Source organism: Chenopodium album, chromosome 2, assembly GCF_948465745.1.
Source record: "Chenopodium album chromosome 2, dcCheAlbu1.1, whole genome shotgun sequence".
Lineage (NCBI taxonomy): Eukaryota > Viridiplantae > Streptophyta > Magnoliopsida > Caryophyllales > Amaranthaceae > Chenopodium > Chenopodium album.
The window spans coordinates 5040844-5112932 of NC_137835.1; the positions used below are offsets into that span (position 1 = coordinate 5040844).

General features: G+C 33.8%; 5 protein-coding genes, 1 long non-coding RNA gene and 1 pseudogene across 6 annotated transcripts in view; 5 read left to right on the forward strand and 2 right to left on the reverse strand.

Moving 5' to 3' along the window:
• Positions 1 to 985: 985 nt before the first annotated feature.
• Positions 986 to 6722, forward strand: LOC145580668 (uncharacterized). The gene is made up of 3 exons (XM_081637797.1): positions 986 to 1136; positions 5221 to 6135; positions 6241 to 6722. The coding sequence occupies exon 2, from the start codon at positions 5640 to 5642 to the stop codon at positions 6129 to 6131; it is 492 nt and encodes a 163-aa protein (XP_081493923.1). The 5' UTR covers positions 986 to 1136; positions 5221 to 5639; the 3' UTR covers positions 6132 to 6135; positions 6241 to 6722.
• A 1941-nt stretch (positions 6723 to 8663) lies between these two features.
• LOC145567178 (uncharacterized) lies at positions 8664 to 9089 on the reverse strand. Its single transcript, XM_081626416.1, has one exon. The coding sequence runs from the start codon at positions 9087 to 9089 to the stop codon at positions 8664 to 8666; it is 426 nt and encodes a 141-aa protein (XP_081482542.1).
• A 12091-nt stretch (positions 9090 to 21180) lies between these two features.
• LOC145593916 (transcription factor MYC2 pseudogene) lies at positions 21181 to 23612 on the reverse strand (annotated as a pseudogene).
• A 4442-nt stretch (positions 23613 to 28054) lies between these two features.
• LOC145567185 (uncharacterized) lies at positions 28055 to 28574 on the forward strand. Its single transcript, XM_081626427.1, has 2 exons — positions 28055 to 28189; positions 28290 to 28574. Exons 1-2 carry the CDS (start codon positions 28055 to 28057, stop codon positions 28572 to 28574), a joined length of 420 nt encoding a protein of 139 aa, XP_081482553.1.
• A 13045-nt stretch (positions 28575 to 41619) lies between these two features.
• Positions 41620 to 48493, forward strand: LOC145580675 (uncharacterized). The gene is made up of 2 exons (XR_014099591.1): positions 41620 to 41845; positions 47961 to 48493. It is a non-coding gene; the product is annotated as an uncharacterized LOC145580675 (long non-coding RNA).
• A 12692-nt stretch (positions 48494 to 61185) lies between these two features.
• On the forward strand, positions 61186 to 62685 carry LOC145567193 (uncharacterized). Its single transcript, XM_081626435.1, has one exon. The coding sequence runs from the start codon at positions 61186 to 61188 to the stop codon at positions 62683 to 62685; it is 1500 nt and encodes a 499-aa protein (XP_081482561.1).
• A 6097-nt stretch (positions 62686 to 68782) lies between these two features.
• The window catches only part of LOC145580678 (putative ADP-ribosylation factor GTPase-activating protein AGD8), a 7302-nt gene continuing 3995 nt past the window's right edge, over positions 68783 to 72089 (forward strand). Inside the window, exons 1-4 of the mRNA XM_081637805.1 lie at positions 68783 to 68990; positions 69145 to 69263; positions 71081 to 71522; positions 71730 to 71996. Of these exons, the coding sequence (XP_081493931.1) occupies positions 68922 to 68990; positions 69145 to 69263; positions 71081 to 71522; positions 71730 to 71996 (897 nt within the window). The 5' untranslated portion in view covers positions 68783 to 68921. The remainder of the gene's footprint in view (positions 68991 to 69144; positions 69264 to 71080; positions 71523 to 71729; positions 71997 to 72089) is intronic.

The following is a 72089-nucleotide window of genomic DNA, read 5'->3' on the forward strand; positions in this document are numbered from 1 at the left end:
AGATGTGGAGGTTGGTTCAACGATGTCGTTTTCACATAATTGTACTCTCCTATATGCTTGGAATGAGGTACAAATTTGGGAAATTTTACAACTTTTTTGACCATGAATTAGGGGGGAGAGAGAGAGAGAGGGGAGAAGTGACACAGCAGAGTTAATTTTCTGAAAAAATTAGGTGGGTGAGGTTGGATTAATTGCCATTTATGGCAAAGGAGAGAGAAGGGAGACATGGGAGTGAAATACGAGTGAGAAAGAAGGAATGGGAAGGAAAAAGGGAGGGAAGATTTTTTGTGGGGCACACAGACGTCATAAGGTGGTTGAGAGCCAATTAGGTGGGAACTTTGGGTGTTTTAAAAAATAGTTGGTGGTAATTAAAAAAAAAAAAAAAACCTGTAGGTGGTAATTGCTAAAATGGAAACAATAGTATGGGGTAATTGTTAAAATTTTCATAATCAAACATATGTAAATATATACTACCTCCGTTTTTATTTAGTTGACACGTTTTGACTTTAGCACTATCCACACACCTCTTTTTGACCGTGTTTTGTGCTTTATACGTAATGAAAATATAGTCATGTGATATCTTGTTGGATTCGTCACGTTATATACTTTCAAAATATCAAATTTTCATAATTTTTGTTTATCGATAATTAAATATATTAATGATTAAATAAGTGCATTGACAAACATAACTAAATAAACGTGTCAATTAAAAAGAAACGGAGGAAGTAATTGATTAAAGTCATGCAATAACAACTATAAAGACAACAAAAGTTAAATTAATACGTACATCCTCAATCACATTCTTATTGCACCATGGATTCACTTTTTGTAAGAATTTTTTGGGTCAATGGAGTAAATAACACAGTATGGGACGGAAGGAATAATACAAAGTATTTAATGGATAGTAAAATACGTACTGCATTAAATATTGTTTTTTTTTTTTTAAAAAAAGGAAAAAGATATGGATTAAATGTCTAAACTCAAAGTTGGTCATACAAAAAACACTTTATGAGTTTCTCGTTTCTGTAAGAAGGCTGCAACACCAATCTAGGAAGCAGTCGCTAGAACCCTTAAAACTACTCCAAAAGTCCAAATCTTTCCTGTCAATCAGTCTATATTCCTGTGACCTGCAAATGGTAAGTATCTTAGTATCCCAATCTTTACTTAATTTTTTTTTTATTGACTTATCTTTTGATTTGTAATTTTTCATTAATGGGTTCGAATTAATTATTGATCATTTCCTTAATTACTTCTTGTAATTTATCATGTTTTCCTTATTGTTCATATGAAACCCAGTGATTCTAGATTTTCCAGAGTTAAATTTTGATTTACCCATTATTTAATTCATGTCTTAGTTTGAGAAAGCTGGCTTTTTTATTTCATTTATTTTTTGTTTGATTGTTTTTGGTAGATCATATAGTTCTTTTTGGATTTTGTGATGCCTTGCCCAGAAACCCTTTTACAAAGGAAAGCTGGTTGGCTAGTTTGCATTTGGAAAATGGATTTGGAAGGTGGGTTGAAAAGAAAAATTGATGGTTTGTGTTTATTATGAAGTGTTTATGAAGAGTAATAGCTAATTCAGCAACTTTTTAGTATTGTGCAGTGTGGTTATTGTTGATTAAGTTATCTGTAATTGGTATTTTTACTAGGTACTCCGTATTATTTTGTTGATCTCGGAGGCGTTGTAGCTTTGTGTCAATGTGATGGTTGGTTTGGATTAATTCATGTGGGAGAGTCTCAGGAAGTCAGGATGATATTGATAAATTCTATCAAATTTGACAAGTTTCGGGTAGTTATATGTGTTATGGGAACTATAATAGGAAAGGAAAACAATGATTCACTTGTAAATTGAGCTATTTGAAAATTCTAGATTAATGGAGGACAATTTTTTGGTGGATATTGAATTCAAATCACCTAATAAATCAGTTTCTATATATCGTATTGGGCTATTGATTTTGTGCTTTGAAAAGGTTCATTAGTGCGATTGTGAGATACTTAGATTCTACACAGTGGTTTGTAGTAGATTCTTTTATCCAATTTTGAGAGTCATAAGAAAAAAAATGCAGAAGAATTTAGACATATAGTGCTGTCCCTTAGAGCAAAATTTTGACCCTAATTGGCATTTGTTTCAAATTTCCACTCTACTAAAAGGGTATTGCCAATTATACCCCATCATTTATGTAATTGAAGAATTTGTTTTTTGTGTTGGAAGTTGTAAGTCTTCTAACCATAAACTGAACTAGAGGCTGCAAAATTGCAAAAGGATATAATTGTCGATTATAGACATGTATCAACCGTATCTGAAGTCTGAACTGCTGCAAAGTGTTTGTTCCGTCACCATACTGACCAAAGTTGCTATTTTGCCATTTTCTCCCACATAAGATGCAGCCCCCCCCCCCCCCCCCCCCCTCCTTTCTCTAATTCTTGTGCCTTTTGAAATTCAATAGGTTTAGTTTGACTAAAATCAATATCTTGGCTTATGACCCTCTTTTGCTTGAAGCCTTGAATATAAAGTCTTTTGTTTTACATACAAACTGCTTTTTTGCACAAAGTACTTTTATCTTCCAAATCCGGTTTTATATTGGGCTCCCATCTCTAAATTCATTATTTGATCTTGAAGAAAGAACATCAAAGAGGTTTAAGGGACAGAACAAAATCATGAACTTGTGTAGCACTGAAAAATTTAGGTTTAAAGGACCTATCAGCCATCATCCTCTCTCTCTTGGGGCTTGGGGAGGCTTGGAAGGGTTAGGCTGTTGTGGAGGCAAAGGTCATTTCAGTGAACACGGGTATGAATTGAGTACTCAGTATCCACAGAATCATGAAGAGCTCCCTACACCAAAGATAGGTGACTCATATAAGATCACTAGATGTTGCCTATATGATACCTCACCTTTTTCTTGGGCCCTTCTTTGTATCGCTCTAATGAGTCTAATCCATGTTGATGGAGGCAAATTAGAGGTGAGAATGATCCTAGTTCCCCCTCCCCCCCTCCAAATTGAAATAGGACCCTTTCATGTACCAAGGAGTCTGTATATGAGAGGGGTGATGGGCAATAGGGGGCAAATTAGAGGTGAGGATGATCCTGATCCCTCTTTTTTAGTCAAAAACCTAAAATCTCTGGATTTAGAGTTTCCAAGTGGTGTCCAAATGCTTACCAAGCAACAGCAGTGCATTAAGGAGGGATGTCGTTGAGAAGCTGGGATGAGTGGTTTTAGTAGAGGGCTAAGGTCTATTTGAGGTGGAATGAAACCTTTTTTTTTTTTTTTTTTTTTTTTGACAGAGAGGTGGAATGAAACTTCCATAGTCTTGTGTCAACAAATTGAACTGGTCCATCTGTCAAAGGGGACTGTACGTATAACCTTGAAAGATCTGGTCATAACCTTCCATTTTCTGAGGAATTAATGCTCCGGAGGTGAGGCAAGTTATTGTAGATGGCTTTAGTGGATAGATTATTCATTACCCAGAGCTAAAGGAAACAGATATAAAAAGGTCTCAGAAGTAGGATGTTTCTATCAATCATCTTTATCTCATAGTCCCTAAGCTCTGGGACATAGGAAGAAAAGCAGAGGAGCCCTACGGGAGACTTTCCCTAGCAAGAGTAAATTTATTTACTGTTCATTTTCTAGGAAGCTAACCAGAATACATATTGGCTTTTGGGGACCTAGTTGGGACCTTTCAAACGTAAGATAAACTGTTTCCAGTTCACACATCCTTGAGACCTTGACCAATTCCTTTCTCATGATTTTTCTGAATTTGTATCTTTTTAGTGTATAAAAGAACGTCTGAAACCTTGAATTTATGAATGGGGCTAGTCAAGACGGAACTTAGAATTCAAAGATGAGGGAAGTAAGTGGAATTTGAGTTCCATCTTAAGTCATTGAGGCAGTGTGTAAACTCCATTGGCCAGTATCATCCATCAATTATTGTACTAGTACATGATTATGGATAATTTATTATGGCGTTCTTTTACTTGTCTATTCGACTGAAACTGAGGTTATTCCCAGAAAGTTCTCTGAAGGCACTTATTTCATTCATTCCTCATCCTTTTCCAAGCTTGGAATCTCTTAACTCTTAATGTTTGAGGTATCGGCAAGACTGGGTAACATTTTGTTGACAGATAACTGGGACTCAGAAGCTATTTAATTTCATTTTCAGATCTCTAAATTTAGAGGGGCAGAACCTATGATCACAATTGCTATATAATTTACAAGACCTGCCTTGTGATAATGTACTAATGTAGGTATCCTTGATGATTCTGGCATCCTGGATATTGTTACATGTTTTTTTTTTTTTTTTTTTTTTTTTTTTTTTTTGTGGGGGGGGGGGGGGGGGGGGTAATTAATAAAAGTAAAGAAAGGACTACTCACCTCCTCTTAGAATCTTGTTCACATCTTTCACCCCTAATTTGTGAAAAACAAAATTGTAGATGATTGCTTAGGAAACTGCACAATTTGTAGAATCTTGTTCACATCTTCGATCAATCAATCAAAGCCTTAATCTTGTTCACATCTTCCATTTAGAAATATTTCATTTTGGAGTCTCCACTTTGTTTTCTTTGGATAGATTGTTTAGGAAACTGCACAACTCTGTTTCTGAGTTGCTTCTGTCTTCGTTATGTCTTTATTTACTCTGATGCAAGCAAAGCAGATAGGGCATTTCTTAGGGAATTTATGATTAGTTGCAAGATTCCAAACCTAACCTTTGTGAGTTTTGTGTTTCTGTATTATTTATTAGCATTGTTGCCTCAACCATAAAATTTGATTGATTGATCATGCAAAGAAAGATAAATATTAGTATCAGTAAGTATTAAAATATAAGTGTTTGCTATCTGATGTTAAAGCCTGCTGGACTAAGTACTAATATGCAAAGCCTGTTGGACCTGCTAACCTGAAAAGAACTTTCTGTTTACTGTTAGCATGAGACTCTTTACCATTCTATTTTCATAGTGCTTCCTTTACTTTGAAGTTGACTTTTTTTATGTGTTTTTGTCTGTCTAGTCACAATCTCATGTGGCTGTGAATGTATTGACCAGGAATGTGAAATGAATTAATGGCTATTTTTGGTGCTTAAGAGTTTTGCTTTAACAATGTATACTGGATTTTCCCTTTGTCAAGTTTGAGCAACTTTAAGAGTTTTCCTTGCAAACATCTCCAAGCTGGAAACTTAAACTTCTCTTTGTTTGACATATAGTATTCTTGATTGTTTTCCACTTTTCAGGCTAGTATGTAGAGATCGCCTTTATTTGACGTGAAACTGTATATTCTAAGGGTAGGGACCTGTAGCAAGATATTGCCGCATTTTGCGTAGTTGATGGTTGAGAAAGATAGGATGCCTTGATAACATTGATGTCTAACAAAACCGTAGAAGAGTGAAATAGTTCGCTACTTCACTGATATCTGATTTCACGTCAGAGTGGTAGCCCCGTAATCAGTCTCAACAAATTTTACATACAGAGAAACTGAGTTTAGAAGCAGACAAAGGGTGCTCCATTTAAATACAACACAATCATTAGACAATGGAGCCGTTGATAAGTAGTAACCTTGTTATCAGTCTCTGCAAGTTTCACATATAGAAATTCTGAGCTGTGGGAGGCAGACGCAAGGGAACCCTACTAAATACGGGATAGTAGTGATACAATGGACATTTCTGATGTTAATAATAGTAGCAAAATCCTCAATGATGTCATGAATCGTCGGCTGAAGAACAGAGAACGACAGCGTAGATACAGGGAACGGAAACGTCTCCAAGGAAATGCCAGGAATGGGCATGTCACTGACCAGTCATCCCAGATGCAAATTGTATCGCTGCCAGATGCAAATGGGCCTGACAGGAATGGGAATGTGGAACAAGTTGTAACCCGTGTTCATTGCAGACGAGATTGGAAAAAGGACGCGAGGAGAGTCCATGTTGCCATACCAGAAGCCATGTTCAATGGATTTCTTCCCAATGGTCAGTCTTTAGCCACTGAAAATAACACGCCACATGCTCCTTTGGGAATGCGGGAATCAGAACAAGCTCTGAAAAGTGAAGATTCTTCAGAAAGCTATCCTCGCTTGTATGATAGTGATAAAAGTAGAAGTAGACCCGGAAGAAGAGATTGGAAAGCAGAGGCAAGAAATAAGAAATAAATAGGTAGTTCCTCGCATAATATTGTTTTTGATTTTTTGTATTTTTTTTCCGCATTTGTTTTTGTTGTTTCATTACTTTCATATGTACTTAATCAGTATTTTAATGCAGATTCATTGCAGTAATTATCCAATTTGTTCAGCTGCTTGGTAATTTCTGAAAGGAATAGTCTCTCTACAAATCAGGTCAGTCAATGGGTGATCAGAGAAACTTGATTATTTGAACTGGAAAGCCTTTAAATTGCCAAAATGACAAGTCTTATGATTTATAGATATGATGTATGCCAATCTTGCATAATCAACTTAGTAACAAGCTGTTTGTATGCTGCTCGTCTTTCTTGTACCTGAGCATTAGTGCTCCTAGCATCTTTTTATAGTTATTTGCTAAAACTCATTGTAAACAAAGATTCTTTTAACATTCTTAAACATGATGAAAATCTTTATTTTAGGGTTAGCCTGAAAATTTGTGATGAATATATCATACACATCTTTTTATTGAAGGCAATTGACATGAAATTGATGCTTTAGTATGTAATGTGGAATATGTACATTTTTTCAAGGAATGAATCCTGGAAATTATATACATTTTCGTAAGTTCAAGTCTATGAAACCAGCCAATTTTGGCTATTCAATGGTTAAAAATACATATTATGCTCATGCATCATCTTACAATTTGGATAATGTTGGTTTTCCTTGGAAATGTGAATATATATTAGCCCTTACTTTCCTTTTTTTTTATTTTTTTATTTTTAATATAGTTTAAAGATAACTCTACCAAATGAATTTACATAAAGTCAATACTGGAAACCCATATTGTATCTCTTCACCTCCACAGCCATTGCAAAACAGCATATATCATAACTTAGCTCTCATATTGGCATTCAGGACCTTCATTGGTTCTCAAACTTGCAACATCACACCTCATTCACCATTCCTAGCTTTAGTGATAGCGCATTTCTGTGTATACAGATCCAAACTTCATGTTTCCAAAAAACATAAAAGATGTCAGGGCTGGTTTGGTTTGAGTGATCCTCGTGAGCCATAATTAACATTTGTCAAACTGGAAATATAACCTCTCCCGTGCAGCTAACTTTGTACTGTTGTTGCAAAATAAGGCATGTACGGTTTCTGCCCTTCAGTGTAGTTGTCCTTCAGTAGGATGCAATTCAGTGAGACAGTAGAATATATGTACTCGTATTTTTTTCCCATCTTGAACAGCCACCAACCCGAACAAACTTTTGTTAGTATACAGTATTAAACTGCAGGCCTATAAATTTTGCATGGTCCACAATTTAGGTGTATGCAGCTTAGTCCTGACCAATTGGGCGCCTCATTGCAACTATAGTTTCTGGCATCAACTTCTGTTATATATGTACACCAGGTCTAGAGCTTTGATGAATTGCTCACTTCTCTGACTACCAGTTGGGATATATTGTGAGCGTCCAGCGCCTAGAGTGTAGTAGTTTGTTGGGTTGTGAAGAAGACTATCAAAACAACTAGGCTTAAAGCTTTCAAAGAACTGATCTTTAGTAAGTGATTAAAGCCACTCCCTTAGTGAGGGTGTCAGCAATCTTATCAGTTTATGGGGGTTTTTTATGGTTACTTTCTATCATGCAACACTGCATAATTAGAAAGTGCTTTAACTCATTTTGAACAGCTTGACTTATTAGCTGCTCTAATAGGCAGAATAACCTTGGTTTTCCTGGTTCTGTCTTGATCTATTAATATAGCAAGCCTTCCTTAATCCGGCAGCATCTGGTGTCCCAAGATGAAAATATAGCAAGCCTTCCTTAATCCGGCAGACATCTGGTTCTGTCTTGACTGGGTTTTATGTGTTGCTGATGTCCTACTGTCCTGCAACTGCCGCGTCTTGACTGGGTTTTATGTGTTGCTGATGTCCTACTGTCCTGCAACTGCCGCTTGATATTGGTCAGGGTCGAACGTGATGCGTGCTGCTTTCCTCTAATAGTCTTAAAGCCGAAAGTTTCCTTGTTCTGTTTATGTTTACAACAGTATGTAGCTATTGTATTTGATATGGACTTCCTATCCTAGCATCCATTGATAAATTCGTCACCTTTTTCAATCTCTCGGCATCTTTGAGAAATTTAGATGCGTTATTATTGCAGCATAAGCATGGTTTCTTTTATTTTATATAACTCATGCAAAAGATACATGATAAAGCTCAGAAATGAGTATCAATTCAATGCAATAAACTAAAATTTACAAGTTAATAATATCTTTATCTTTATACCAAAAAATTCCAATATATAAGATGGAGGATATAATAATGGAACAAAACTAGTACGTAATAGTTTTACTTTGTACATGAAATTATGTCTAGTCGAGAGACATCTAATAAAATTAGAACGACACACAAAACAATACCTCCCTTTCCTAGTTTCCTCATCCATCGATTTTACCTCCACCCCACCCATTCACCCTTGAGATAACTTCAACCAAATAACACAAAATTGCATAAATACATTATTATTAGCTTCTTAGTTATCATCATGCAAAATAGGGTTAATTAATTAATTAATATTTGTTGTTTAAGGAGAATCCATTCATCCTTCTTTGCTTTGATCTATTGCCATCTCTCAGCTCAGCTTCCATATCCTCAAGGCTCCAATCCCTTCTTAATCCACCACTCCTCACTAACTTCGGCTCGTGTGTAAGATCATCACCCTCACCTCCGTATGACAAAGCTCCGGTGCTTCCATACCTACGGTAATGAGCCTTGAACTTCTTAAGAGTTGCACCACCTACCATTGATTTAACCTTTTTGTCGCGAGGGGATGCCATAAGTTTTCCTGACCAATTCCTTTCCGCCAAAATTTTGTGACTAAATAGGCTTGATATGTTCTTAGGAGTGCTAGGTTTATCATCATGGCTTATTAGTCTCTTGCTAAGGTCTTGATCTGAGTCCGTTCTATGAAGAACATGGCAACAATTGAGACTCATTTTCTTCCCCTTTTTATTCTATCTTAAGGTATTATTCTAAAAATATTTACATGTACTAGTTGAAGATCAAGGTATAATGGGTGGGAGAAATTTGAAAAAAAAGAATAGGAAAAGAGAAGAAAAAAAAATTAATAGATGAAGGAAAATCATTTTTTGGAGTAAAAGAAGGTAAATATTTTAAGGTTTTGAGATGAAATTTAGGAAAACCAGCCAAAAAAATCTATGTTTGGATAACATTTGGTTTTAACTAATGTTATTTATGTAGTTAAATTGCCGGCAAGTAAGCTAAACCAGTGGTAATGTGTGTTTATTAACTGCCTTTGTTAGCAAAGCTAAAATCAATGTTAGAGGACAAGCATGCTAATAGCAATTACATATATACTTGCAAAGTTATGTTATATATTGATTATATTCGACTTATTTTGTTTGAAATTATCGTATAAGAAGATATACTAGTTGAAATTAATTTGCCTATAGTAAAGTTACTTGTGTATGAAATAGTTTGAAAACCCAAAAAGTGTTTAATACACAGTACTTCGTAGTTAAGAAAAACTCCAAAACATCAAAAGCGTGTCTTTATCAGTAACACACTAACACATAAAAATTCCTAAAATTTAACAAAATCTGTCATTATTACTCCTCTTTATTTACCCAAATGTAACAACCAAAATTTCTTGAACTTAATGATCAGGGGCCCAGAAATACGAAACTCCACATGGGTGGGTATGATGATGATGAATCATGATCCATCGATCTCAACTAGTAAGTAGTAAAGAAATTCTTCAACAACGGTCCTAAAAACTTTACCTAATTTAGCCTAGACAAATTTTGTTGATTAGCTTAGAGTTAGTGCTTATGAAAACAAACCTTTAAGGACAAAGGTCATTTTACTTGTGACGTGCCTATAAATTTGAGACACAAATTGCTAAGAGATTACAAAATCATAAGAAAGTTAAGAAACCTCATTGTCTCAATTGTAAAGAAATGCCCTAATTTGATACCATCACTTCTCCAACATGAAAAGTGGTGTGAGGTTAGATATACACTTAACTACTTATCCCTTTGTCTCGAGGTAATAGGCAATTTTTAACCTTTTTCTTTGATGATGTTTATATACTCACACCTTTATGTTTATTCGATTTTGAGGTATTTCATATGAATAAAGATTAATTTGACTGTATCAATCATTAAGTTATAGAGTATGTGAAAAAGGTATAATTATGCATAATCTTGAAAGATTCGTCTCAATATGTAGTATTAATTACATCTAAAAAATATTCAATGGTGGAAACTGGAAAGCTATGTGATGTCAAATGAGACAAACAAATTAATTATACTAAATTGACAATTTGAAAAACAAGTTACAAACAAAAAAAGAAGAGAGAGAGAGATTCTTATACTAATAATTGGTTCATATATATGTATTTTAGACGATGCAAATCTTATACGATAATAAAATTTTAGGGATAAAACTATCATCACACTATTCATAAATGTGATTCTTCCAAAATTTAGTAACACTTGGGTGGCAAATGTGCGCATCAATTAGTCATGTCTAGAGAGTTTTTTTTTTTTTTTTCCCCTTGTTAATCAAGGTATAACTTAAGAATTAAAAAACGATAAATAACATTAACGAGGACAAATAAGTAAATCAATATTTTAAAGGGTATGTACGTATAATTGCCCAACTACTATTCATCATCAGTGTTAAATCATTATATCACACAAAGAAAAATTTAGCGGCAATTAATAACATCATATAATAATAGGGGCATATAAATAAACAAAAACTTTAGGGATAAAGTTATCCTCACACTATTCATAAGTGTTTTCTTATACTCTCTAAAAGGTAGGGATATGAAATAAATATAGAGATGCTGGGATTGTTCGGTAAACAACCACCTCTCCAATGACTTTTGGATGTAGTCAAACAACCAAAATTGTGTTTGGTTATCTGGCTTTTTTATCGGCTAAAAAGCCAACCTCTGTGCGAGCAAACCTTTTCGCCAAAAGCCACTTTTTTGTATTGGTTGTTTCCTTTTAACACTTTCAATCCCTATAACCGACAACCAATAACCAGTGTTCTTAGACATAAATATTCACTACCTCCGATTATTATTATTTGCAACTTTAAAGTATTATTTGTGAATAATAAAAATCAGAGGTAGTATTAGACATTAAGTAAACTTTAATTATAAAAAGTCAATACAAACAATTGATCAAATCAGCCAAGAGATATAAAAAATAACTAATAACAGTAACAACCAATTGTCAAATAAGATCTTTATAAAGCACCATGTCTTAAATTATCAAACAAAGTTGAGTAGAAGAAGTGAGGAACGTACTATATATCTAATGTAGGAGTAATGGAGCTGTCGGTAAACTTAAGAGAAAAAATCCAACGTGTTGGTCCTTAACTCCAATTTCTGGTGTTAGCTTTATTTGATCAGCTAGCTAGGCCCCTTACACCAATTATTTCAATATTTTATTACGAGTACTAAACTATTGAATACTGCCATGCATGCTACATTCTTTTATAGCACGTGCGTATTATTTATATATCACCCCATTTTTCGTCTCATCTTCTTTTCCTTCCATGGCTACCATGCACACACGTAACATAATTCATCAACGTAAATTCTTCATCAACCTTATACTACCTCCGTTTCATATTATACTACCTTATATATCTTTTAAACACATTGATAAGATATTCAAGTCAATAATTATACAATCAAACGATATGATATGATCCTGTCGAGAAGACATGATATGAGAACAAAGACTTTGGATGTATAATACGACGATTACTCTTATTAATCAAATCGATGAAGAATTGAATTTAATGAGATCCAGTTTTATAAACAACTTAACGGGTTTATAAGTAAGGGACATATCTATGTGACAGCCATGGAATCATTAGTGTTGGCCGCTCGTTAATATATATTGTTAATTACTCATTATTATTCCATTGTGTGATATTAGGAAGGACAAACAAAGGTCCCAATTATTGGACAATCATTGTTGATAGATGGAAATTAAATGGACGATTTTTTTTTTATACACCCGATTTACACTAATATTTGTGTACATCGAACACTAGCAGTATAAAGGTAACTTTTAGCTAATTTTACGGTAATTTTTTGCCTTTTTTGGGATAACTTTAAACATAATACAATTTTAATATAAATACATAACAAGAACAGTTTTATAAAGGTAATTTAATTACATTCACTCACTAATAATTGATTTTTAGTCATTTAAAATGTGATTCTTTACTAAGCGTAGATAATTTTTATTTGTATTGGGTTAATTGGGGTAACTTTTATTCATTTCAAGAGTAACTTTTGATCACTTTATGCTATCATTATAATGGATGTACAATAATTATTGTACATTTGATTTTTTTACAAGTTTGTGGTAAATCAAATAACATAATGCATATCCTTTGGGTAAATACAAGTTCATCTCCGAGATACACAGTACATTTATTGTTTATTACATGACATTTTCGTAAATAAATCAATAACTTTTTCAATAAAAGTTGGTCTCACAGTATGATGAATGGATAGTTATTGATTTATTTACCAAATGTCACGTGATAAACAATATTTGTTTATCACAATGATTAACTAGGGCTTCCTCCATATCCTTTGTTCAACCAAAGGAGAACTAATAATAAAAAAATCATCTAAAAAAAATAATAAAGATGTTATTGATAAAGGTATTAATTTAATATAAGTTAAAATTTAATACAAGTTAAAGTTTTCTGTCAAAAAAAAAAGGTTACAAGTTTAATTACAACAATGGCTTAACTCTATATGAAAGGGCAATGTAGGTTGGGGCCGGGAAGGGTGAGGGTTTTAACCCTGAGACGTGGCCTTATTAGAAGCTCATAATCCTACTAGTATATCCCGTCAATATAATCAATGACATACAACCACTCAATATGATTTCGTTAAGATATGATATAATATATAGCCGTAAAATGTATAGATGTATGCAGTGTTATCCTTAAATAATTAAAAAAAAAAAGATAAATAAATAAATAAAAACTAGTGAATATAATGACATCTCATCCTAAAAACAACGTGGGATATACATTGTACCTATGTTTGAAGCCTTGGGAAAAGGATTCTTACAAAATTGTTGGTCATTCATATTTTTATTGATTATTTCTGAAATAATGGTCCTAGAGTGACCAGTTATTTAATGTACCATAATCAGGAAATATGGTATAAACAAAGGTCCCCATAATTGGACAATTGTTGATGGAAATGGACATGGGTTTTTGTAATTTTGTTGGTGGAAATTTTGGATCTACAGATGATTGGAGTCTGTTTTGAGGTTACACTATAATATATTTCTTATTACATTGTTTCCTTAACATTGGAGTAAAAGTAATGGCCTGTATACTAAAAAAAAAATATCAATTACAAAGTATGAAATAAGGTAATACTATTACGCATTAAGCTAAGTTTACATCGAGGGCTTAACTAGGGAAAAGGCAATGTAGATTGGAGGGGTCTGTAAGCGGCCTAGCTAGTACATGACTACATGGACTGCATGCGAGAGTCAGGGCCGTTTCTGAGTTTTTAGGGGCCTAAGGGCAAATTGATAATTGGGGGCCCCTATAAATTTGGGTGTTTGCGTGATATACAAAATATACATTCATTTTCCTAAAAACTATACTTAAAAATAGTATTAACTTAAAGTGTAAATTCTCTCCAAAAAAAAAAAAAAAAAAAAAAAAACTTAAAGTGCAAATAAGATAAGTCCAAATTAAAATGTTAATCTATAAAATTCAATAACCAAAAAAAAAAAAAAAAAAAAAGTCAAAAAGTCCCACTTGATTGTTCTGAAAAAAAAAAAAAAAAAAAAAAAGTAAATACGTAAATTGGAAGCGTACTATAAAAATAAACTTAAAAAAATGCTAATGGTTATAAACTTATAATAGAAAGAAAGTACTCCTTAATAGATTAAAAATAAAGAAATAGAAAAGAAAGTTGAATTAAAAAACATATGACAGGTCTCGAACCTAAAACACAAGGCTTATTAAAGACCACTACAACAACTTGTAGTAACCACTGAGCTATTTGCTTATTTCTCAAATATTTAAGGAAATTAATTATTATATCTTAGATTTTGATTTGGGGGCCCTGGGCGGGTGCCCCGGCTGCCCCGCCCCAGCGACGGCACTGGCGAGAGTGACCAACATTGGTAGAAATTGTTTTAAATGCATACGTTCAACATAAAAATATGTTCAACACATTTATTATAGCAAAAAAAAAAATGCATATATGTTAATTGAAACGAATCAAACAATGCTAGATCCCACATATGAGTAGGCTTTGCTTTAAAAAAAAAAAAAAAAAAAAAAAAAAAAAAAAAAAAAAAAACAAAAAACTTGTTGATTAAGAAGTGAGTAATAATTATTATTGGTACAGTTAAGTGTTTTTTTTTTTTTTTTTTTTTTTTTTTTTTTTTTTGACAAAGTGTACAGTTAAAGTGTTGATTGTGACAAATTCCCAAAGCCGTCTCAATAATTCATGAAAAAACACGGTAAAAGTGACCAAAATTTCAATCATGATTTAACTCTTTGCTTGATTCTGGGGCAAAAGTAGTAAGAACCATTGAATCTTGACAAAGGTCTTGTGCTGTAAAGTTTAAGCTAATATTGTTTCCGTTTTATAATAATTAACATGGTTAATTTGGAACACTTTTCAATGTACTTAAAACCGATTTCCACAGGTATCTACTCGTATATAACTATCTAGAAGTACTACTTTTTTTTTTCTTCTTCTTATAAATAAATTACTATTCCGTAACATTGGTCATGGTATATGCAAAAATCAAACTAAGGGTCTGTTCTCATTGACTGAACTTAACTGAACTGAATTGAACTGAGCTGAATTGAACTGAACTTATTAATTAGTGATTTTTAACTACGGATTAGTGATCTTTGATTATTTATTGATTATTTATTATTACACATATGTGTATATACAAATATACATATTAAAATATTTAAGAAAAATATACTATTATTATTATTTTTATTTTTTTTTGAAAGAATTATTATTATTATTATTTATTGATTATTATTATTATTGTTGTTGTTGTTATTATTATTATTATTATTATTATTATTATTATTATTATTATTTATTATTATTATTATTATTATTATTATTATTTATTGATTATTTATTGATTATTATTATTATTTATTGATTATTTATTGATTATTATTATTATTTATTGATTATTATTATTATTATTTAATTATCATCATCATCATCATCATCATCATCATCATCATTATTATTATTATTATTATTATCCTCGTTGTAATAAGAGCTTAAAAGAATGAAATTTGGCTTTATATCATTAGCAATATCATTACACATGAGCTGAGCTAAACTGAACTGAACTGAACTGAGTTGAGCTGAGCTGAATTGAACTGAACTGAATTTCAACGTATGAGAACAGGCCCAAAGGCACTTTTAAAAATGAGGGGAGGGGGGCAAGGGAGTACTTCAAAATGGTAAAAAAAACAATAATCAAACTTGATGTGTGAATAGTAAATACTACTAGTACATCAATTTGTATCAATTATCATATATTGGAAAATTTAACATAAAATAAGTAGTGAAGTGAACTTAATTAAAAAAAGGTAGCTTTCATATCACATCCTCTCTAACACAGTAACACATGCATACTTGCTAATAAGTTGCTAGCGTTGCTATTTCTTGAAAATACCACTTCCCCCTTTTTTTCCAAAGATAATTGCGTTTGCTGTTTTTTGCGGCTGAAATAAGAACGTGCTTAAAATAACCTTATAAAAAATGGGAGGTTTTAAAGCTCCCTTTTCACTGATTTTTCATTGGATTTTTCTATATAATATCTTCGTCTCATATTATTTGCAATGATTAAACATTTTCCTCTCTACTTTATGTCAAATCGTTGTAAATAATATGTTACGGAGGTAGTAGTAACCTGTTAATTTTACTTTTCTATGTTGTGTCCCAATATATCTCACTTTCCACACTGTAACCCCTATTATAATTTTGTTTTCATACGGTAACCTTGTCGTTATCCCACCATTAAAAAATTTCGTTAGTGGGGGTCCATTCTCCATTTATTAATATTTTTTATCGATTTGCGCATTGAAAAATATTTCATTTAAGATTTTAGGGCTATTTTAGATCTTACAAATTAAGTTCAGATTTGGCAAAAAAAAAAATAACTCAAATGTCTTGTTTTGCTTATTAAAAAATGTCTTGATTTAAGTGTTTAGGTTTTAATACGCAAAACGAGACATTTACGTTATTTTTTTTTTGTGAAATTTGAGTTCAACTTGGTTCCTTTAATGGAACATTTTCCAACGCACAAATCGATAAAAAAATATTAATAAATTGAGAGTAGGCCTCACTAACGGAATTTTTAACGGCGGGATAACGACAAAGTTACCGTATGAAAAAAAAAATGTATCTTGGGGTTACAGTGTAGAAAGTGATATATGTTGGGGCACAACGTAGAAAAGCGAAATTAACATGGTTATTACTATATAGAAAACCCCCTTTTTCATTTTAGCTGGAGGGAGTAATATATATAGCTTGTCACTTAGCTAGATTACTTTCAATTTAGAAGTTTACTTGTTTTAGTGAAATAACTCATAGATAATTTATCCCTTAAGAGAACCTTATTCTTAATTAAGCTATGCAGAATTGGAGAGGACATTGTTACTCGATTGTATGTGCTTTAAATCGACAAAGGGAAGCTAGGGATTGGGATACATGAGGAAGTTGTAATTTCATACGAGTAGTAGATATATTTTTGTTTTATTAAAAGATTTTAGATGTAATTGATTAAATGAAATATGTGAAACTATAAGGGTAAATTGCGATGTTGTGTTAAAAATTGAGAATGACTCATAAGCCTCTATTCTTCAGTTCTTCTACGCCAGAGTGAATTGAACTAAAATAAAGTAGAATAATGACCAAAATTAAATTGAAAATAAGTTAAAAAGAACGAGACAAAAACCTGCATAAGAAAAAAACAAAGCGTACGGAGCTCATCCATAAACCTTTTGGTGCGTTGCATTGGAGGGACCATAAAATGAATCATAATTATACATGCTTCACAAAATTTTGGGAGGTGGGGATCAATGTAACATAATAAATCACGTTGCTTCATTGACGATCACAAATTTCTTATCAAAGTTAAGCTAATATCTAATCTCTATTTCAAGGTGGGTGGGAGTTTGTTTGCACCTATTCATGGACAATGACAAAACAACCATAATAATAATCTGAGAAAATTAACATGCACTTATAATTTTCGTTGTCTTCTGGGAAACCATTTACTGCTTCTGCTTGATTTGATGGGATCAACCTTTATACAGTTTACGTTGTTTTTGGACTTACCTTGAAAATGCATATGTGTTTTGCTACACGTACATGCAGACTAGCTAAGGATATGCATGCAAATTCTGATAATTATATTGTATCAATCACCAAGGTGTCTTGAAATCGGTAAATGAGCTTTAACCACTTGAGTTATCTTTCACTTATTTTTAAACTTACGTATGTATATTATATGGAATACGGAGTATCAATTTTCTATTATCCACTTATCAATACATGTTTTTAACGATTAATATCACTAATTATTAACATTATAAAATTATACTCCGTAAAAAGTGGATATTAATAAAATATACAATGAAACAATTCAAACAAGACCCCACATGAATATGTTTTGTCGTATCTATAAACCACAAAAGCGAGTCAAAGCGTGTTGTGTGAATAGTGTAAAAATCAAATGGTATCAACTAAAAAAACGGTAAAAGTATTTTTTAAAGATATATTAATTACAAAATGCTACTAAGCTATTTTTTAAATGTATTTTAAATTATGAAAAAAAAAATTGGTTTTAATTCTAGACTAATTCGATTTTCCGTCCACCATAGCGTATGTCTAATCTAGTCCATGTTAGATCTGTGGCACAATTCTTAGATGATCCTTTTTCATATTTGATATACAGCCAATTTTTATAGGAGTAAAGATTAAATGATTAACATGTTAGTCATTTTACACTAAATCAAAAGAATTGAAAATTAGGTTATAAGAAAAAAATACAAAAATAAATATGTGTTTTTCAATTAAATGATTAACATGTTAGTCATTTTACACTAAATCAAAAGAATTGAAAATTAGGTTATAAGAAAAAAAAAATACAAAAATAAATCTGTGTTTTTCAATTTTCATACTCCACTCACGAATGTAGTAATGTTCACTTTGCTTATTTTTTGTAATGTATGGTACTTCACTACTTCGTATTATTTTATTCCTTCCCTTTTCCCTTAAATTGAAAAAGTTTTTTTTTTTTTTTTTTCAATTTTTTTTTTCAATTTTTTTTGGATAAGAATATGATGTGTGGTTAGGTGCTTAACAATAATATAATTTAAATTGTTAGGTAAATATAATTTTCTTTTTAATATACTCATTCATGCTTCTAAGTAGGGGCACGTACACGTATACAAGGGGTATGTGAGATTGTGAAAGGATGATTCTAAAATACAAATTCACTAGATAATTTAACACCTAATGATATCAATAGAAGCAAATATTTCAACAAAAGAAAAAAAAAAAGCAAATATATGATTTGGTAGTTTGGTACCCCTACCAACTACCGCTTTAGCTTACTAAGCCCTATTAGAGATTTAGAGGTTTGAGTATTTTAATAAGCTAATTTAGAGGTTAGTAAATAGCTTATTAAAGAGCTTTTGAAATTAGCTTGTTTTGGATATTGAATACACTAAAACAACTAATTACCAAACACTTTTACATAATCAGCTATTTACAACTAACTAGTCAAATCAGCTGACATAACCAGCTAGCCAGACTAATTAATACAATCAATAATATTAATCGGACAATAGCAAATTACCAAACAGAGCCAAAGTCAAATGTAAATATTTGTTAGGAGAAGTATTTAACATAATTACTTGAGCATTATATTCTTTGTCTGGCAGCTGCATGACTTTTTTATGGAATAAGCAACGAACATGATTAGCTATATAAAACTACATTATTGTTACACATATTAAATGAGTTCAAATAGTTAGTTAGCTGCCAGATTAAATATTAAATCATTGGTGGTATGTCAGCTAAAACATATAGGCCAGGAGTAGTAGATATGGATAAATAATCGCAACTTATAATGCATGTTTGGCATCATTTTTGGTTTTCAGTTTCCTTTTTTTTTTTGAAAACTAAAAACCAAAAACAGAAAACAATAAAATGGTGTTTCCACTTTTTTGTTGTCAGTTTTTAAAATTATTATAATTTTAATAAGTTTAAATAATTTTTGATTAATTATGTGACATAAATCATATACTTTTATACAACAAAAAACCAAAAAATAGAAAACCACAACAGTGTCAAACGAACCCTAAAGTAACATATACAATTGACACAGATTAGGATGGTATATGATTTTATGTTGATCAAGAAAAGGAGAATTGTAGATCGAAATCTTTCAAAAGTTCAACCAACTCGAGCCTTTAGAAATAGGGGGGGAAGAAAAGGTAAGGGAATAATCCCAACCTCCAAATTAAAGTGCTTTCAATGGAGTTTGTTCTCGCAACCTTACGTTAGTAGTAGTGAGATGAAAACTTTTCTACTAAACTAAATTTTGCTTAATATTTTGTACTTTTAATTAATAGTATTATAAAACATGTCATTTCCTTTTAATTATATGGTAGATTATTCTTATTCAAGTTTCGATTTGGATAAAAAAAAAAAATTTAAGTACTACATATTATAATCCATTTTGAATAAAATTAGATTGTTTAGACATTTTAGATAAAAAATTCAATATTTTTTTTCAAACAAAACTAAATTCAATTAAATTTGTTCAAGTTGTGCCTAGTTAATTCCCCAGATAAATAAAATTTGTTTATCTGGGGGGTATAATTGTCTTTTCAAGTACCAGTGGAGGGGTACATGCGTCTTTTTATGTACTAGTTGAAGGGTACATGTGTAATTTCCTCAGCAAACAGTAAATGCAAATTGCAAACAGTAATTAGACAGCTCACCAAAAGTACTGAATAAATGAGCACTCTTTTTCAATATATTTACATAAATACCACCAGGATTAACAAAAATTCGTTTATTTGGCAGATAAAGTTGTATTTGCCAATTTAATTCAAAATGAATTAATTAGACCCAAGTCCAAAACAAACACCCTAATAATGATGCAAGTTAAGGGAAGGGGAAGAAAACAAGAAAAGAGGAGTTTGGCAAGTAAGCTTTTGAAGCTTATAAAGATAAGCCCAAACATGCTGCTACATTCTAAGTAAAAGCAGAAATAAGTAAAACGTGGTTGTTACTTGTTAGTGATCCAAAAACAGTGACGCGATAAACAGAGTGAGGGAGTGAGATAACCTGAATCTTCCAACTCATGCACTTTGCTATTAATGAACCAATCAACATAACATGCATATTCAATTACAGATAATTTTTTGTTCAAAAATATCCACCTACAGACCTATTACTACTATACAGTTTGCTATTGCATTTTTATTATTTGCATAAACAAACAAAAAACTGTTACTCAGCTACAACAACTCCCATGTGAATGTCACTTTACAAACATAACACACTTTTTAATTTCCTTTAACCTGCACATGCCAATTTATTTATAAAGCAATCCGCGTTACACTACTATGGAATAGTACTTATACATGCTCTGTACTCGAATAATTGCTCTATTTCTAGATATACGCTATTTATTTAACTTTTTTTTCATTCGGATTAGATGTGGTTGTGATAAATTGCATGTCGACTTGGAGTTCTTCTTATGAACTCCATTGAGGTGGTTGTGACTTGTGGCCGAGTTGAGGTGTAGATGTACGTAACCTTAACACTAATCAATGTAAACCGATAAGATTAGTTCCAAAAGGTGGTTATTAACACTACCACAGTACATTACTCCTACTCTCCTAGTAGCCTTACATTTCAGTTCAATGCTCAGACCAAAGAGAAATCATACACATACATAAAACCTAAGAACAAAACTCAGCTGAAGAATCAAAACTTGGATGTTGGAGCTAAGTATTTTATTTCCATTTACAGAGATTGGCAAAAGGATATATATATTCCCAGCTCCTGTTTACTTGTACATACAACATACACTAAACTTAATCTAAGAATTTAAGCTCAACTAAACTATAATTATACATACTGGGATCAATAATAGCTAATATGAACAACATAGCATAACTAGCTTCTAAATATCATCTGATGATGAATTTGAATTTTGTTTATGTTATCTGGGATCTGATACCTTAGAAGTTAGAACCATCCTGAGTTGTTCTTGGCTATAATACCGGTTCCCCATCTTCACCGTCGCTTGTTGGATCATCAAGTCGTTAACAACTGATACGCTAGCATGTGTGACTTCTAAGTCTAACTCTTTCAACGCGGCCATTAGCCTCGCGGCTGGGTGGTTCTTCTTGTTACAATTGACACGAATCATCGCTTCCCAACCGATAATCTTAACATCGATTTCTAAATCTACCAAATGCGGTTGTTTGATTCCATTCACTTTGATATCATTATCGAAGTGTGGTGGAGGTGGTTGTTGATGATGGCTTAGTGATCCCACGCCTCCTTTTGAGGATAACAACTCTTTCTTTAACTCTTCAACTTGACCAACCAATCCTTCTTTCTCCGACTCAAAGTCTGTGAGCTTCGACTTAAGCTCGTTTATGTAGGATATGGCGTCCCCTAAGAGGGACGCCTTATCCATCTTCGAAACGTTAGGGACTACAGCACGAAGAGCGTAGAACCTTTGATTAAGCTTCTCCCTCCGTTGTCTCTCTGCCTCTACATGATTCAATGGCTCTTCTCTCCCATTAGCAGGCTTTCTCCCTCGCTTCCTCGGCCTCTTCTCCGGCTCGGGTGCCACCACCCTACTACTATCCACCTCTCGAACGGACGCCTCCAAATCCGAATGCTCGGAATCGGCACCGCCATTGTTACTTGATTTCCCCACCCCGGACGACGCTAAAATCACCCCAGAAGTGAAGGACAACATCCCCTCATCATTACTCCCTCTTGAATTAGGCGAACAATGCTTCTTCTTGTTGCTATTCTCATCCATCAAAAACTGAGAATTCGCCCCAAAAATTGTGTTGGAGTTACCATTGTTAACAGATTTCTTAACATCACCCCCACCAAAACTCAAAATCTCTCCAGATTCCGGCTTTAAACTCCCATTACACTTAGACCCACTTCCATTCAACCCAGCATACTCCGAAAAATTCAACTCTCGGGTAAAAAACCCAGGTTTCTGAGCATCAGTAACGTTGCTCTTAATCGGACTATCCAAATTAATCACTTTCGATTGAGGCGGCTGAGATTGTTGTTGTATCGTCGCCGGCGGCGGTGGCGGCGTAGGAGTTTTTCTCGTTTCCTTCACTTCCGGCGGGTTCGGGTCGTTGATCCACATCGCAGTCGGATCACTCTCACCGGAAGGAACAGGGGTAGAACCCGGAACCGAACCCGGAGCCGGCCACGAACAACCCGGGTCATTAGGCCCAGGCCCAAAACAGAACAAAACCCTAACCTTATTCATCAAATCTGGGCTCTGAAAAATCACCTCAGTGGACCCCAACTCAACAACGCCGTTCAACACCGGAATCGACACCATCGTCTGAAGCCCGAAACACGACCCTTGTTTAGCCCGATTACACGGCGAGCTCGACAACCGTTCAAGCCCGGCGGCCCAAATCGGGGATGAGCTCAAATGGGCCTGGCCCGGTAAATCCTCACCACTAGCAAAAGTATGAGTCATAGAAATAAGGAAGAACCACTCAGTATCGGTAACTTCCTCCTCTACGGCGGAATCTTCCGGCGGAGAAGCGCCGGAAATGAGCGAATTCAGCTCCCGGAGCACCTTCTTCCGGTGCTCCTGCTCGGCTAAATCCTGAGAAATCCGGTTAGTCGCCACCTTTTCTTGACGGGTTTGCTTATCTTCACCTTTGTAATAGCCATCACCCCAACCGAGGAGAGATTGGCCGGAGTAATCGATGCTGTATTGCCAGAAAATAGCGTAAGTCCAGCTTTCACCGCGAGGGGTGGCGGGGACGTCGATTAAGGCTTGGAGACGGCTGTGAAGGGTGTCGTGTGCGGCGGCGGAGGCGGTGGTGGTGGAGATGGAAGGGTTGTAGGAGTCCATCATGAGTAAGGAGGAAGATGAAGATCCATTAATGTCATCAGATGACCAGAGATTCATCATTATTTGATTATTAAATTGGGGATGAATTTTCAAAGGAGAGAGAAATTCATGAAAAATGAGGAGAGGAGAGGAGAGGAAGGAATGAAACACGTGAAAGAGAGGGAGTGGCGGCTTGGAGAAGATGGGAAGGCAGTGTGAAATGCGTGGGGGAAGAAAGAGGAGAGAGAAATTAAAGTATTGATTAGAGAGGGAGTGGGTAGGAGACTAGAGGGGCTTTTGACACTCGGAGAAATTCAGTCGTGGGTGCGTGCCTGCGTGGGCTATTATATACATATCCACTTTTTTTTTTTTTTTTTTTTTTACTCGTATTCACCTGTTCTATTCGACAAATTTTGTGTGTCTCATAGTAATTGATTTTCAAAATATTGAACTCGTATCGATTTACTTTGTTTGAAATAAGTTAAAAGACTTAGGGCCTGTTTTTTTACAGCTCAGCTCAGCTCAGTTCAGTTCAGTTCAGTTCAGTTCAGTTCAGCTCAGTTCAGTTCAATTCAATTTAGCTCCTAATTTCCTTCTCTTATAAAATATTTATTTTAGTTCAGTTCAGTTCAGCTGAGTTTACTTCACTTCAGCTGAGTTCAGTCAATGAGAACAGGCCCTTAGTTTTTTTGTTTTTTAACGACTTGCTCTTTTAAGGGTGTGTTCATTATTAATTTTAAGGTACGAAATAGTAGCTTTTAGTAAACCACTACTGTGTTTGGCAACATAGTGATAAGGATTGTGCTTAATGGTGGAGGTTACCCTTCTACAGAGTTGTACGAAGTATATTATCATTTGATGGACAACTTTTGTTTATCAAAATGATAAACTTGAGCTTCCTCCTTTATACGTGTCCTAACCTATTGAAATGAAGAAAATAAGCGGTAATTTTATGGAGATTACCTGGTAAGATCTGTTTGTTATCTAACAAAAATTGTTATGCTTTATACTTCATAAAATAATATAAGAACCTGGCAAACAAGTTGTTCGGATCGAGTACGAGTCATACTTTAGGTTTAATGAAGTCAAGTCGAGTTTGCGCTAAATTTGGGTCTAAGTCCAAGTCAGACCCAGATTTAAATTAGATCAATTTCAGTTTGGGTTAATCATAGGTCAGGTCGAGTCTAATTGCCAGGTTTAGATAAGAGAAAAAAAATACTTTGTACAAAATAAGGGAGTATATCATGCTTCTGAAGTTCTTGGTGGTTATTACTTGTTGCTACTCCTTCAATTCCTAATTTTGCCCCATTGCAAATTATTAGGTCAAATATAATAAAATTTAACCGCAAATTCTATTTAGTTATATACTTCCTCCGTTTCTATTTAGTTGACGCGTTTGATTTAGGCACATATATTAAGGAAAAGAGAGAGAGAGAGAGAGAGAAGGCAAGTGGGGGTACTTTATAAATACAAGGTAAAAAAGTTACCTCAAAAGTAAATTTTCTAAAACAAAATACGTGTCAACTAAAAGAAAACGAAGGTATTATATTTTAAGACACATTTTAAAAATCATAAAAAGGCAAATAGAACATAAAAAAGGGACAAAAGGAGTGTATATAACCAAAATCCTGAATAGTGAATACTTCCTAAAGGGCTAGAATATCGGGCTCCTTATGGGCCATTCAGCCCTCCTAATTTCATGTTGGAGTGTATATTACAATTACAATAATACGAGTAAAACAAAGCGCGTTGTAGGAAGGTGCCGACAGTGGGGACTTCAGGACTCCAGAAATATCCACCAGGCTGCACAATTATTTATTTTTTGTGAAAGAAGACTGCACAATTATACGGATTACTTTTGTATAAACGAGTACTCCGTAATTAATTAATCACAAAAGCCATACTTAAAAATTAAAATAAAAAAATTACATAAGCATTTTGTAGACTGTAGTCAATAGTCATACTGGTAACTGGTCAATACTCACTTGGTCTTACTCGGTGTGGCTACTTAGCGAGTTGAGTGAACTACCAAATTAACAAACATGACGCACCTATCATTTTACATTTTTGATGAAAAGCGTAGTACTCCCCTTATTTGCTGTTAACAGTTGCGTATCCAGGAATTCTGAACTGTGGGTTCGGAATCTTAAAAAACAAACGATGCTCATATATTAATTAAATATTCAATATATAAGTTAGAATTTTTTTTATTACAAATGGATGCATTTAACAGTTACAAAATAATAAATAAATAATAATAAAAAAACCCTACAAAAGCATTCTTCGAGTTTTATACCTTGAAAGCGTGCTAAAACATTACTACTTCTATAAATGATAAATCTTTATATTAATTAAATATTCAATATATAAGTTAGAATTTTTTATTACAAATGGATGGATTTAACAGTTACAAAATAATAAATAAATAAAAAAAAAAACCCTACAAAAGCATTCTTCGAGTTTTATACTTTGAAAGCGTGCTAAAACATTACTACTTCTATAAATGATAAATCTATAATTATATTGCAAAAAATGAATATTACACGAAAAACAAAAAACCCAAGTCCCCAATAAACACAAACGAAAGGGAAAAAAAAAAAAAAAAAAAAAAAAAAAAAAAAAAAAGGAAAAAAATGAGGGTAGCTAGTCTCGAACCCATGATTTACTACTTCTATAAATGATAAATCTATAATTATATTGCAAAAAATGAATATTACACGAAAAACAAAAATCTCAAGTCCCCAATAAACACAAACGAAAGGGGAAAAAAAAAAAAAAGGAAAAAAATGAGGGTAGCTAGTCTCGAACCCATGATCAAGAGGAGTCTCTCTACTCTATTAGTCACTCCCTTACCAATGTGCCAGACTTACATATTTGTTTATTTACTTCACAAAAATTTGTTTTAACCTTATTTTTTTTTTCTTTTTTTTTAAAAAAAAAAAATATCAAAACTTATATTTTTTTTCCAAAAAATCTGGGGGTTCAATGAACCCCCTTGAACCCCCCCTAGATCCGCCCATGGCTGTTAATATGAAGTAATAGAGATTTTGTTGTCAACACAATCGTTTACAAAATTCAGGTTTATGGTTAAACAACAACCTCAAGTCCTCAACTCAACTCAACCCCTTTAATCAAAGAAGACTTTTTTTCAATACTCCCTTCGTTCACCATTATTCTCCATTCAAGAAATACCATAATAAATAAGGGCTTGTTCTAATAGATTGAAATCAGCTGAACTGAATATTTTATAAGAGAAGTAAATTAGGAGCTGAATTGAACTGAACTGAACTGAACTAAATTGAGCTGAACTGAACTGAAAATAAACATATAAACGAGTAAAAACATAAATTGTGTCATACGTATACATTACCGATCTACGGCTCTACAGTGCACGAATCATACTCCTTCATAGAGGGCACGCAAATACCATGAATGAAGAAGGAAGGCTCTAAAGTATCGTACTCCTTGGTCGGTAGTACGGTACTCAACAGTAGTAATACTAATAGTGTATTACTATCACTTGGTCGGTAGGTACGTAACGAACCGAGTAAGCTTAGACTTGATAGTAGAGTAGTTATATCAACTTTTTTGACCAAATTTAGTTGGTTCTATAATTCTTTGCCTTCTTTAGTTCCTTGACTTCCTTCTATACTTTATTGCTTCTTTCAGTTAAGCAAACCCTCATTATTACATACGAAGCTTCGGTTGTCTATGGATCGGAAGATTTATGCCTTTTTCCATGCCTTTATTTATTTACATACCATACAAATGTTAAACATGTTCCTCGTCATATGTATGTTTAATTTTCAATTGTTTTTTACAAAATATAATAACCTGTACTAGTATTATTAATTTGACAATAAATTAGAATAAGAAAGAATAGCACAACCTCTAATCCGCTATTATTAATTAACTATAGATGAATAAAAATACGAAGTATTGAAGATTTAGATTATATGCTCAAAATTTTATTACACCGTATTTTTCCTTATATTGTACTATATGTGGAAGAAATCCTTTTTTATGATTGTATAGTGGTTGTTATGCATAATGCTTCTAGGCCTAGGGTGCATTCGCTTCACATTAATTAAAAATTCTTAGACCTGATTAGTCCAATATTTTACCTTATTACCTAATGTTTATTAGCCTTGAATTTTTTCAAATGTGAAAAAAGTGTTGTTTCATTTTGACTTTATTGATTATTATTGCCTAATAAAATAATGACCCTTAAAGTATCTGAAGTAAGAATTAAACATGTAGTTAACTCGTGGTTGGATAAAGTTTAAATTAAAATTGATTCACCATAATATACTATTTGTTAGTAGACCATTGCAACCAAAAGCTTAAACTGATGGTTGAGGCGTGGGAATATGTTTTATACTCTATCACTCCCCCTCACATGAAAGGCCCTTTGGGCTTGAAATGTGGATGTAGCACATACCCTCCCATACTCGTTGCGAATTAATTCCATTTTGAAAAGGGGTGGATGAGATTTGACCTCGTGACCTTTGTGTCACGCTGGCTCCGATGCCATGTTAGTAGACCATCTCAACCAAAAGCTTAAGTTGACCAAAGACGGTGACAATAACAACGATAACAAATCATCTTCTTCCTCTGATTTTCATCTTGCTTTGGGGTGAATAACATCAAAAACGTTATCCCTCTTCTCCTTGAACGTGGAAAGGTTCACTATTCGAATTGGGTTGAGTTGTTTGAGTGTCACTGTCATGCTTACAATGTTCTTAATCATATATATCGATCCAAAAACATCGAAACCTACGAATTTGTCCGATGATATGTGGAAAAGACTTGATTATGTTGTCAAGAATTGGATTTATGGCACTATTATTTCACGCGACTTGCTCGAGACTGTTTTGTATAGAGGGGATACGACACAACAAATATGGGATAAATTAAAAGATATTTTTCAAGATAACAAACACAATAAGGGCAGTGTATTTTGAAACTCAGTTTAATAGCTTGCATATCTCCAATTTTTCGAATATATCTTCATATTGTCGAGAATTGAAGAATATAAAAGATCAACTTGCTAATGTTGATCAACCCGTGTCGGAACAGAAATTGGTGATTCGGTTAGTGTTAAGGCTCGTGGGCACTGATTTTGATACGGTTGCTGCAATGATTCAACAAACGGATCCTCTTCCTTCCTTTGAAACATCAAGATCACGTCTCATGCTTGAAGAATCGTGTCGTGCTAATGATTCTAGTGCTCCTAATTCATTGTTTGTGGCATAATCTGACAGCTCGGCCACCACAGACACCACCACACCGCCTCAACAGCAGCCTCCGGCGACTGGTCGTGGGGGTGGCACCGGGGGTCGTGGGCTCGTGGGCATGGCAAAGGTCGGGGCAGGGGCAAAGGTTGTGGTCGAGCCTTTGGTCAGCAATAGCTTGCCCCGTAACAACAGGGAGCCCCGCAATGGGCAACAACAGCACCTCAATGGGGCCTGCCCCCGTATCCGTACCGCAACAGCAAGCACCAAGGCCTGGCTATGCTGCCCCACCTCAAGCTCGTGCACTAGCAACCTACTATGCTACGCCTACCCCCCACATGGCGCCATACCAGCAGCCTCAACAACTAGGGGTGTTTAAAAATACCTGACCCGTTTGACCTGACCCGCAAAGTACCCGACGGGTAAATTTCAATTTTTTCCCAATTTTACGGGTCGGGTACCCGACCCGCTAAAATATCATATTTGCGGGTCAGGTAATGGGCCGACCTCTGACCGTCTCGGGTACCCGATAAATATATATATATATATATATATTTTTTTATTATTTTTTTTTTCTTATAGGCTGGAATTCCCTTTACTCCTTTAGGGAATTAGGGTTACTTACTCAGAAAGAGTAGCTAGCCGCATCTCCACTTTCACACTCACCTCTCTTGATTTCTTCTCTCTCCTCTTTCACTCTCAAACACTCCCTCTCAGGCGACCTCCTTCCTCTCTCAGGCGACCTCCTTCCTCCCTCTCAGGCAACTTCCGTCAGTCCTCCCTCTCAAGCGACTTCCGTCAGTCCCTCTCAGGCCAATCCGTCAGTCCCTCTTAGAAGAACCTCTGTTAAATATGGTGAAGTTTCTTCCATTGTTGTTGTTAAAGATAGATCGTCTCACTAATACACCTCGAGGTTTTGGATTTGTCACTTTCGTTGATCCTTCTTCTGTTGGCGAAGGTTCGGGTAGACCGATTAGTTTTTCTGAATCTTTGATTGTAAATTTTGGAGTTATTTTTCCAATGTTTGTGGTTCCTTTTTTCGATTACATGAACCCTAATTAAGTTTTGATTTTGATTTTGGTTTAATTATGTTAATGTTTATACTATATTCAATTTACTGGGATATATAGTTTGTGTTTGTTTTTTTTTATTTTATTTTTTGTTAATAATCAGCATGTTTTAAAGTCACAACAGGTTAATTTTTTTTTAAAAAAAAACATATATATTAAAATTTCGGGTACCCGAGGAGGGTACCCGGTAAAAACGGGTACCCGATAAGCGGGTACCCGCTTTTAACGGGTCGGGTAATGGGCCGCCTTAATAACTACCCGCACTCTCGGGTACCCGCACTTCCGGGTACCCGAAATCCCGGGTACCCGGTTATGAGCACCCTATCAACAACAATATGGGTCTCAAGGGTCGGAGTATGTTGCAGGAATATGTTTTATACTCTATCACTATTCCCTAATTGGGCACAAATTTATGTATGTTTAACTCTTCTACTTAACCTAAAAACTCAAAGCTCTTGTGATCTCATTGAATATTTTATTCCAAATGTTAAGAGGGACATCTCTAATTTATACTCAAAATAAAATACAAGTAAAATAAAACAACTAAGAAAAAATAAACAAGCTAAGTGACCAACCCTCAATCCTCACATATTCTTATATTCACTATTTACGGGTTAGGTATTTGGGAATAGAGAGAAAGGTAAGGGAATCTCTACCCCAACTACCCTCACTAATTGTTAGGATTCAAATTCCAAATCTCTAGAATTTGAAATAAAAATCTTATCAAATGAGCCAATACTTTATTGGTAAACTACAAGTATTAGTTAAGTTACGATAAAAATTGAAGGAAAGCATTGAATACACACAAAAATTTGAAAAAAATAAATAAATAAGAAACAATAAATTAAAACAAGTTGCAAATAATATGAAGTCATGAATCATTTGAGCAATAAAAAATAAAACCAAAGCATCAAAGAAAATGGAGTAGGAGAGAATGTGTTGGCTTCACGAGAGAAAAATCAATAACCATTGATTTGGTCATGGGGCCGCCCCAGATATTGTCTGTAATTAAATATTACTATATGGTTAATTATATTCTAAGATAAGGTTCTCAGATCAACTAGCTATTATATTAATCAAAATAGAGCTAATATTAAAAATTAAAAAGGCACGTTTTGCTTGATGGGCATCGTGAAAATGACAATTTTTATAATTATCAAATATTGTCATAAATCATTATTTTGATTCCATTTTCCACTTTCATAGTTTGGGCACGTTTCATGCATCATTTGCCAACCCTTAATCATGTGTATAAATCATGGGTTTAGAGACATAACCCTGGTTTTATTACTTAATTCTTGAATTCTATTAATGTTTTATTTTTTTTTAATTTTATTTTAGGGACCCTTTATTTTAATATATGGTACTTTTGTCATGTTGTATGACTTTCTTTTTCCTTTTGGCATTTCAACAACTTTTCAAACATTTTATCTATAATTGGTGTTAAGATATTTCTTTATTCCCTTATTTATTGGGAGTTAAACGTATGAAGTGTTTATTTAAAACTAATATATATATATATATACATATAAATTAACATAACAAAATTTCACATTAAAATAACATAAATTTAATAAATCTAGAGTACCTTGTGCATGGTACTCCATGAGTAAAATAGAAATTACATTTATTTAAGGTCTGTTCTCCTCAGCTTAATTTCAGTTCAGTTCAACTCTAATAAGTTCAGTTTAGTTCAGTTCAGCTTAGTTCATAATTTCTTGCTCTCATAAAATTTTCACTTCATTTCAGTTAAGTTCAGCTCCAATCAATTTAGTTCAATTCAGCAAATTAGAACAGACTCTTAGAGGGAATTAAACTTATATATTTAGACTAATTTACCTGCAAAACATTTCGTTAAAATTAGATTTTTCTTCTTAATTACTAAGAAGTAAATAAAAATAATAAAAATTCATTAACCGCTTTATTTTTATTTATTTTTTGGTCTAAATGTTTCGTGTACGACTATAGTTGTGCTATTGAACAAGATTTGACCTATGACATACGGAGTACTCAATTTCTAAGGAGGACATACATTATTCCAATTCCTTTGTAGAGAAGGGGAAAGTATGAAGAAAGGTGATTTGTTCTTTCATTCTTCTTCTTGTTTATGGAGAATAACCGACACATTATTGTCAAACACCATATATATTCTTAGTGTACTACATAGATTTTATAAAATTTTGTTTTATGTTGTTCTCTAATAGAAAATTATAAATCATTGTTTTGCTTTATTTAAAATTTTGGCAAAGAAATATATCCATCCATGTCTTAAATCAAATATATATGTCAATCTTACCTAAATACAAAGAAATAGACCAGTTTTCAATAACAACTTTAATATGTCCCCTTCGCTAAAGGCTAGTCATGAATCATAATCTCCTTATCCTCTCTCACTCCCAAAATAAATTGCAATCTCAAACCATGTTAACTTATGAGATGTTTTGGGTAGATAAAGGCCACATAGGTTTTTTATTTTTTTTTTTATTTTTTTTTTTTTTTGGTTTAGATGCTCAATTAATATAAATTATGATGAATTTTGATATTGTGAAAACTCGGGTTGAAATAAACTTGACAAAAATAAAACGATAAAAATAGAAATGATATTAAATTTGATAGAGTATAAAACATATTCCCGGGCCTCAACCATGAGCTTAAGCTTTTGGTTGAGATGGTCCTCTAACAAATATATTTCTGGGCCTCATAATTGAACATATAGTATTATAAATAAAAAAAAAATTCGAGCATATACAGATACAATACAAAATTAATTACCAGATGATCTCATTAAACTATTTTCTAATTACATAAAAATAGTTGAATAATCAAATTATAATACTAATGATATAATTTGAAATAGTATAGAGTACTGTATTTCTATGAAAAACAAATACAGTACTCTGTATGAAGTTGATTAAAAACAAAAGAAGATACGGGTAATATATAAGTATGGGATTACAAACACATGTTTCACTCGGAGTAGCCGTGTCTTCACCCTGCAAACAAACCAGGCTTATACTTGTATTTTCTTCAATTATAGACAAACAAATAGGACCTCTTGTTCATGTCATTTTCCTTACCCAATAATTCTTTATTTGTTGGCTCTTACAAATTACAGTGACATTTCAGCATATATGTTACATACGATGGAATTTAAATAAGGGTCTGTTCACATTTACTGAGTTGAACTGAACTGAATTGAACTGATTGGAGTTGAACAGAACTGAACTGAATATTTTATGAGAGAGGAAAATTAGAAGCTGAACTAAACTGAACTGAACTGATTAGAGTTAAACTGAACTGAACTGAAATTAAGTAAATGTGAACAGGCCTTAGCACAGTATTTGTATGGTTTTAAGTACTCCCTCCGTTTTTAAATACTTGTTCCATTTCTCTTGGACATACATGCCGATGCTAATCTTTGATCACTAATCTCTTTAATTATCAATAGGTATAACTTCTAACAATTGAAAATTAATAATCTATTCATTGAGATTATTCTAACAAGTACCCACACGACTATATTTTTTCTTATGTATAAATCATAAACATTAGTTAAAGTATGATAAATAAATAGTGCAAAAAATAGAAATGGAGCAAATATTTAAAAACGAAGGGAGTATATATATATATATATGGAATATGCAATTTTGATATATACGAATGTATTTTTCTATTGTTGGTCCAGTGCTGGAGATAAGGACTTTTGCATTTGCCTTCTAGCATGATAAATTATCCAAACTTAAATCAACATGTCGGTATACATGGCATTATTATATGCACCAGTGAAGCAAATTGTTTAATGTTTTGTATAAAGATTTAAAAGTGAGCAATATTAATACTCCGTATAATGTTTATTTACTCCGTATTATACATTAACACTTTGTTTGAATAGGAAGAAATGGAAGGAAAAGAAGAGAAGAGAAATGGAGGGGGACATATTCTCTTGTTTGGATAAAGGATTGGGGAAAGGAAGGGGAAGGAAAGGGAGGGATCCATTTTTCCTCTCACTTTAATAAGCATGATCTCTCTAAAATTGGAGAGATTTAGAGGGAAAATGGAGCTCACCTCCCCCTCCCTTTCTTTTCCCTTCCCTTCCCTCAATTTCCCTCCCGGCCCCTTCCTTTCCTTCCTTCCTTCTTTGCTATCCAAACAAAGCGTAAGATTTCTTTGTATAGGTCTACTATAGAATACTTGTACGCTCTGTTTAGTTTACCTTATATAAAGACTTTATTCAAAATCTAATATAGAGTAATAAGGTTTTTAAATAAGGTGAACTTTATAGCCCAAGTACAATAGATCCTTATGTCAATTCTGATTTCATTTAAGTTAAACTTATTAGTCCATGTTTTAGCTTCATTGAACTAATTATATTCAAAATATTTGAAAATAAGTGAGAAGAATAGAACCTTAAATGTTTTTTTTTTTTTTTTTTTTTTTGAATAGACTTTAAATGTACTTCGTATTTAACAACTTCTAATATAATATATGTGGAATTTTTTTTTTAAAAAAGGGGTCAGTTAACTTTGTTAGGCAAAAAGTAGACTTTGTTCACGACATATTAAAAGCCCTAGCCTCTATTGTTTAACTTTGGAGAGGCTTTCATAGGTTTTTACTGGTGAAAAGCCTCAATCGTTTTTGTGCTTTTTCGTTTGTTTTAGGTTTATAATAACCCTTCCTCTCCTAAGAAGAACATTTCTGTCTCAAAGGATATTTTTTCTTCTTTTGTAAGAGGATTTTGCTCCTTTAAAAGACAGGGTTTTTTCGTTCGTTCATGTGTGAGGGAATTTGTTTTTTTGTTCCATGGTAAAAATATGTGTGAGATCAAAAAAGAGGTTAGTATTTCGATTGAAAGCTAGCGGATGAAAATTTTCTTCACAACTACAACATATTGATAGACCCCCTCCCCGAAAAAAGCTTGTAAATCACAACTATACGAAAGACAATATGAAGAACGTACAATATGTAACAATGATTGTAGCTTTGCCGACATAATGTCTTTATTTGATTCAATTATCATGTATTTGTTAGTTTTAAATCTCTTTATAGATCTCGTATGACTTTTATTTTATTTTATTTTATTTATTTATTTAAAGAAGATATTGTATGACTTTTATTCAAAATAAATTAATTTTATTTTAAAAAAAAATGAGGAAATCAAAATTTAGCCAGTATGTATTATGTGGAATTCCAAGTTGTCCGTCCAACATGTGGCCCAAATTCCAGCCAGCTATATTTTAATCAGCCCAGAAATTGATTAGTTAGAAAAGTTTGAAGCCCAATCAATGCTCTATCAGTGATTCAGTTCAGTTGCGAGTCCCCTATCCAAAATTCCTTTAATTATAATACGAAGTATTATATCTCTTCAATCTTGAATCTTCTCTACCATATACTTCGTATTAGCTTCAATGTATTATCATCTAACTCTCATTTCCTAGCTATAACAATGATCCAGTGTTAACTTCAATCCTTTTTTTGGTAGGTATGGAGAAAGGTCCTAGTGGGCTGCATCTTGTGTCTAGTTATGTTAAGATATATTAGAATTAATATATCGTTGACTTAGTTTTATGTAAATATGCTGATTTCCTAACTTATAGCTTACCGTATACTTTGATGTAAATCTTCTCCTTAATTAGTGGCTTTAGTTAAGGATGTATCATGTATATATTGACAGCAAGTATAATGGAAAAGATCACGGAAAGCATTCTTTCATGGTATCAGATTGTTAGGGTTACTTCCGCTGCACGACCCTACTGCTTCGCCCCTTCTCTCTGCTTATCTCCTCTTCATCTTCTTCTTCTCTTCTTCTCTTCTTTAATTCACAGCCATGCCGGATTCAAAGTTTCATCCAGCATTGACTGTCAATAATATCAAAAGTTGCATTCCCATCACTCTTGAAATGGATACTGCACAATACTCCTCATGGGCGGAGCTCTTCAAGGTTCATTCTCGTTCTCATAAGGTCCTTCATCACATTATTCCTCCGAAGGAGAAGGTTCCCGCGCCCTCTACGGATGAGGAAAAAGATTCATGGTCGACGTTGGATGCGGCCGTACTTGGGTGGATTTATTCCACCATTTCTCATGACCTTTTGAACACTATCATTGAACCTGACTCTACGGCAATGGAGGCTTGGGATCGTTTGAAGGACATATTCCAAGACAATCAAAACTCCCGTGTCGTTACCCTTGAACAGGAATTTTCCAACACTCAAATGGAGGACTTCCCTAATGCATCGGCATATTGTCAACGGCTCAAGAGCCTTTCTGACCAGCTGAAAAACGTAGGGGCTCCGGTGGACAACAACCGCCTCGTCCTTCAACTTGTCTCCGGTCTCACGGAGGCATATTCCGGGGTTGCAACCTTGATTCGACAAAGCACTCCCTTACCACAATTTTACCAAGCCCGTTCAATGTTGACATTGGAGGAAGCGGGCTTGGCAAAACGGGCCGCTACGACCTCTGCTTTGGCTATGGTGGCTGCTTCAAGGGAGGCAGATTCGGATGGCTTAGGGACTAGTCGTGGGAAGCACAAAAACCAGAAAAAAAAACCGGTGGCCGTGGGAAGCAGAACGGCGGGGCTGCTCGCGGTTCAGGTGGCAATTCCGGCGGTGGTGGCTCCGGTCAGGGCCGCGGCGGTTCCGTACAGCAGCAGCAGCAGCAGTGGGTAGCTTCTCCATGGCAGCAGCAACAGTACGGAGCTTATCCTTGGGGATGGGTTCCTCAATGGGCTCCTCCTTGCCCATACCCTTCCCAAGGATGGGCTCGTCCTCAAGGCCCAAAGCATCAACCTGGTTTACTTGGTCCACGCCCACAACAAGCCTATGCAGCCTCTCACCAATCCCATACTCCAACTGATATTGCATCGGCTTATCACACCATGACTCTACAGCAGCCCGATCCTTCGTGGTACATGGACACCGGAGCTACTTCTCATATGACATCCACCAACAGTAATCTCTCGTCTTATTTTAATTTGAGCAATCATCATAATAATATTGTTGTTGGTAGTGGTCATACGATTCCAATTCGTGGTTGTGGTAATACTACTTTGCCTTCCCCAAACCCACCTTTGTCTCTCTCTAATGTCCTACATGCCCCCAAACTCATCAAAAATCTGATTTTTGTTCGTGAGTTCACAACTGATAATTGTGTGTCTGTTGAGTTTGACCCTTATGGTTTTTCTGTGAAGGATTATCGGACGGGGATGTCAATAATGAGATGTGATAGTCAAGGGGACCTTTATCCACTCACTACCACCTTATCAAGCACTTCTCCATCAACCTTTACAGCTTTAGCTTCTTCTCTTTGGCATGATCGTTTGGGACATCCGGGATCTTCTATTTTAAAAACTCTTAGTAATAATAAACACATTGAATGTACTCACTCATCTAGTTCTAGTGTTTGCCATTCTTGTGTACTCGGAAAACATGTTCAGTTGCCATTTATTTCTTCAAGTTCTACTACTTGTATGCCTTTTGATATTGTTCATAGTGATCTTTGGACATCTCCTGTTTTGAGTTCATCGGGTCATCGTTATTATATGCTTGTGTTGGATGATTATTCTAAGTTTTTATGGACCTTTCCTTTAGCAAAAAAAATCGGATGTTTTTGATAAAATCTTAGCTTTCCAAGCATATATTAGTACTCAATTTGAACGCCCCATAAAAACTTTTCAATGTGATAATGGGAGGGAATATGATAATGGACCATTTTGGAAATTATGTGAGTCTAATGGTATGTCTTTTCGACTTTCATGTCCCCATACATCATCACAAAATGGAAAGCCGAGAGAAAAATTAGATCATTGAACAATATAATTCGTACTCTTCTTGCTCATGCCTCTCTACCTCCATCTTTTTGGCATCATGCATTGCAAATGGCAACTTATCTTCATAATATTCTTCCGAGTAAATTACTAGAGAACAAAACTCCTCTTCATGTTCTTTATCAAAAGGAACCAACTTACTCTCACTTACGTGTCTTTGGGTGTTTATGTTATCCCTTATTCCCTTCAACCACAATTAATAAGCTTCAACCTCGATCTACACCTTGTGTATTTTTGGGATTTCCGTCGAATCATAGGGGGTATAAGTGTTATGATTTATCTTCTCGTAAAATCATAATAAGTCGACATGTTGTGTTTGATGAAAAAGTTTTTCCTTTTGCTAAATTACATACTCCTAATTCTCATACGTATGACTTCTTGGATAATGGTCTTAGTTCCTACACTATTCACCATATGCAATCTGCAGCCCAACAACAAGTCATGCCCAACCAAACTGGGCCGCAAGCCATATCTCCACCTAGCAGCCCAGTTCAGCTTTCTTCTCCTCCTTCTCCTACCCAAAACCGAGTTGGGCCGCACTCCACAACTCCACCTAGCAGCCCAGTTCAACGAATCTCTTCTTCTCTCTCTGACCAACCTGGGCCGAGCCTTACTCCTTCTTATGGCAGCCCACTTCAGCTCAACACTCCTCTTTCTCTTACCCAACCCCATAGCACCGAGGCTACTGTTGGGAAGACTAGCTCACAAGTGGACTGTGGGCCTGTTCAATCAGCCACAGCCTCCTTGCGTGCTACCCACACAGTCAGCCCAAGTTCCACTATTCCTCACTCCAGCCCACACATTCACACACCAAAGCCACCTCCTCCTCCTCCTTCTATTGTTATGCGAAGCAAAAGTGGTATTGTTAAGCCAAACCTGAAATATAAAAATTTCAATACTATGGTGTCTAGTGTTACGAAATCTCCTCTTCCTCATAACCCCATTTCTGCTTTACGTGACCCGAATTGGAAAATGGCTATGGATGATGAATTTAATGCTCTTATTAATAATAAGACGTGGGATTTGGTGCCCCGTCCACCTGATGTTAATGTTATTCGTTCTATGTGGATTTTTACTCATAAGGTGAAATCTGACGGTTCTTTTGAGAGGCATAAAACCCGTCTTGTAGGTGATGGCAAAACACAACAGGTTGGCATTGATTGTGGGGAGACTTTTAGTCCAGTTGTCAAACCGGCTACCATCCGTACTGTGCTTAGCTTGGCATTGCCAAGGCTTGGCAAATTCATCAGCTTGATGTTAAGAATGCCTTTTTGCATGGTGAGCTTAATGAGACTGTCTATATGCATCAACCTCTTGGTTTCCGTGATAAGACTCATCCTGATTATGTATGTTTGCTGCGGAAATCGTTATATGGTCTTAAACAGGCACCCAGGGCTTGGTATAAGCGATTTGCTGATTTTGTTACTTCTATTGGTTTTACTAATAGCAAAAGTGACAATTCTCTCTTTATTTACCGTGATGGCTCGAATGTGGCTTATTTGTTGCTATATGTTGATGAAATTATTCTTACAGCTTCCTCTAATGCTCTAAGGCGTTCTATTATTGCTCTTCTTAGCAAGGAATTTGCTATGAAGGACTTGGGTCTTCTAAATTATTTCCTTGGCATTGCTGTGACAAGGCATAAGGGTGGATTATTTTTGTCACAACGAAAGTATGCTGAAGAGATTATTGACAGGGCCGGGATGAGTTCATGCAAGTCTTCGGCCACTCCTGTTGAGGCCAAGCCGAAAGTCAGTGCTACGGGGTCCCCTTTTGCAGATCCTACCTTGTATCGTAGCCTTGCTGGGGCGCTCCAGTATCTTACTTTTCCAAGGCCGGATATATCTTATGCTGTGCAACAGGTATGCTTACACATGCATGATCCGAAAGAAACTCACATGGCTGATCTGACACGCATCATTCGGTATGTACAAGGCACTCTTGACCATGGTTTACATCTTTATCCTTCCTCTATCTCTACACTTGTATCATATACAGATGCTGATTGGGGTAGGTGTCCTGATACGAGACGTTCCACATCTGGATATTGTGTGTTTTTGGGTGATAATTTGATATCTTGGTCCTCTAAACGCCAGGCTACTCTATCAAAGTCTAGTTGTGAAGCAGAGTACAGAGGTGTGGCCAATGTGGTTTCGGAGTCATGCTGGCTTCGTAATTTGTTGTTGGAGTTACATTGCCCGATTAAATAGGCAACCTTGGTTTATTGTGATAATGTGAGTGCTATTTATCTTTCGGGTAATCCAGTTCAACATCAGCGAACCAAGCTTATAGAGATGGACATTCTTTTTGTTCGTGAAAAAGTGGCTAGGGGTGAAGTGCGCGTCCTCCATGTTCCTTTTAGGCACCAAATTGCGGACATTTTTACGAAAGGACTACCACGGGTATTATTTGAAGATTTCAGGGATAGTCTAAGTGTCCGTCCTCCTCCCGCTTTGACTACGGGGGTGTGTTAAGATATATTAGAATTAATATATCGTTGACTTAGTTTTATGTAAATATGCTGATTTCCTAACTTATAGCTTACCGTATACTTTGATGTAAATCTTCTCCTTAATTAGTGGCTTTAGTTAAGGATGTATCATGTATATATTGACAGCAAGTATAATGGAAAAGATCACGGAAAGCATTCTTTCAAGTTAACCCAACCCGAGTTAGCAGGCTAGACATAGGGGGAAGGGAGGGGATGAAGAACCCTAGCTACCCAATGTGCCTTTCCCCTAGACCAAACATTGATACTTTGTTGTTGTTATAGGTCACTGTATTAATAGATCATACTTTTATGAAATATATACTCTTACAAGCCATTGATCCCAAGTACAAATCATTAATGGCAGTTACTTTGTATGGTGTATTATTTTGAGTGTTGTGAAATATGTGATGATTAAAATAAGGGTAATGCTATATGTAGCCTTTAGGGCTGCGTATAAGTATTTAATATAGTTCCTTTTTTAGTATTAAGTTGGGAATTTATCGACAATTCACGAGTAAATCGGTGTAATAAATGTTTATTAATTGTCAATTCTTTCCATTTTTAGCGTCTTATATACAACCCTTAGCCTTTAAGGCTGCATATATCTTTTTCCTTATTTTAAGCCTTTTTTATTCAAGGAATTTCAAGAAAAATGATGTAGAAAGAATATTCAATGAATTATGAATAGTTTCACACTTCACATCAAAAACATACGTAGTAGTTTGTATCAAAAGTTAAAAAAGTACTCCGTAGTAGTATCGAGAATAGATTGGAAGACAAATAACTACTCTGTAATTACTTTGTTTAGGTATCAATGTATCATTGTAAAAATAACTGAGTGATTTTTATCCATCGCCAAACACTCTTAATTTCTCAAATTCCTCAATGAAACAAGTCAAAATGCTACCCGCTACTTAGATCACCACCACCAAGTGTGTCAAACAAAACCTATGCCATGGAGAGAGAGTTCTAATTTCTAAAACCTCACAAATAAAAAGTTCATTGATTGGAAAATGGGCTCACAATCCAGTTCATAGTACAATAACCCAATGGAAGCCCTACAAAGCCCATAATTAGTTTGTTGATTAAAACCATTCAAAAAAAAAAAAAAAAAAGTTTGTTGATTAAAAAAAAAAGCAAAAATAATGCAATTGGTAACCGGCTGTGCACACCAACACCACATCTAACGCTACTAAACATTAGACAAGGGCCTTGTTTGGCAAATGACTGTTGGCGGTTGGCTGGTTCACTTGGCTTGTTTGACTAGCTAGAATGTTTGGCTGTTTATAATAGCTTTTGAAATTAGCTGTTTAAGTTGGCCGTTATAAAAGTGTTTGGTAAATTAATTGTTGGTTGTTGGCTGTTTATTAGATAATTTGTGGGCCAACAAGCCAAAAGCCAACAAAAAAGCTACTCAAAGCAGCTTTTTCATTTTGGCTTATAAGCCAGCTTTTTCGCTGACTAAAAAGCCAATTACCAAACACATTTTTTGGTTGTTTGACCACGTATAAAAAGCCAAAAGCCAAAAGCCAAAAGCCAAAAGCTAACCAAAAAGCCATTAAAAAGCCAATTACCAAACATGGCCAAGGAAGGAGGAGTAAACAGTAAGGGTCAATTCGTACTTTCACAACCCTTAAATCTAAAGCACTCCTCTGGTTTATTTCGACCCACAAAAGAAAAAAAATACGAGTAGTACGTAGTACAGTAGTAAGATTGAAAACTTTCAAAATTCCCTGAAGAGGAGAAATCTGGTTCGAATCTCTATCTTTCTCTCTCCTCTTCTTCTCTGCAAATTCAATTTCCAATCTTCGCTGTTTTCCATACTCTTGTTTGTCTTTAATGGCATCCGAAAATTTCACCGACAAAACTGCCATTTTTAGAAAGCTCAAGCTTAAATCCGAGAATAAGGTATTTCTATTTTCTTTCCACTTTTTTTTTTTTGTTGCTGAATTGTATTTTTAGGGTTAGGATCTGGTTCAGATCCGGCTTCAATTTGCTGGAATTTCGATTTGGTTTGATTTGATCGTCATTGCTTTTAGTTTGTTGATTGGAGTATTAATTAGGGATTTTATTTGATTTGTGTTGTATTGACTATTGAGTGATCAGTTGATTTGGTGGTGGATTGAACTTCACTACTTCATAGAATTGCTTTAACCAACTGTTTAGGTTGTAAAGTCCAGAAATTTAGCGGCAAATTGTAAATCATACACAAGAATGTACCAATTATAATCTTATTTTGAACATGATTAGTTGATAGGCATAAGTTGTTACGAAATTCACAAGTCATTCGTCCTTTTATGTTGTGACTGAAGAATAATAATGAGTGTGTTGTGCAATCTATTATTGACAAGAGGGATCAGTAGTATGCTACATTGATTGCTATGAAGTAAATTTTTTCGATTTTGCTGGCACTACATGATCAACTTTTGGGATGATTTGATAAATTGTAGACTCAAAGAATGTCAGGAACGTTTTAAGTGGTATACCTTTGTTGAAATGGAAGGATTCTCTAGTTTAAGCAATTAAGGGCTAGTAATTGTTAGATCAGAACTACTTAGTTATTCACCTGTTTTGAGAAAGGCTGCTGATTTGCTCAACTTATCTTGGGGAGAAGATTGAAAATATTGAAATTAAATGTGCATTTATTTTGGATTGCCACTTGACTTTAAGGTGCTGCAAAATTGAAAGGTTTTCTCCTGAGGTGCATGCTATTTAGGCCATATTTCTTTCACTAAATCAATGTAAAGGGATTAGTAAGCTCATATAAGGGCGTGTAGGTTCAATTTCACAACTTAAGATTATATCAAAGTAGCTCAAGGATGTAGCTTCAATCCAAGCTTATATATCATTGTTGGGCAAGAGCATGAGATGGATGTACCAAGCAAGGAGTTTAACTACATTTCTTGATGATAGAGTAGTCTTTGAGGGTTTTTTTAAAGTTTCAAGCTACTTTTGGTACAGTTGTAGCCTTGTAGGTTTCTACTACAGTCTGAATTGAGATTTGTTTCGTGGTGAAAGCCACAAAGGTTAATGCAAGTAATTTACACTCTCTTGGAGAAACCTAATACGACAACTATGTTAATGTGTGAGTGTCATATGGAGTTTGTTCATTGTCAACTGAGTTGATGTAGTTATCGTGGGGTTCCAAGAGCCCAAATTTGGGGAGGATAAAAGATCAATTGAAATAGTGGTCCTTCATTTCTAGACCATTCTTGATATGTTGTATAGAGCAAAAAAAATTCCTCATCTAGAAATTTTATTGGTTCATTATTCTAAGTTTTCTCTTGATTCTATTCAGACTAGACCTGTTTGGTCGCTGTAATAGTTCCACCAACTTTTATATCTTTTTGTGCATACCAACGGAAATTAGAAATCTTGATGTATGAATGCATAGTCTTTAGCAAGTATTTTCTTGTTTGGAATTCTGAATGTGATTGAGAATTTCTTAGGAGTCTCTGCACATTAGAGGATGTCGTTAGTTCGTTACTTGTTTGGGTTTGTTTCATTTGAAAGACTGTGGATTAGTAAGGACCACAATGAGGATGAGTTTCTGGTCTTGATTGATCATCTTAAACTGGAAAGTGGGACTGTTGGCAATGTTGGATGAAGGTATCCTAGATTGATATACTCATTATTAAGAACACTCCAATTCTAAATACTACGTAGGAATTAAGAGCAGTTGATGCAACAATCTGTTTTTAAGAGCAGTTGATGCAACACTCCATACGCGTATTTTTTATTTTTATTTTCTTGCTAAATAGTGTTATAGTAATAGTTTATGCCTTGTTGATTTGATTGATACATAATAAATATATTTTTTTTGACAACAATAATAAATATCTTATGTCCAACAACTCCGAAGTGTCCAAACCCATACACGTAAATTTTTAGATCCGTCATTGGATAAACTTAAATATTTTTAAGATATCTTTCACCCGTTTTAGATGTAATAAGTTAATAAATCTTGTGTAAGGTAGGTGTACATGAATTATATTGTAAGATGGCCAATTTGACGGGAAGTTTAACCTTTGTAGGGTATCTTTAATTTTGTCATTGATTTGAATTTTATTTTAATATGTAACTTCTTATAGAAATACATATTATAAAGGCTACTATGATTAATCTTTTTTTAAAAAAACTACTATGATTAATCTAATACATTATAAGTTTTTTGTACGTAAGATAAAATTACATATTAAAATAATAACTTTCGTAGTATAAAATGTAACTTTAAATACTTGTAAGTAGATAACTTTAATCCGTCTGACAATAAATTAACGTACACCCACTTTTTTTTTTTTTGGAGAATTTGTGAATGAAATTTCGCCTTAATAATAAAAATCTGTGAAAAGATAGAAAGTACGAAGTAAGAGATTTATTACAAAAAGTAAAAGGAAAAATTGAAAACAATAATCCCACCTTTGGCACATCTTCTCAAAATAATCCCACCTTTGCGTATTCCAGAAATAATTCTACCTTTGTTCACCGTCTTCTCAAAATGATCCTTTTTACCTTTAACCTGTAAAACAGGTTAGATTTTTTTTAAAAAAATTTAATTTAATTTTTTTCCTTTAATCTCTCCTCTCACTTCACCCCCTCCATCCCTGTCAACCACCTCCACACCACCACCACCACACACCAACTCCCACGCAAACACCACCCCTGCTCCACCGTCGATAACAACAACCAAAACTCACAAGCCACACCTTCTGCAGCCCCCATACTCAACCTCAATACAGAATTCCAACTCCCCTGCCCTTTCCTTCTCTTACCAATGCAATGCACATCAATTGCGAGCTCATCCTACGAGCTTAGCCACCGCTCAAAAATCCTCTTTCTCTTTCTCCTCCTCCTACCTTCGTCACTCCTTCGGTGGCAGAATTGGGGGCTTCAATGAATTTGAAATTGGGATGAATTGGGGATTCAATTAATCTTAAATCGGGGCTTTAATTAATCTGAAATTGGGCTAAATTGGCCGGTTTTTTATGTTATAGGCGGCGAAAGCGGTGCTGCTGGAGGTGTTGGTTTGTGGCAATGGCAGTCTGGTAGCTAGCTGGCTGCGCTTTTGTTGTTGTCGATTTTGGGTGAATGGTTCAGGTGGGGAGTGAGTGAGTTATGGGGAAGGGAAGTTAATGTTTGGGTTTTTTTTTTTTTTCTTTTCCGGTGTTTGGGTGGCTGGATGTGGTGGTGGTGGTGGTAAAATAGGTGGGAGGGAATCACGGAGGGCGGCTGCGGTTGGATCTGATTGGCCGGTTTTTGGCTGTTCCGACGGCCAGCTGATCTGACGAGGGTGGGCTGGCTCCGGCAGGGCAGCATAGCTCGCAAGGAAGAAGAAGGTTTTTTTTATTTTATTTTTATTCCTTTAATTTTTAAAAACAAAAAATAAATAAAAAATAAAAATTACCTATTAGAAGACAACACGTGGCAAAATACCTTCAAAACCGGTTACCAATTTCACTAACAGGTAAAAGGTAAAAGGCTCATTTTGGGAAGATGGGAGTACTAGGTGGGATTATTTCTTGAATTCGAAAAGGTGGGATTATTTGAGAAGATGGACAAAAGGTGGGATTATTCTTTTCAATTTTTCCAAAGTAAAATTGGCCTTACAAAGTGTGGTTGCAAGTGATTCAGTAGATTAAAAAAAAAAAGAAGAAAATAAAGAGAGAGTTAAACTATAGATTAAATAAAAATATAAAAAATCGAATGAAAACATAAAGGGGGTAGAAGTTAAAAAACTGAAGGAATAGTGGCGAAGCTGAAAAAAAAAAAAAAAAAAAAAAACTTCAATACATAATTTGTATGTTTAGTACTCATAATTAAATTTTACAACCCAAAAATCCAAAATACTCAATTTTACAGTCCTAAAAAAAATGGGGAATTTTTTTTTTTGTACAAACTATCAAAATAAATTACAATAAATGAATAGCATAAAAAAAAAATACTAGTAAAAAAAATGGTAGATAAAAAGATTGAACCCAACCTTGGAGAACACTTGTAACCCCCTTTGGTAGCTGAACCACCTCCTCCTCTTATTCATTATGGTAAACACATTTATTGTTTTACATTGTTTACGAGTGTCACTGTGTGTGTCGGGATAGCGCCCCCCTTATACCTAGCTGGCTCGGCCAGTCAGGAAGTCGTACTTACAGATTACAGTATGTATTTTACAAGTAAAATTCTTTACATAATTACATGGCTATCTGAACTTTACAATAATAGACAAGCAAACGTTCTTCTTCTTTTTCTTTTCTTTTTTTTTTTTTTTTTTTTTTTTTTTGGGTACAGAAAGAACGTACAACAGTGAAATTTGTGTTTCCACTTGGAACATTCAGGTTACATCGTATTTGTTTATGCTCTGGAAGTGATTTTCTCGATAGGCTTCGGCTGTGGTGGATCCAATTTTGTTACAGCAGAACCGGAAATGGCTTCAAAATGTAGCATCCATTGCCATACAATACCGGCAAGCTCACCACCTTGGCTAAGGCCTTGTATGTGATTGATTGTTTTACATTGAGTAGCAGCACAGGCCAGCTTCTCTACCCACACTTTTACTATGAATCTCCATCTTTGCTTTGCGTCTGGAAACGTCGACTCTAGCTTTTTAGCCAACTCACATGCACCCTGTATCACGGTTTTGGTCTGATCCTTCCTGCTGCAGCTCTGTCGTCGTCGTTGTTGACTTTTTATCTTTTGACAAATTCTTTCAAGGTCTTGTATCTCACTGTCCTTTGTGAGCATATTAATCTCTGCCCACATCTGTAGACATCTTCGGAGCACGACTCCCCTCTGATTTGGCATTATCCTTGGTTGTACAATCAGTAGGTACCCCATGTAATCTGACAAAAGCATACTCATGTTACGGTTGAAAGCAGCACGAGTATTGTTGCTGCTGGTATGATATAAGATTGCCGTGGCAACGTGCCATAGGAGCACTCTTTCCTCGAATGGTGCCTCACAATCTACCAAATCTAGATGTTTTTCCTGCCTAAGAACCCAAAGCCCCTTGGCTGCAATAACCTGTCTTGTTACATTATTCAGTTTCCGCTGAGGGTTATCTGAGTGACAGAATATAATGTTCTCCAGCTTACTGAATAAGTATTCCCCTAAACTGTCCTCGTACTGCTCCTTCCCTGATAGAGGCTAAAATCTTGGATGGTTTTCGGAGGCTGTACGTTAGGATGTTGAATCTTTGGATAGTTCTAGACCACCCAGGCCACTGATATGGGTCATTACGGTAAACTTGATGGAAGAAGTGTGTCCGCATGATGGGGTAGGCGATAAGATGATTGGTGATTAATAATATATACATGAGGGTGTCAGAAAAGTCCATGGAAGTTATATATAGTGATTTGCTGAAGGGTGGTAAAACCAATAGACTTGTAGAAACAAGAGGGACCTCTGTTTCTTTGACGACTTTGAGAAGGGATACTTTGAATTTACTAATGAAAAATAATATAACATAGAGAATTACATAGTTGTTTAGAAATATTGTAGCAATGAAAAACGGGGAGGATGAGAGCTCTACACTTAGAAGTACAGTTATAATAAGGAGCTCAAATTCAGATGGGGCGACCCCTCCATAGAATTTGTAATAAGTGAGTTTTAGTTCATCTTCAGCTATCTTACTGGCTTTCGTATGATTTAACTCAAGGTTGTTTGTGGTATTTTCAAGATTTTCAATTATTATGCTACGACCACCCCAATTTAAGCTCACCAAGTAATGATTATCAAAAAGTTTTATCTTCTTCTTATTCGATGCCATGACCTGACCTGAATCACCAGGGCACGAATGGAGAGTGATCATTTGTCTAGTCGATTCTTGTTTGATCTCTTGAATTCTATTCCGCAAGTGCTTTAACTTGCCAAAAGTTTTCAAGCATGCCAAAAGAGCTAAGGCAAGGGTTTCTGGCAATGTTTCATCATTCCAAGAGTCAAAGTGGAAGAAGAAAGCTGTTAAGAAAATCATGCTATAAAATAAAAACTCAAGAATCACTTTAAATGTTTCATTAGTAATCTCACCCAGGTGAAGCGGGACAGGTGTTTCCCTTTCTTGTCCATGGCCTGCAAGGTGAAGCAACATAACAGATGCCCATGTGAGCAGAGGTGAGCTATGATCGGTAGTGTTGCAGGTGCAGCGGTCATGGGTGAATACAACACAGCTAGAAATGAGTATGAGAGTGACAGCAGGGATCCAATTGCTGAGAAAATAGATACTGCTAATCAAGCCTTGTACGGACCTGCTATTACTTCGTTTTCTCTGGGGTGCTAAGAAGTACAGAAGTATTTGCAGCCCTAGGCTTGAGGCCACTGCTACTTTAAAATACCATTCATGGTCAGATTCTGTAGTATTGTTGCAAGTATAATCCATTCTCATTTAAGAAACTTGGAGCGGAGATGTTTCTTAGGTTAAGGATCAAATCCAGTCTGTGTTTATTATGGTTTTTCATTTTTTTGGAGTACTCAACCAAACCTCTCTACTTAAACGTTTTTTGGAGGATGTGATGTATACAATAAAATGATTGACATCATTTGTTGTAGTCATTTTAATATTGCCTACCCTCAAGACTTGATCCTAGGCTGGTCATTGTTGATGTATTTTTATACAACGTACTTTATTATTAATCAAAGCTGGAGTTAGATTGATAATTGTTAGGAAATTGAATATAATTAGGAAGAATTTTTATAGGAGTAATATAGTACAGAGTACGAAATTGGGTGAGCCGCTGGCAATATTTTTTTCCACGCACCATTAACAGACCTATTTAACCTACTAAGCAAGAGACCTGATTATTGGTAAGGTAGCCCAATAATAATAGGTAAAGGCCGAGATTAAAGAGCTTTTAATTGACAGGGTCTTTAATGAATAAGAACGTTATAACAAAGTTCGAACCCTCAACTTATAATAAAAATGATTATTTAACCATCTAATTCAATCATCAACTATTTTAAATTTGCTACGTATATTTTTTTTTTAAACTACAAGGTTCAATTTAAAAAAATACTCAAAGAATAATTTAATTTTGGTTTGACAATGACAATTACAGTTTTAAAAAGCCTTTAAATTTTTTTTATTAATTACACGTTCACAACTGTACTAGTGTTTTTTTTACATTAAGCCAAGAGGAAGGTAATCTACTATAATGACGCGGTTGATTATTTTAAAATGTCCATTTGGATTAGAATTAAACGTAAGGTAAACAATAATGGCAATACTTAATTACTTATTTGTTGTTCTCCAGTGCAAGTTACTTGCCGGACTTTCCTTTGTTTGGTTCCTCTCGGCACGAAACTTTCCGAAAAGGCGTGACAAATTTTAGGGAGACAATGATGTAGAAAATAAAAAAGTTGTAAATAAAAAAAAAATCGGAGGTTGTACATTGTATTAGGAAATAGATGGGAGAAGTAACCAAATTTTTTTAAAAAGACGTGTGTACATCAATTTATTAAAAGACGAAGTCGCATCAAAAATATTTAAAATTACTCTTTTTTCGTGTGTGTTTAGAGAGCCACAAGGGCAGGGTTAAAATTACTCTTTAATCTATAAAAATTATTATTTTTTGAATAATAATTTTGTCTTACAAAAATAAATAATGTATTTTATATATATATATATATATATATATATATATATATATATATATTACGAGAAATAATGTATTATATTAGTTATAGGCATCCGTTCAAAAAATAAAAATAATAATAATAATAATAATAATAATAATAGGCATTATAGTATGTTATCATGAATCTATAAGAAATTACATATTAAAATAAAATTCAAACAAACGATAAATTAAAAGTTATTCTTTAATGGGTTAAAGTTACTATAAAAATAGTAATATTATCCTAAAATGAAACGTCTTACAATAAAATTAACAAGACTTATTGCAAATTGATAATGGTTAGGGAGTTGGGTTAGCCACTGTGACAATATCTATACTTTAGTATTTAAAAACACAAACCACAAATTTTTCATATGACACATGGCATCACAATTCCCAAGTCACTAATCACCTCATATGCCACATGTCACCTCCCTTAATATTTATGTTTTTGTCTTTATGCATTCTACAACTTGCAAATTCAAGTAAGAAAATGAAGTGTTTCATTTCTACCATAATAAAATAATGTTCAATTAATTAGTACACATTACATAAACATATGAATTATTATAAAAATTGTCTTTTCATCTCCTAAACGTTAAGTATAATTTAAACTAATATGTCATTTCATATCTCAAATTTTTCATGTATATATATCTAACAAAATTCCTTAGTCTTCTTTCACATTTCTACCCTCACTCTTTTTTTCTTTTAAGTTTTAGAAATGAAACAATTACTTTGTATAAAAGCATACCTACATTACCTACATATGAATATAATTAACCCAAGTAACAACCCGTGCATTGAACGGGCTAAAAAGCTAGTTTATGTTAATATATTAAAAGGTTTTTTTTTCAAGAAAATTAGAGAATTTGGCAAAAAAAAACTTTTCACGCTATTAGGACATATAAGTTCATCTAAGATTTTGAAGTTGGGTGGCGTGGAGGAACCAAGATTTTTGACATGGGAAATATCTAAGGAGTTGATCGAAGATCTTTGTCTCTTTGTTAGATGATTTTGGTAATTATAAGTGTCAAACGAGGTTTAGCCCTTTAAAAAGAATTACTTCGTCAATTGCTTTTTAAGTTCAACATTGAGAGATTTACATTTGCCATTTGCATATGTTTTGGTTTGGAAGATTTTATGGAACGTTATCTCACCCATTATTCCTAGATTTACAACGCTTGTAAGAGTTGAAGAATTCTAGAGGAGGACAAATACCTACTATTTTGGGGTTAACCCTGCTCTTAATTTATAGGAAAATTTACTCGGAATAATCCCACTTTTAGAGCGTCCGCTAAAAATAATCTCACATTTGGATTATTTTTAAATAATTCCACCTTTAATATTAATCCGCTCAAAATGGTCCCAACCGGTCATGTAACTTGCTATAACAAGGTTTTATTTTTTTTGACAACTTTGTTATAACAAGTTATTCGACACGTGTCGAGTTGTGATTTGTAAAAAAAATAAGAATAAAATAAATTTTAAAATAAGTTACTGTTTTTTATAAAGAGAAATTAAATAATCATATAAAAACCACAACTAGCTCAAGCCTTCCCCATCGCCGCTAACATCCCTGCCCCGTGGCTCTGGCCACCCAGACCCCAAGAACCCCCTCCCTCCCTCACGAAACTAGGCACGCCTGAACCCCCTCCCCTGCCTTTCCACTAGGGCTGTTCATTAGTCCAAGACCGGACCAGACCAAAGACCGGAATTTTTAATTTCAAGAACCGAAGACCGTACCGATTAAGCTATGATCAAATCTGGACCGAACCGAAACAATCAGTCCAAAACCCGAACCGGACCGCTTTAGACCGATTTTAGAATTTTATTTAAAAACGCTAAATTTTTAATAATCTTATGACAAACTCAAAAAATAAATATAGGAAAAACTGTACTTTAGCGTTTATTTTTTGTATGTTATGTACAAAAAAGCTCATATGATTTAAGTTTTCAAAGGTTATTAAGAATAATCTTAACCATTATCTAAAATTTAAGGCATAAATTAAGGAAAAAAATCGATCCGGTCCAAGACCAAATTTTATGAGCGTTGGACCGGACCAGACCGAAATAATAAATTTCTAAACCGATTTTTGAACACCCCTACCCTCCACACCCAATACATGGTTCGTACAGACGGATGCACGATCCACATGGTGCATCTCTTCCAAAAAAAAAAGCGGAAAGAACATTGCATAGAAATATAAAGAGCATTTAGTTTAAGTGAAAATAACATATTATAGAATTGTAAAGAACATTGTATAGAAATGTAAAGAACATTAAGTTAAAGTGCAAAGAACATGTTGTAAAATTGTAAAGAACATAACGTGCAGTTAAATAATGTTCTTTATCTTCATGTTCTTTGATTGTCAGAATAATGTACTTTTATTTGTGACATATATTAATTGTTTATTTTGAAATGTTTTTTGAATTTTGTCTTTAGATTATGGTGGTTGAATAAAAATAATGTTCATTACATTATATTATCATTAAAGGTGATAAAAAATTCGGGTCGGGCAGGGCCTTAACATAATATCTCGTGTCCAAAAAACCCGGAAAATGTAGTGGGCTTTTCGGCTTTTTTTCGGGCCGACTTTGGATTTTTTTTAACAACAAATGCATTTTTAGGCTTGTCTAAACCCGCCATATTTTCGGGCTGGATCGGGTCGGGTCGGGCCGAAGTTGATCACCTCTAATTATCATGTTTTTAATTAATATTACGAATGTTCTTTAAATATATATATAAAGAACGTTAAGTTGGTGTTTTTTTTTTACAAAATAGGTATATGTTCTTTATAAAACAACTATATGTTCATTACAATACAGCTCTAATTTGGATTTTCGGCTTTTTTTCGGGCCGAGTTTGGATTTTTTAACTAAAAATTCATTTTTAGACTTGTTTAAACCATCCCTATTTTCGGGCTAGATCTGGCTGGGTCGGGTCGGGTCGAGCGAAGTTGATCACCTCTAATTATCATGTTTTTAATTAATATTATGGATGTTCTTTAGATATATATAAAGAACATGAAGTTGGATGTTTTTTTTTACAAAATAGGTATATGTTCTTTATAAAACAACTATATATTCATTACAATACAGCTATACGTGATGTTCTTTATGAAAAAGCTATATGTTCTTTACAAAACAAATGTATGTTCTTTACTGAACAACGGAATGTTCATTCCGCGCTTTTAAAGAGAAAACGGATGCACGGAGCATAGTGCATCCGCCTCCACAGAAAAAATTTCAAGCTCGACCTGCCTACCTCCCCGGCATCGGCGCACCCAGACCCCCATCCCCTAAGCCGACATCGGCGCCGTGCCAAACATCCCTTGTTATTCCCCCTTCCCCCTGAACCACACAACCCCCTTTTCCTCGAAAAGTAGAAACTCACAATCTCCTTCGAGATTATTTTGCCTAAATTGCTTAGGAATATGATCAAATGAAGATTTCTAGGCACAAGGTGGTTTGAACAACCTCCAATTAAGTGTGGGTTTTGATTGAATTGAAGAGGAGAAAAAGGTTGAAGAAGAAAAGAGGATTAAAAGAGGCCATTTGAGAGGATCTTCATTTCACAATTTTCAGAATAGTCTGGATGAGTGGAGATTGGAGAGAGAAAAACATTCGCCATTGAAGCTAAGTTTGTAAGATCTAAACTGATTGCTTGGAAATTGGAGTGATATACAAAGAATCTGAGATAGGGATGTTCAATTTGGGTTGTGGCTCTGCTATGTTCAATTTTGAGCTAAAACTTGGTTTCCCAAGGCCCATGGAAGGAGGTTGTAGGCGCGCTGGCGCCAGCCCTGAGGATTGAGATGTTGGGCTGGTGGGGAGGGATAAGGGGTAGTTGGCCTTTTTTCATTCATTTTTTTTTAATTTAAAATTTTAGACAAATTGTATGATGACACATGTACTTGACCCCCAAAAAAATTACCTTTCTAACAGGTAATCGGTCACTTAGGACTATTGGGAGTAAATTGGGGGTAAAGGTGGAATTATTTTTAACAGATATTTCAAAAATGGGATTATTCTAGGATTTTGATGGAGGAAGAGAGAGTAAGACGAGCAATCATGGAATAACTATGAAATTGAATAAGGTATAATTATTTTAGATTTTGTTTGGGAGGAAGAGAGAGTAAGGGCATGTTCTCTTACGTTGAAATTTAGTTCAGTTCAGTTCAGTTCAGTTCAGTTCAGTTCAGCTCAGCTCAGCTCAGTTCAGTTCAGTTCAGCTCAGCTCAGTTCAGCTCAGCTCAGTTCAGTTCAGTTCAGTTCAGTTCAGTTCAGTTCAGTTCAGTTCAGTTCAGTTCAGTTCAGTTCAGTTCAGCTCAGCTCAGTTCAGTTCAGCTCAGCTCAGCTCAGCTCAGTTCAGTTCAGTTCAGCTCAGCTCAGCTCCTAATTTCCTTCTCTTATAAAATATTCATTTCAGTTCAGTTCAGTTCAGTTCAGCTCAATTCAGTTCAGTTCAGTTCAGTTCAGTTCAGTCAATGAGAACAGGCCCTAAGATGGGCATTTATGGAATAATAATGAAATTGAATAAGATATAGTGATGTTAGATGTATTTTGGGAATAAGAGAGAGTAAAAGGGGCAACTATGGAATAAGTATGTAAACTGAATACGCATAGGATTATGTTGGATGTAACATGGGCTTAAGATACGGAGTACCATTTTAAAAGACCAACTCAACCAGAAACTTAAGCTTATGACTGAGGTTTAGGAATATGTTTTATACTTTATTAGAATAAGATATAATTATGTTAGATGTTTCTTTTAAGGTAAGGAAAAAGACCTTGATCCATACATCCACCCTCAACCCTTACGCACTGTGAACCCCACCCTTAAAGTGTTTATAGAGGAATTGAACTCATAACCTCAAGATTGTAAGGTGTAACCTTTCTCACTAGATCGAATTTAGCTTGGTGTGTAATTATGTTAGATGTGGTTGTAGCTGTTAGCATCTCATTTTGATATCATACACATTTGTTAATTGTTAGTTGTTTATTGATTAGGTGAACATGATGAAGCCATTTGTTGAAAGAGGGGTGGAAGATTTCAAAACATATAATCTAGTAATACGTAGTTTGTTAAGAAATAAATCTTTGTCCATAATGTAATGTTTCTGAAGCCTATTTTAACTTTTTGAGGTGGCTGATTATATTGTTAGAAGAATTCAAACTTCATAACGTAAGATTAACCTATAGAAATCAACCAAAATCCACGGTTGATGACGTATTTAGACAATTACTGATAGGTACTTATTAGTCACTATATCTAGGAAAGGCAAACATTAGGTGCCGTGGGTGACAATCACCCTACAACAACTATCCTCAACAATTTTAATAAATCTATGGCTTATTTTATGAGGAAATCCAAGTTACTCAACTTGAGTAACTTGGGACTTGTTCTCTTCACCTGAAACAAGTATATTTGGTCTGAATTTTTTAAGGTCTGATCTGAATTTTTCTGATCTGGTTTGGTCTGATCTAATTTAACAATTTGTTAAACTTTGACCGCATTTTAATACTAATCTATAAAGAAAAATATTATCAAAATGGATCTTGTTAGATTCGTCTCACCATGAACTTTTTAACTTTTTAAATATGTAATTTTTATAAAAAAAAATTAATACGCAATTAACGATATCACTAGTAGAAAAATTGCATTTGGCACCGGTTCAAACCCGGCCTAAGGCACCGGTTTGAACCGGTGCCAATGTGGGGGGTGCCAAAAAGGGGTATAAAAAGGCACCGGTTCAAACCGGTGCCAAAACTTTAAATTGGCACCGGTTAACCGGTGCCAAAAAGTGCCTACAAAATTTAATTCACCACTTTTGGCACCGGTTAACCGGTGCCAAAAGTGCCAAAAAATTATTTTTTTTTTCTTAAAAATTAAATAAACTACAATTAAATGAAAACACACAATATAAATCGAACATCACAACATATAAATCAAATCTGTTCAATATATATATAATAAAAAAAAAATTACAGTATAGATCAATAAAAAAAATTACAACATATAAATCAAAAAAAAAAAATTGCAACATATGAATCAAAAAATAAAAATACAATATAAATCAAAATAAAAATTTACAACTTTACAATAAAAAAAAACCCACACAATATCTAAATCAATATACTTGCATCTTAATTCTTCAATTTAAGATCTAAGTACCTGCACCAATTAAAACAACCAAAATAAATTGATTAAAAAGATTTAATTAAGCTGCGAAAATTTTTTTTTAAAAAAAATCCAGAAAATCGAAAAAATAAAAAAGAAAAGCAGTTGAAAAGAAAAAAAACACCCAGAACATCAGTTAAAAAGAAAATCGAAAAATAAAAATATTAAAAAAAAACCCAGAAAAAAAATCGAATAAAATCAAAATTGAAAATCATAAAAAAAAATTAAAAAAAAAACCCAGAAAATAAATATAATTAAATTCAATTAAAAAAAACCCCAGAAAATAAATATAAAAAAATTAAAATCCAGAAAATAAATTAAAAAACTCCAGTATTCGAAACCCAGAAAACAAAAAATTTAAAATCGAAAAAAAAAATTGAAATCTGGAAAAAAAAAACCCAGAGATCGAAAAACAAAAATGAAATCAAAAATAAAATAAACCCAGAGATCCAAAATCAAAAATGAAAATTGAAAAAAAAACCCAATTAGAAGAGAATTGAAATGGGAAAAAACCCAAAAACCTAAAAACCACATGCATTAACCCAAAATAATCAATTATTTTAACAGAAAATTAACCCAGAAATCGAAATTGAAATTGAAAAACAAAATCAAAATCGAATAAAACACAATAAAAAAAAATCGAAAAGAAAAACCCAGAAATAGAAAAAAAAAAAAAAACAAAATCGAAAAAAGAATTAAAAAAACCCAGAAATCGAAATTGAAAAAATCAAAATCGAAAAACAAAATTATTAAATTCGAATTATAAAAAACCAGAAATCGGAATAAACAATCAAAAATCAAAATAATTGAAAAAAAAAATTGAAATCGAAAAACCCAGAAATTGATTGAAATGGAAAAAAAAAAAAAAAAAAAAACAAGAAATCAATTGAAAAACCTCAAAATCGCTGTTGCATGTTGTTGTCTTCGATTTGTTGGTGGTTTTCGAGTGAGTATAGAAAGGAGGAGGTAGGAGATCCAGAAAGATAAAGAGGCGAAAGAGGAGGAGAGGATAGGGAGAGAAAGAGGAGAGGAGAGAGAAAGAAAACGGCCTAATGAATTAGCTAGGGTTTGGGGGTAGTTTATAAGGGCGGTTTTTTTTTTAATATTTAAATGACCCGGTTCGAAAAGGCACCGGTTCAAACCGGTGCTCTTTTTATTTTTGGCACCGGTTTGGGTTGAACCGGTGCCTTTTCCCTTTTTTTAAAAACCCGCCCAATTTTGGGCCGATTTTTGGCACCGGTTTGGGCTGAACCGGTGCCATATGGGGGGTGCCAAATGCAATTTTTCTACTAGTGTATTTAGCAATAAGTAAATGATAATCAAAAGTTCCGATCCCGTCTGATCTGAATCTTTCTGATCTGATATGAATTTATTAAGGAATAAGTAATAAATATCTGAAATAAGTTAAAGAGAACAAGTCCTTGGTGTGTTACTCAAAAGGCACGGAGGTAACTCCCTTCCCAAAAGTAAGGGTAAATGAGTAATGTGATTTGGACTGTGCAGTAGTTAACCTCTAGTGAAGGCTGAAGGGTCGTTAACCAATGTAAGAGTAAATGATCAATGTGATTTGGATTGTGGTTAACATCATCTATTAACTATTACTAAAAACAGAAGTTGTTGACGTCATCATTGCCCACATGTCGCTTTCTCAATAAAAAAAAAAAAAAATTCCGCCTAAATGCAATAATGTCATCTTTTTTTTAAAAAAAAATATATATATTTTTTTTATATTTGTAGAGCTATCATATTTAACATTTTGAAATTTAAATTTTAAAAGCTTCTACGTTACAACTAAAACCTATTAATTTATCGTAGGAAATTGAAACAATTTTAAATAGCAAATTAATAAATGACCTCATACATTGAAATATGAATTAGACAACATTGAACCGATACTATATCATATAATTTTGATGAAAATAAAAAAAATTAAAATTAAACAATATACGTAATTCTTATTTATATTCATGTATAATAGAGATTTATTTTTAAAATGTACAAATTAAAAATAGATTTTATATAAATTGTGCATCGCACGGGTTCCAACTTAGTAATTTATCTATATCTTATTATACTAAAATAATAATCACACCCTTTTTTTTCCATTCCGAATTTCCTAATATGCTTTGGAAACAAAAATATGCAATGAGTGATTTCATATATGTTATTATATAGAAAATTTATTTTTATAATATGTAAAACATGATTTTCAAATAGTTTTATTTTTAAAAAGATATATACTTTAGATATTTTTTTTAATAACATCACTTTTATAATTATAGATTTTTAGGTAATTTTTGAAATAGGGAGAAATAGAGAGAAAAATTAAAATTAAAAGAGCTAAGAGCCAATATGATATATTCAATTTAAGTTCTTTCATAGAATGTTTGACATTTGTTAGCTTTTGCATATTTGAAAAACTGAGCATTTGCTTTCAGTAGCAAGGCTTATGAGTAAAATTGCCCATAAGGTCGGGATTATTCAATAAGGGACAGTGGGAGTATTAATTTATTATACTTCCCCCATTTTCTTTTATTGCATCATAAGGACTTTTACACTATTCACTGAATCTTCTTTGACCATCTTTTGTGATTTATCAATTAGAAAGAACATATATAACCATATAAAATCTAGTTATATTCGTATTGAATCTACTTTTTAAATATCAATAATTTTTTATAATTTTTACAAAAGTATAATTAAAGATATTAATAGCCAAACTAATGCATTGACAAGCGTGAAATTCCTTATGGTGCAATAAAAAAAGAATAGAGGAAGTAGTAAAAGTAAATTGAGACTCATAAAAGAGAAAGGATGTGAGAGAGTAGATTTTTTTTTTAAAAATTTTTTTTAAAGAGGGACCATGAGAGTGTAATAAAATAATTTGAGCGGGTTTAAAATAAAGGAGAGTAATGATAAAATATAATATAATGTTACCAAATATCTAGAATTGATGCATTAAAAAATCATAAAGGGCAAGTGGTGCATTTTTTTTAATAAAGTAGGGATTATAAAGTTTATGGTTAAGCTAGTCATTTTATGATTTACATAGTTAAATAACTTTTAAATACAACAAAAATTGCATTTCAAATAGATTGCATTTTCTCTGTTTCCCAAATATTCATTATGAAGATGGGAAACGGATTTTAAGAAGAGGAGAGATATAAAAAGGAATAAGGAAATGGAGTTATGTTATGAGGAGAGAGAAAGCAAGAAAACGTGTGCTTATATGAAAATGTTGCAATATTTGTAAACTTCATTCCTAAATGATAGTTGTTACAATATTGTATTTGTAAAACGGAATAAGTATATCATACTCCACCGCTTTATGGGAACCCTAGAGCAACAAGATTAATATTGCTTTCAAATAGAAATTGATATATTGATACATTATGATTAAACTTGATTAGGCTGATCAATTAAATGAGTTGCTCGGTGATTGTTTTATTATTCATGTTAGGAAATAAGGGTTTAGTTGTACGCGTTTTATCAATTCGAAACAAGACAGTGAAATATAAGAACAAGAGAATTCAATACTGATAACAAACGACAAAGAACACAAGGATTTACCTTGGTTAAATTAGACCTACGTCCACAGTGGGGGGATTCGACAGCTTTTTCACAATAATGGAGAAAGAAGGAGAGAATAATTAAGGAGTGTTAATCTTAGTGATTGATGACATCGAAATCGAAATTTTGTTAATTTTTAGGTGTCAAGTCTATGTAAATAAAGAGATAAATAAAAGAACATAACTTATTATCTTCAAGATCTCGTAGAATATTTAATAATTATCTTGTTTATATATTACTCTATGACACTCTCTATAAAGAATATCATTTTTAGAGTTTAAGGAGGCTCGGATTGAATAAAGTCACAAAGACCACATCTCCTCAACTCCATACGGCTACCAAACATTCTAGGCATATCGTAAATAAGCCAACAAGGCCCTGTTCTATAAACATATATATATATCAAAATTCATCAAAATTCTAACCCTTTGGAGAGAGGATTCAAGAGATCTGTAATCCACAAATTATCACTAAAATATTATTTCCGTATATTTTTTGATGACCTCTTTATCTATATATTGCAAGTTTGAATTTTTTTTGGTTTACAAATTACAATGGCTTTCTAAAGTGTGATCTAATTGATCAAACTAATGGGTCCTTCTATAACACAAGGAAACCCAAAATTATTTCCCTTGGATACTCAAATAACTCTCATACAGTCATACATAGAAGAAATATAGTTGTAGGAAATATTTTATAAAGCAATTACGCTTGAAATCAGACAAAAAGCCGAAATTTCCGAATGGGCACGGACGTGCCTGGTCTAGCAAATTTCCAACATCGTCATTTTCTTCGTATATTGGCCATAACTTTCACGTTTCTTAGTAGAATTGGGCATATAACCTATCATTGAAAAACACTTAAATCAAGCTATCATCTCCAATTTAAGTCACCTCAAAATCACTTATTGTTTGAGAGATATATGCATTCAAGTCAACCCTACTTTCAAGTCGCAAATTAAAATGGCACTTCTAGGAAGTGTGGGCTTTATATATAAGTTTAATTTCAATTCTTACAAATAAAACTTCTATTTAACGGAAAAATACAAGTTAATCTGCTAGATAAACGAATTTTTGTTAATCTGATGACATTTTTGTAAATTTATTGAAAAAGCAGGGTCATTTATTCAGTACTTTTGGTGAACTGTTCAATTACTGTTTGCAACTTGCTTTTTCTGTTCGGTGAGGAAATAACACATGTACCCCTCAACTAGTACATGAAAAGACGCATATACCCCTTCACTGGTACTTGAAAAGACAATTATACCCCCGATAAACAAATTTTGTTTATCTAGGTAACCTTCTGATCTATTTTAACCACAAAATAGTCATGTTCAAACGTACCAAAACATACTAAAGTTAAGTATCATTTATAGTGATGGCAAATGAGTTGATCGGTGCAGTTTGACTTAAGTATCATTAAGTACGATACATGTATGACATTTGTTATCGGTGTCTTGAGAGATAACAGTCTTATTGTAAATTTTTTATTTTATTCAAAATAAAAATAAACATGACACTCGTTAGACATGTGAGTCATATGTCTCATTACTCTCATATGTGTAGCAAAGTTCTTGGATGTGTGCACCTGAGCAACTTGTGCCACAAGCTCACTGAGAAAGAGTGTACCTAGCTAGCTAGGTATAGGCGTGACTTGATGTTAGGTTATGGATTAAGGGTTAAAGTTAAATGTTGGGAAATACGAAGTCTGTGAACGAGTTGACCACTTTGGTTATAGAGGGTTATAGCCCTTATAGGAGGTTATGGAATATGGATGCATGCCGCTGTGGCGGTGTCGATGCAAATCATGCAATTACCAAAAAAAAAAAAAAAAAAAAAAAAAAACATTTTCACCAAATTCCTCCAGGGGACCTGCCATTCCCAACTCGGATCATGCTATGCCTCGCGGTGTGGAGGATCGCTTGCAGGGCGATCCGACAAATTTTGGGAACCGAGGAGATGAGGGATTCTTGGGTGTTTCCATTTGACAACCCTGCAATAATGGATCTTTCACAAATTCTAGTCCAGACTGATACTGATGATTCCCATCAGGTGGTTCACCAAGCTCATTTCCTGTTAAAGAGCTCTTCCCTGTGTCTCCTTGCTAAGGTCGGGTGTACCCCCACATTTACTCATCAGGTACGCCAATTTTTCATAAACATAAGACCTCAGTACGCTATAAGAATAGCGGAGATAGAGCTCAATTTCATGTATGACTCCTTTTATACTGATGGCACCATTCGCAAGCACCTTAATCACAATTGGTCCTTGGTGTATGCTATTCTCCGCTTTATTGAACCCATTGTTTGTGTTGCGGCCCTAACCTTTTATATTATCAGCTCATCTGCCCATTTACATTCAGCAGACATCTCACAAGCCGACTACGATGTGACCAACGTTTTGCTCTGGGGGACTGTAATCCTGGAGTTCCTCTCCTACATCATGACGGTCTTTTCTCACTGGACCATAGCTGCATTGACAGGGATTCATCATGATAGTATTAGTAATGTTTTGTTCCAGTTTGTTCCTCAGAGGTGGCGTTGGTGGCTATTCCGTAGATGGTCCGAAACCATTTCCAAATTCAACTTCCTAAGATATAGCATTCGAACAAGCTCGCTGGGACCGATATCAAAGTTTTGCATGTGGCTATTGGATGTAGTGTTAGGCACCCAAAACCTAGTTACAAGCTTCATGTTTATATCCCAAGAATGGTACACTGACAACCTAGGCGATCGCGTTATCAGTGAGTTGCAAGCCAAAAATCCGGATAGCATTATTACATCCTTAGCCACACAGTGGCCAACACATGATTCCTATCTGATAGATGTGCTGGTGTGGCACATTGCCACAGAACTCATCTTCATATATAGTAATAAATTTTACAATTATAGGCATCGCAGAGACACTAAGCTTCTTTCAGATTACATGGCGTACCTCCTCTTTATGAAATCGCAGTCGTTGAATATCCCTTTGATGAAAACTGAAGCAGTTCAGATGTACATCCAGGATATAGCTAGAGAACGTAATGACATAAGTTTTGAAGATCGCCTCAGAAGGTGTTGCCAGGATATCCTCAGACTAAACATTCCTGATAACGTAGCAGAAGCCGATGACTATGTGAGAACTCTATCACTTGCCATTTCTAAAGCTAATCAATTCCATAATAAATATTTCGGAAACATGGAAGCACTTTGGCAAAAGTTGAGTCAAGATTGGGTTGATATCTTGCTCTTTGCTGCAAGCAAGTATGATAGAATCGAGCATATACAGGGACTTTGTCAGGGAGGCGAGCTTATTAGTATTGTTTGGCTGTTGGCTTTTCATCTAAACATCATCACCGTCAACAACATCAACATCCAAAATGATTCAAATTTTCCATTGTGTCAATTGTGATTTGTGACTTGTGAGTGAGTCCAAATTTTGGACACTGAGTTTTTAAAATTTCTTCAACTATTGTAATCCTGTAAAAGTTTATTCTTGATCATTTGTGATAGTACCCATACATGTTTCAGAATTTATTTGGCGCAATCTTCTCATCAGCAACAAACTGTCAAAACTGTTTATCAATCGATCAATAATAATTGTCAATCTTTTCATCTTTGATATATAGATTATCTATGAATCAATAAGTCTTATATTATCTATTTATCCATGCTCGTATTTAGACTGTGTTTGGCAAGTCCATTACTTGTGTTTTGCAAGTATTTCTCTATAAGCAAAGATGACAATCATTCATCCTGCATATGCTACTAATCTTAATCACAAAAATGATAATTCTGAAATATTCTATAATTTGCAATACTTATTGACTTGATGAGTGAGTCCACTATTAGGTCTCTTAACTGATGCACCTAATAATCACTATCAAAAAGGACGGCAACCCTTTTTATTAATCTTATATTATCAGCTGCCTACTCCGTATTTTAATTTATATCAATCTCGTACTACGTTGTTGAATTGTTAGGTGACTTGGGTCAATGCAAGCTAGATTGCGAGAACACGCACGCACGAGGCAGCACAAGGGAAGGCGCAACTACTGGTTTCTGGTATTTAGTTCAAGATTCTATGAACCCTTTGTTCAGAATTACAGTATATGCTTCCTCCACTTGTAATAATTTGCAACATGTCAATTTGACATGTACTTTAAGGAAGATATTACAATAATGGAATGGATAAATTAAATAAAATAATTTTAGGAAAATTTGTCTCTAAGGGACATATATGCTACTATATATTTTGTATGGAAGGACATATATGTTTTAAGTGGTCTAAAAAGATCTTTTAAGCTTATTTGAGTTCAATAAAAATAATTTAATTTCAACAAAAACGGCAAATTATAAGATGCACCATTGTGCATATAATTCTATGTGAACCTCCAATTAAAATATAATCTCTATTCTCTTTCCTCCTCTACTTTCCTAATTTCTTATTTTTCTCTCTCCTCTATTTTTCTCTCTATTGTATTTTTCTTTCTCTTGAATTCGTTCATCATCTTTTAAATTGAATTCCTTCACATTGTTAATCACCATAGAGTGAATTTCTTCATTACAATAGATTAAATTCAAATTTTGTTTTCTTCGACCTTCAATTTGAAGCTTTGTTAATGGAGTTTTACAATGAAGTAGTGAAGCTAAAAATGGCGTCGTCGTCAACTAGAAGGTGGTTAGACGATGGTGAGATTATTTTTCATGAGATTTCATTATCTAAATCACCATGGCTAGGTTTGAGTTTCGAAATATGTACCTTTTATATTCTTTTGACTTTTTTTTAGTGATAATTGTGCATTTTGTTATGAACAGTTCTGTATTTGATTATATTTTAGTATTTTGAACATTTTAAGTTAAAAATGTGAACGTATGATACGTTTTCTGTAAATACATAACATGTATTTTTGGAATTTCGAACATCTTTATTATAATTCTGAACAGGCGATAAATTACTTATGAACTTATTTTTGTTTTAGATCTATGTATTTTTAATTTTATTAAAAAATTTGGCATTCTCTACTTTATAATTTATAAATCTGAACATTTGGCATTCTGAACAGTGTCTTTAAGTGTAGAAATTTTTAAAGGGTGTTCAGTGGTTTGTTGTTGGGGTTCAGAAGTTTTTGGGTGTTCAGTGGTTTGTGGTTTGGGTAATTGGGTTCATAAGTTTAGGTTTTTGTAGGGTGTTCAGTGGTTTACGATTGGGGTTCAAAGGTTTTTGTAAGGGTTCATAAGTTTTTAAAGGGTGTTTAGTGGTTTGTGGTTGGTTTTCAGAAGTTTTGTAGGGGGTTTAGATATTTTTGTACGATGTTCAGTGGTTTGTGGTTGGGGTTCAGAAGTTTTAATTTTGGAGGTTCAGAGGTTTTTGAAGGGTGTTCAGTGGTTTGTGATTGAGGTTCATAAGTTTTTGTAGAGAGTTCAGAGGTTTTTGAAGGGTGTTCAGTGGTTTATATATGATTGGAGTTCAAAGGTTTTGTAAGGGTTTAGAAGTTTTTGAAGGGTGTTCAGTGGTTTGTGGTTGGTGTTCAGAAATTTTGTAAGGAGTTCAAAGATGTTTGTAGGGTGTTCAGTAGTTTGTGGTTGGGGTTCAAAAGTTTTGTAGGGGGTTCAGAGGTTTTTGAAGAGTGTTCAGTGGTTTGTGATTGGGGTTCAAAAGTTTTTGTAGGGAGTTCAGAGGTTTTTGAAGGGTGTTCAATGGTTTGTGGTTGTAGTTCAGAAGTTTTTGAGGGGGTTGAGAGGTTTTTGTAGGGTGTTATGTAGTTTATAGTTTGGGTTTAGAGGTTTTTGTAGGGTTAAGAATTTTTTTGAAGGGTTTTCAGTGGTTTGTGGTTGGGGTTCAAAAGTTTTGTAAGGGGTTCAGAGGTTTTTGTAGGGTGTTCAGTGGTTTGTAATTGGGGTTCAGAGGTTTTTGTAGGGTGTTCAGTGGTTTGTAATTGGGGTTCAGAAGTTTTTAACAATTGGTTTTTTTTCTTAGATACATCATCGAATTTCTTCTTTTTTTGGTGTTTTGATGTAAAACATTTGACTAATTGTATAATTTAAAAACAAATTGCGAACTTAAACAATAAATTACTTACACATCTTTATCCTCTTCAGTAGAAGCAAATAATTTTGATTTTCAACCAAAAAAAAAATTAAAAAAAAAATTAAAAAGACAATTATATAGTAGAATATAGTTTCAATTTTACAATTTGTTTAATTATATTAGCAAATTTATTTAACATAAATGTAGGAAAATGAAAAAAAAAGTTAAGTATTGCTTATTTTTTTGAAGGTGTTTTCGTGTGTTTTTTGTCTTTTGTCTTTTGTCATGGTAGATTGCAGTTTTTAGAAAGAGAAAAATGGTAAGAGGAGAGAGAAAATTGAAAAGAATTCATTGAGGAAGGTTTTTAATTTATGAGAGGAGAGAGAAATTTTTTAAAATGAAATAAAAATAGATATGAATTTTTTTTTTTGAAGTTAAATAGATTTGACAGTTGGAGAGAGGAGGAACTATTATTAAAAAATAATAATAAATAAATAAATAAATAAACTTTGTGGGCTTCTTTCTTTTGGACTTCTTGCGTTGGGTGTGGATTGGGCCAGGTGCACCTATTTCTAGGTGCACCATGGTGCACATAATGTGATAATACTAAATAAAGTGAAGTGAAAAAGGTCTTGGGCCTTTGGTGGGCCCCAATAAATTGCATGGAAACTAGTACTCCATAATAGGAAGTGTTACAATACTACTACCTAACCTTTTTTTTGAGGTGAAGTATAAATACTTGTTCCATTTTTCTTTTTCGACTGTTTTTAAATACTTGATTCATTTTCTTATTTAAAAATATTTTACAATATTTAATTCATTTTTCTCACTTACTTGACCCAACATAAATCATATTTTATTAATTTCATATTCTATTTCCTCTAATTCTCTTAACTACTTTTGCTTTTTACAATTTTTTTTTATTCTTCCCCCAACCCCACTACCTCTATATTTTATTACTTTCTCCAATCTCTCCTAAAACTGTGCGCAGGGAGAAATGAAACAAGTATATAAAAACAGGGGGAGTTATATAGTAAATCACAAAAATGACCTTAGAAAAAAAACATAAGAAAAAAAGTACTCCATACCAGGGGAGTCTATTCGGTTTTTTTGTTTGGATTTAGGCCATATCCAATCCAAAATAAAATTAAGTTTTTAATTTTCAAATTAAATTTGATGAGAAGATTCTCATCGCATTTGATCCGAATTAAAATTCGGTTATTTGAATCTAATTTGAAAAATTGAATTAGAATATGTTGTAATAGTTTGATGCATTACTCCCTATTACTCCACTAGTTTTAATTTCATGCAATCTATAAAATCATGTTTCGATTATTTCAACTAGTTCTTTGTCCAAGCAACGCTCGGATGTTCACCAATTTTTTTTTTTTTTTATATATATAAATTACTATGACTCTACGTTGTTAGTTGTTTATAATATTTTTTAATCAGCTATCTCACTTTTCTTTATTATATATAATATAAAAAAATAATTATTTATTTAAAGTAGTTGTAATTGTTTTATAGTTTGGGTTATTGCTCAAGCAGTAGAATTTTTTTTAAAAAAAACACATTATCTTACTTTTTTAACCAAAAAAAAAAGAAATAAAATTTTTGGAGGGAAATTTTTTAATATAAACGCGACACGTGTATTTAAGGGATAAGGCTGGTGATTACTTTAGTATATAAAAATAGTTCTTTGCCCGAGTATTGCTCGGATATTCACAAGAAAAAAAACATTTTTATAAATTACTATAAGTTTGAGAAGTATCTATTTATGTTATCAAATTATTATAGATTATATATGGTTATGTATAGTACTTATCTCTAATTTTAGTTTTTTTTTTACATCTTATGAATTTGAAATTGAGTTAAAATCCTTTTTTAGAGTAGAATACGAATAATACATTTTATATATTAACGATTAAAGATTCAAGGGAATATACAAAAAAAATATTTTATTTATTTAACTTGTTATAATTGCTCTATTTTAAGATTGCATATTCTTTTTTTTTTTTATTTTTTTTTTATTAGCTATGTTATTAGTTTTTATGAACAAAAAAAAAAAGGTTTTTGGCGGGAAATTTTCTAATAGAAACGCGACACGTGTATTTTGGGGATTATTTTAGTATATTAGTATTGATACTAGTTTTGATCCCGTACAATGCACGGTTTTATAAGGTATAATTTATTAATAATAATAGTCAATTGAAATAGAGTTTGAATAACTTATGTAACATTTTTTAAAATTATTTAAATTTATAAATGTCTATCCTTTAAATTCTTTTGTGTTACAAATATATATAAATAAATTTATTAAAAGAATGTTAATTTTTTTAATAGAATTTTTTTAAAAAAAAAAAAACATTTTGGAGGGAAATTTTTTCATAAAATTATCTTAAGTGTCCCCTCTGGTGATTACTTTATTATATAGTATAGATTGATGATTGATTTTTTAGATCCAATAAAAGACAATTTAATCCGATTTAAAGTTCAAATTTGATTAGCATTGGTAAAAAGAATATATTTCTCTTCTCTCTCCTCTCTTAAGGGTTTTACTTTTCTTGGCCGTTTAGGCCGAAAATAGTCTAATTTCTTCGAAAATTAGACTATTTCCGACCCTTTTCTTCAATTTAATTTGCTTTTTTGTTATTTGATTTGTTTTGCTTTGTTTTGTTCTCTCCGTTTGTGAGAGTCTGTCCCAATTTTTTTGGGGTTTTCCCAATTTTTTGGGATTTTGATTCTCATCTATAGATGAAAATTTTAATTTTAGGGTTTTAATAATAATTGAGAAGGTGATTTGGATTCATATGGGTTTAGGGTTCGTCATCAACTCTACGATCAAAACATCAGGGCAGATTGCGAAAGTCTCTACTTGGAAAGATGCAAAGACATTGAAAATCACTACTCGCGTCAAGTTTGAAGTGGTGGAGTGTGAGCTATGCCCGATATGCAAATTAGTTATGATTTTGATTGTAAAAGTTATGTTATTTTCTCTAGACCTGTGGTTTACAAATCTTTATTATTGTTGTAGATGCCGTATGGCTATTTATTAATGATAATATTCTTCTTCTTGTCAAAAAAAAAAAAAAAAAGTTCACATTTGATTTAAATGAATAATTTTATTTAAATTGAATTAAATTTCATTAATATTTAATCAATCCAAATTAATAATTTGAATTGAATTGAATTAAATTTTTTAAATAATCAATCAAAATTATAAATGCCTCTACTCTCAAGGAGTAGTGGCGAGGGCAATTAAATTTTGAAGGGTAAACACAAATGCTACTAACCGAAGGAGAAAGCTACACCACAGCGGCAAAATATACTACCGCACCACCGAACTAACAGCCACAGGCAGCCACATGTGAATACAAAAGAGTAAACAAACAGTAAGGGTCAATTCGTAATTGCACAACCCTTAAATCTGAAGCACTCTTTCCTTTTTCTCTTCCAAACAACAAACGATAATAAATCGACACTTTCTCTCTCTTCAACCCCCCAAAATTCCCTGAAGAGGAGAAATCTGGTTCGAATCTCTATCTTTCTCTCTCCTCTTCTTCTCTGCAAATTCAATTTCCAATCTTCGCTGTTTTCCATACTCTTGTTTGTCTTTAATGGCGTCCGAAAATTTCACCGACAAAACTGCCATTTTTAGAAAGCTCAAGCTTAAATCCGAGAATAAGGTATTTCTATTTTCTTTCCACTTTTTTTTTTTTTGTTGCTGAATTGTATTTTTAGGGTTAGGATCTGGTTCAGATCCGGCTTCAATTTGCTGGAATTTCGATTTGGTTTGATTTGATTGGGAATTGATTAGGTTGTTGTGTTCATGTGTGACAGACATGTTTCGATTGTAATGCCAAGAACCCTACTTGGGCGTCGGTCACATATGGGATCTTCCTTTGCATTGATTGTTCCGCAGCTCATCGTAGCCTTGGTGTTCACATCAGTTTTGTTAGGTATGATTTGGTTAATTGGATCGTCATTATTGATTGAAGTATTAATTAGGGATTTTATTTTATTTGTGATCAGTTGATTTGGTGGTGGATTGAACTTTATTGTTTTATAAAATTGTTTTTAACCAACTGTTTAGGTCGTAAAGTGCAGAAATTTGGACTGTATGCGTTGAGACTACAATTTATTTTAGCTGCAAATTGTAGATCATACACAAAAATGTACCAAGTATAATCTTATTTTGAGCATGATTAGTTGATAGGCATAAGTTTTTACAAATTCATAAGCTGTTCGTCCTTTTATGTTGTTACTGAAGAATGATAATGAGAGTGTTGGACAATGTATTATTGATTAGAGGGATCAGTAGAATGCCACATTGATTGCTATGAAGTAAATTTTTTCGATTTTGCTGGCACTCCATGATCAGTTTTTGGGATGATTGTAGACTCAAAGAATGTCGGGAAGGTTTTAAGTAGTATACCTTTGTTGAAATGGAAGGGTTCTCTAGTTTAAGTAATTGGGGGCTAGTAATTGTTAGATCAGAACTTCTTGGGGAGAGGATTGGATATGTTGAAATTAAATGTGCTTAAATATTGGATTGCTACTTGACTTTGAGGTGCTGCAAAATCGAAAGGTTTTCTCCTGAGAGGCATGCTATTTAGGCCATTTTTCTTTTCACCTCACTAAATCTATGTGGCGGGGTTAGTAAGCTCATATAAGGAAGAGTAGGTTCAATTTCACAACTTAAGGTTATATCCAAGTAGCTCAAGGATGTAGCTTCAATCCAATCTTATATTTCATTGTTGGGCAAGAGCATGATATGGATGTACCAAGCAAGGAATTTAACTACGTTTCTTGAATAGAGTAGTATTTGAGGGTTTTTTATTTTTATTTTATATTTTATTTTTTAGTTTCAAGCCACTATTGGTACAGTTGTAGGTTTATACTAGAGTCTGAATTTAGAGTTGTTTGGTGGTGAAAGCCACAAAGATTAATGCAAGTAATTTACACTCTCTTGGAAGAACCTAATATGGCGACTATGTTACTGTGTGAGTGTCATATGTGGAGTTTGTTCATTGTCAACTGAGTTGATGAGTTATCTTGGGGTTCCAAGAGCCCAAATTTGGGGAGGATAAAAGATCAATTATAATAGTGGTCTAAGTCCAGAACATTCTTGATAGTATAACCTTCCTCACCTAGAAAGTTTATTGGTTCATTATTTTAAGTTTTCTCTTGATTCTATGCAGACTAGAGATGTTTGGTCGATGTAAAAGTTCCACCAACTTATATCTTTTGGTGCATACCAAGAGAAATTAGGGATCTTGATATATGATGAATGCATAGTCTTTAGCAAGTATTTTCTTGTTTGGAATTTTGTTTGTGATTGAGAATTTCTTAGGAGTCTCTGGACATTAGAGGATGTCGTTACTTGTTTCCATCCTTTTCTTGGGTTAGTTTCATTTGAAAGACTGTTGATTAGTAAGGACCACAATGAGGACGAGTTTCTGGTCTTGATTGATCAAATTGAACTCGACAGCGTAACTGTTGGCAATGTTGGATGAAGGTATCCTAGAATGATATAATCATCATTACGAACACTCCAATTCTAAATAGGAAATAAGAGCAGTTGATGCAACAATCTGTATTTTTTTTTGCTTGCTAAAAAGTGTTAAAGAATAATTTGTTGATTTGATTATTGAAACTTTTTCCTTGATTTTCTAGTGGGGTTGTTTATATTTGTAGCTTGCCATATTATCATGCTACATAGCTTCTCTTTTTAAGATCCTAATTGCTCAAATGTGAGAAAATTTCTTTCTTAAAGGTCAACAAACTTGGATTCGTGGTCCCCTGATCAATTGAAGATGATGTACTTTGGGGGAAACAACCGTGCTCATACATTCTTTAAGCAGCATGGATGGACTGATGGAGGCAAGATTGAGGCTAAATATACATCAAGGGCTGCTGATTTATACAAGCAGATACTGGCAAAAGAAGTTGCTAAAAGCTCTGCTGAAGATCCCGGTTTACCTTCTTCACCAGTGGCTTCACAGTCTGCACAGGCATCTAATGGTTTCTCTGATGCCCTCAGTTTTGAAGCCCCAAAGGAAATTATAACAGAAAAGAAGGATACAGCTAAGAAGGAAACAGCTGAGCTACCTTCTTCTCCTAGAACTTATTCCGTAACTGTCAAGAAACCTATTGGACTTGGAGCAAAGAAAGTTGGAAAGAGTGGAGGACTTGGTGCCAGAAAGCTTACGAAAAAGGTCAATGATTCAGTCCTTGACGATTCCTGTTCAGACATATTTTATATTTTATGGCCCTTGTGGGCAGTATAAGAGTAATGAAACGTATAGTCAACAGTTGAAACCTTTTTTTTTTACGAAATGATAAAGGCTTTGGTGGCTATTGTTTATGCATAATGTTTGACCTTATGGCTCCTCATTGACTCAAAAATGACACCTTTTCTGCAGCCTAATGAGGACCTCTATGAGCAAAAGCCAGAGGAGGCCCCTGCTCCTGTTGCCACCCCTAGCAATAATCCTGTTCCAGTTGGATCATCTTTTCCTTCTCGTTTCGAGTATGTTGAAAACAATAATGTTACGGGAGTGGGTAAAAGTTCAGAAGTTTCTCAGATGACTGGCCATGTTGCACCACCCAAGTCATCAAGCTTCTTTGCAGACTTTGGTATGGACAGTGGTTTCCAGAGAAAAGGAAGCTCAAATTCTTCAAAAGTACAGGTAAGACATAGTACATGGTAGCTAGGGATTAGGTGTTTTTGTTTTTGTTTTTGTTTTTTTCCTTTTTTTTTTTGTGCGTGGATTCGGGATTCA

Excerpts from the sequence above, each read along its gene's own strand:
- LOC145580668 (XM_081637797.1), top strand. The coding sequence starts at position 5,640 with ATGGACATTTCTGATGTTAATAATAGTAGCAAAATCCTCAATGATGTC.
- LOC145567178 (XM_081626416.1), bottom strand. The coding sequence starts at position 9,089 with ATGAGTCTCAATTGTTGCCATGTTCTTCATAGAACGGACTCAGATCAA.
- LOC145567185 (XM_081626427.1), top strand. The coding sequence starts at position 28,055 with ATGTTCTTAATCATATATATCGATCCAAAAACATCGAAACCTACGAAT. Across the intron at positions 28,190-28,289 it reads CACGCGACTTGCTCGAGACT|TTTAATAGCTTGCATATCTC; the intron begins GTTTTGTATAGA and ends TTTGAAACTCAG.
- LOC145567193 (XM_081626435.1), top strand. The coding sequence starts at position 61,186 with ATGCTATGCCTCGCGGTGTGGAGGATCGCTTGCAGGGCGATCCGACAA.